Source organism: Miscanthus floridulus, chromosome 5, assembly GCF_019320115.1.
Source record: "Miscanthus floridulus cultivar M001 chromosome 5, ASM1932011v1, whole genome shotgun sequence".
In the NCBI taxonomy this organism is placed as follows: domain Eukaryota; kingdom Viridiplantae; phylum Streptophyta; class Magnoliopsida; order Poales; family Poaceae; genus Miscanthus; species Miscanthus floridulus.
In genome coordinates, this window is record NC_089584.1 from 83949017 (window position 1) to 84021105 (window position 72089).

The following is a 72089-nucleotide window of genomic DNA, read 5'->3' on the forward strand; positions in this document are numbered from 1 at the left end:
ATAGATGGAGGTGGTGGCAGTGCGGTGGAGCACACGTGAGGTGACGGCGGAGGTGGTGCGATGCTCGGCGGCGCTGTGCTCTTCCATGGTGAGAGGAAAGGCGAGCAACTGAGAGCGAAGGAGTGGGCAGGAGTGAGTGGAAAGGAGGTGCGGGGTGGTGCAGATAACAGATGCTAGCTCGCGGTGTCAAGGGCCAAGCGTCGGCCAACGGCGGCCATGCGGCGGCCATGCTCTGCTGCCGATCGACCACGTCCGGGCACGGCACGGTGTTCTTTAGGGCGCAATCAGAAGCCTGACAGCGTGATTTTGAAGCTTCCAAACTCCTAAACGGTAGCGAAATCGTGCACACTGCCAAAATAGAAATTATAGAGCTATATACCAGCTAGAAAGTTGCTTAAGATACTTTCCCCTAATTCGTAACGGATAGAGAGTAAAATTAGCCCAAAGTTGAGCTCGTCACACGGTTAACGCGAAATGACTTAGCAAAATTCATGTGTTGAAAAACAGTGAAACCTTGATTCTTGTGAGCTAATTTCAAGCATGTTAGGAGCTGAACTAGCCTATGACCCAAAATTAAAAGTTCCTCTCATCAAATACTACAACTTTGCTTTAGTGACCACATCCATGCAAAGTCTCTATCATATAGTTCAAACTAGGTCAAACCTACTACATTTAAATGATGACTAACACTTGAACTATGATTTATTGACCAAATTAGCCTTAGTCATGAGTACCAAAGTTGTTCATAATGACATTCTAAACATGTTTAAGTTATTCATAAGGTCACACAAACATTTCATACATTGGTTACACATTTCACTTTCCAGGTCAACATACATGGCATCACTTAAGGATTTGATTAGACAAAGTGATCTTCATGAACAATGTTCCATTAGTCATCCTAAGTGTAGCTAAGATGTTTTAGTGACTCACATGAACCATTTACATGTATTCACTCATGATCATATGCATATATACAAAGAAACATAAAATAACAAATATGTTTCAATCACATGTTTCAAATGTAAAAGCTTAAATATGAATGCTTGATGCTCATGCTCATGCAATGCAAGTCAAATTATACAAGCCTAACAACTACGGTGTTACAACCCCTCCCTCTTATAAAAATCTCATCCCAAGATTTGCAAGACCTACCATTCTTGGAAAAAGGCGGGATAAACCTCTCATAAATAATCCTCTCGTTCCCATGTAGCATCTTGTTCACTGTGATTGTTCCACACCACCTTATAGAACTTAATGATCTTACTCCGAGTCACTCTTTCCATCTCTTCTAACACTTGGATTGGTTTCTCTTCATAGGTCAAATCCGATTGGAGCTCAATGCTAGTGGGTGCAATGGCTTCCTTAGGTACACGAAGACATCTCTTCAACTGAGAAACATGGAAGACATCGAATATTGCACTCATCTCCGGTGGAAGTTGTAACTAATAAGCGACATTCCCTTTCCGTTCAATAATCTTGTACGACCCTACATATCTAGGCGCGAGCTTTCTTTTCACTCTAAATCTCTGCACTCCTTTCATGGGTGACACTTTCAAGTACACATAGTCTCCCACTTCAAAAGTTAGCGGTCTTCTTCTTTTATTAGCATAACTCTTTTGTCTGGACTGAGCAGCTTTAATATGCTGTTGAATAATACACACTTACTCTTCAGCTTCAGTAACAAAGTCGATACCAAAGTATCTCCTTTCACCGGGCTCAATCTAATTCAATGAAGTTCTACATTTTCTGTCGTACAAGGCTTCAAAAGGAGCCATCTTGATGCTTGCTTGATAACTGTTGTTGTAGGAAAACTTGGCTAATGGTAACCATTTCTCCCATGAACCCTTGGAAGATATAACACAAGCTCTTAGCAAATCTTCTAAGATCTGGTTCACTCACTCAGTCTGTCCAGAAGTTTATGGATGGTATGCTGAACTTCTAATTAGCTTAGTTCCCAAAGCCTGATGCAAGTGCTCCTAGAGATGGGCTACAAACTATGGTCCTCGATCTGAGATTATGGTCCTAGGTACTCCATGCAGTCTCACGATCTAAGAAATATACAACTTAGCATACTTCCCCGCGTGATATGTTGTGTGCACCGGTGTAAAATGTGCTGACTTGGTGAGGCCATCTACAATGACCCATATGGAATCATGACCTTGATGTGTCAACGGAAGGCCTGTGATAAAGTCCATACTAATTTCTTCCCATTTCCAACCTGGGATTGGCAATGACTGAAGTAATCCAGTAGATTTCATATGAACAACTTTTACTCTACTATAGTTATCGCACCTAGCGACATCGGCTGCGATCTCCTTCTTCATCTTAGTCCACCAAAAATGGGTTTTCAAATCTTGATACATCTTACTACTACCCAGATGGATAGACAATTTGGACGAATGAGCTTCGTCTAAAATTTGATTTCTAAGCTCACGGTCTTGTGGTACCATAAGTCGGTCCTCAAACCATAGGACACCCCTTTCATCTAATCTGAAATGCTTAGTTTCTTGCTCTTGCATCTTTCTCTTGATGTGAAATATACCTACAACTGTCTTCTGTAGTTCTATTATTTTGCTCTCAAGTGAACAACTAATAGTGATATTGTGCAGTACAACAGGATGTAACAAATTAAATCCATCTTCCAACAATGCTTCCACAGTGTTGCAATGAGATTTTCGACTAAGTGCATTGGCTACAACATTGGCTTTCCTTGGATGGTAGTGCACTTCCAAATTGTAGTCCTTAATTAGCTCTAGCCATCTTTGCTGTCTCATGTTCAGCTCAGGTTGGGTAAAGATATACTTGAGACTTTTGTGGTCAGTATATATATGACATATATTGCCTAACAAATAATGTCTCCATATCTTTAATGCATGAACAACTGCTACAAGTTCTAAATCATGAGTAGGGTAGTTGACTTCATGTTTTCTGAGTTGCCGAGAAGAATATGCAATAACTCTTCCTTCTTGCATGAGCACACACCCAAACCTATACCCAATGCATCACAAAACACATCAAAAGGCTTTTCAATGTCGGGTTGTGCTAAAATAGGAGATGTAGTTAACAGAGTCCTGAGGGTGTGAAATGCTGCTTCACATTCTAGTGTCCACTTCAACTTCTCATCTTTCTAAAGTAGCCTAGTCATGGTCTTAGCTATCTTGGAGAAATCTAGAATGAAATGACGATAGTAGCCTGCTAACCCTAGAAAACTCCAAACTTCATGAATCGAAGTCGAGGCCTTCCAATCCATGACCTCTTGTACTTTTGATGGGTCTATAGATATTCCATCTCTTGATAAGATATGACCTAAGAAAGGTACTTTACTCAACCAAAATTCACACTTGTTAAACTTTGCATATAGCTTATGCTCCCTCAATCTGGATAGAACAATCCTCAGATGCTCTGTATGATCTGCCTCATTCTCCGAATAAATTAGTATATCATCGATAAACACAACCATGAACTTATCGAGCTCAGGCATGAATACTAAATTCATCAGGTACATGAAGTAGACAGGAGCATTCGTTAGTCTGAAAGACATGACCAAATACTCATACAAGCCATGCCTAGTGGAGAAAGCAGTTTTAGGTATATCCTCTGGCCTGATCTTTATCTGATGATTGCCTGATCCCAAGTCAATCTTGGAGAATACCTTTGCTTTTGCCAACTAATCGAACAAGATGTTGATGCGAGGCAATGGGTACTTGTTCTTGATGATCACAACATTGAGTGGCATGTAATCCACAAACATTCTTAAGGACTTGTCCTTCTTCTTCGCAAACAATGCTGGACATCCCCATGGAGATGAACTAGGTTGAATGAGACCTTTGTCCAACAGATCTTGTAGCTGAATTTTAAGTTCTGCTAACTCATTTGGTGGCATCCTATAAGGCCTTCTTGAGATAGGTGTCGTACCTGGCACTAACTCAATCTTAAATTCCACATCCCTATTAGGTGGTAAACCTAGTAACTTATCTAGGAATACATTAGGAAACTCACAAACCACTAGGATATCACAAAGGGTAGTGGTTTGGATAGCACAAGCTAAGTGCTGGAGTTCAAAATTTTGGGAAAGTGGTACTAGAAAAGCATTTCCTCCCTTGGGTTCTCTCAACATAACAGTACGAGTGCTAGTGTCAATGAGAACACCATGATCGCTCATCCATTTCATGCCTAAGATGACATCTAAAGATAATCCGGGCAATACTATCAAATCCATCATATACTCCCTCTCTTGTATAGAGATGAGCACATTTTTGACTATCTTATTTATAGAAATAGTAGCCCTAGCTAAACTTATATTATAATCACCCTTGCTTACTTCAATTACTTTTCGATCATGTCTAGATGCAAGTGCTTGGCTCATAAATGAATGAGAAGCTCCCGAATCAAATAAAACAATAGTAGGATGCTTGTTCATAAGAGACATACCAGCCGTGACAACTTCTTCCGTGGGCACTTCCTCAACAGTAGTATAGTGCACGTATCTAGGATGTGCCCTTGAGTTCACCTACCTCTGATTGTTCTGATTCTGATTACTATTCTTCTTAGGGTGGGGGCATTCTTTCGCCCAATGACCCACTTGATTGCAGTTGTAGCAAGGTTGATTGCTCCTAGGTCCTGTGGAGCTTCCTTGACTGACATTCCCTTTGGGTAAGGCAATAGTGAATGCCTTACGAAATACCTTCTAAGGCCTGCTGTTCTGAGCTTTTGGTGGTGGAGGCCGGAACTTAGGTGCAGGTGGGCGGAACTGTGGCCTAGCTATTATAGGAGCTCTGGACTGTGAAGATCTAGAGGCACCTACCTCAATTGCCCTCTTGTGGCCCTTAGCTGCCGCATGCATATTGTTATAGTTTTCCTAGGTCAAAGTATCACTAATAAACTCATTGTAGGTGGTGCACTTGGAATTGGCCATAGTCTTCATCAGTTTTGTGCCAAGCCCCGCTTGAAGCTCTCTATCTTCTTCTCTTTGGTATCGACAAAACCTAGAGCATACCTGGATAGGTTGTTAAAAGCATGCATATATTCTGTAAGGGTCTTTGTCCCTTGTGTGAGCCTCATAAATTCAGCCGCCTTCATTTGCATCAGCCCTAGGGGAATGTGATGTCCCTAAAAGGCCAACTTGAACTGCTCCCGTGTTACATGTGCATTAGCAGGTAGAGAGGACAAGAAATGTGTCCACCAAATCCCTACCAGTCCCTGTAGCTGATGGGACGCATACTCAACCTTCTGGTGCTTGGTGACCCTTAGCAGATGAAATTTTTGCTCAATTGTATTGGGCCACTCATCCGCCTAGAGCGGTTCCTTTGCCACCTTGAAAATAGGAGGCTTTGTATCCAAAAATTCCTTAAAGGTGTTGTACTGGTTTGGCTCAGGCCCCAATTGGTGTGGGTGGGCATGAGCCATGTTCTGTGCAATGAGGCGTAGAGTTTTCTCCATAGTCCTTTGGCTTCCCAAGAATTGGGCAAAGAACTCCTGAGCAGACGGCGGTGGCGGTGGTGGTAAGTCACCATCATTGCCATCACTATCAAGGTCAGAGATAGGATCATCTCCTTCCTCTAGCTCCACTTCTTCCTCGTCCTCATTGTCATCTTCTTCCATATTTGGACCATCTTCTTCCCCATCATGGATTGGGTTCAGCTGGTTGTTCAGATAGTGCACCTCATGCCAAAGGCCCATCACTCGAAGTTGAGCCTATGCAAGCTGCCGACGCAAATCCCTCTCAGCACAGTCCTACATAGCACTAATGGCATGGTGCCTATCTCATTCTATTCTTACTGTAGCGGCACGGTTGTTTGCTGCATCGCGCTAGCGTGTAGCTATGGACGCCTCGGCACGGGCGGCCTCTAGCTGCTCCCACAGTCCTACAAGCAATGCTTCATCATCCACTCTAGCTTCTTCGGCTGCTGCTCTCTATTGATTCACTTGCTCCATTTGGGTATGGAGATTGCCCAAACCTGCATAAGCTTGGTCAGATTCCTAGCGGGCCTCACTTGCTGCCTTCTTATGCTTGCGCACATGCTTCTTGAGCTTACGTTGTGTGGCTTTAGCTCTCATGAGCTTGTCCATGCAAGTGGTGTATGATTCCTACCAAAAATTCCTGGTGTCCTGGCGTGTACAGAACATCTTCATCACTGCAAACATGGCACTCATAGCGGGACTAGAGCTATTGGCCCGCTCGTCCCAATCTCAGATCAATGCATTTTGGTTTTGTTGTTCCCATATTGCTATGGATGGATCCACCCGAGGAAACATACCAGCGGCACTGCCGGTAATTGCATCCCCATGCTGCTGACAGATCTGACTCAACACCTCGAAGGCCACAACTTGGGCAGCCTCCCAAGGAGTTTTCCCTTCAGATTCCACCTTCCACTCCTGCTAGAAGGGTGCCTGTGTGTGGGCGGGTATGGTTAACCTCACTTCATACCATGACTGTCCCTCTAGGTACTCTTCATTCCAATGATAGAGAGGTGGCTCCTAATACCCCACAAAGTGCAAAACTCTCCAAAGCAAAGCAGGAGTTCCGAACACCATTAGGAAATTCTCACATCCAACTGGTGCTACCATCTATACCATCAATATGTACAACTTTGGTGAGACAGGGCCATAATGGATAAGAGTTACATAACCGAATAAGAAATTTATAAGGGGAGGAATAATGTAAGTATTGATTAATTATTATCATAATGCATGCACATTCCGTATGTCCTCACAAACTTAGGAAAAATTATTTCTAACGGCATACACGGTGGCATACATACGTTCTCTCATATATAGCATAACTAGTTGAGCTACACATTTTTGTTGTTAGTGTACCTACATAAGAATTTCATTTCAGTCCAAACCCCACAATTATATATGCAGAATATAAATCTAAATACTTCCATATATGTATACCCATACATATACTTCCGTATCAAAGCTACCCGGTGACAGTTTATACCCACGATTAAATACACACCGTATACACATGCAAGCATGCATACATAGCTGTACCAAAGCTAACTCTCCCCGACCACACGCTCACATCTTATGGTCATGCCACTCATCAACTTACCTTCTTACCTTGGCGTAGAGGCATTTGATCCATACATTACCATTCAAGTGAATGGCATCCATACAATAGCACGCCGTATGGATGACGAAAATAAAACCCCCAAGTTAGTACTTAAATAGCCACCTAATAGTCCTTAATTTGGGCATAAGGAAAGTGATCACTGGCACACTTTAGCTTTCAAATACCTATTTACATAGCTGTTAGTTGCTAGAAAATGGTTTTGGAAAACAAAAACTTTTGTTTTAAATACACATGTGACAATTTACGTTGAACCTTGCTCTGATGCCAGCTGTCGCGGAACCAACCAATTTAGAAGAGCACAAGTACAATGGTAGCCCGCAAGTGGTCGCACTGTCATACTTGAGCCCATATAAATCCGGTAGTCTGTCGAGGACCACGACGGATCTCGATAAACGATCCACATACAACCAAGATCGTACATGATTCAACATACATGTCACATATTATATAAAGTTCACAAATACATTTCCATCATCAGAGTATGAAATAGAGTTATTACAAACCAAGTTTGATAGATAATAGCAGAAGCAAATTAAGTTCGAAAGTAGCATTTGGCAGCATAGTTTAATACAGTGCCAACATACGAACATAGTCCACAAAAGCATATAGAGGGATTAGTAAAGAAGCCTGCACAAGGCTTACTCCTCATCCACAGCAGGATAGAAGCAACTCTTGCAATAACCATGAAATACTATGCCATCTGCAACAATGGGAATAAAACCCTGAGTACGAGAAGGTACTCAGCTAGACTTACCCATCATAAACCAGAAATAAATTGACTCCAAGGATTATGTAAGAATGTATAAGTGGAGGTAGCTTGACAACATTTGCATAAAAAGTGATTAACTTAGTCATACGGTTATAAATTCGTTATCAAGTTAATTATAACTATCCATCCCTAAATTAGCAACTATCTTGTGCCAAACATGTGATACATCATTTTAAGAGCATACAATAGTAACTATAGCAGGTATGGTAATTCCATGTTTATACGAACCATTATATTCCATAATACCATTACTACGATGTTGGAGCTAGCCAATTTTCTCACTATCCAGGAGGGACGGCGATTCAAATCGATTTCAACCAGCTGGGAATTTATTCCTAACAGAAACCTAGGCAGACCAGATCAACGGTCACCTTAGGTCACCTTTGGTACAACTCAAGTACATATTTCACGGGTTCGCCCAGCGCCGCACAATTAGGGACAACCAACTGCCAGGATGTTTAGGCTCTGCCTGCCCTTGGGCTCATGTTTGGCTCCCTGCACATCCTTACTACCATCCAGAGTGCGCACTTTGATAGAGCGGGGTCTGGCTTGAGTTGAGCTACTCGGCTTCGCGGTTGGAACGAGTTATCCGGCCAGCTAAGTAATAGGCATACGTTCAATCTTGTCAGAAGAGCCAACAACGATACAGTCCTTAATTGGCACAAACGGAATCACATGAGTCAACCTTCCATAGACTCCGCCCGACCACCATTTACTTTTACCCCATGGTTCTTTTCCACGATAGCAAATATAGCCAGCCGTGCTTTGGTATCCACCTATATCTCGTAGGTGACAGGAAATCACCCGACTTCTACCGATCTAAGTAGGGCTAAGCATATATTCTATCCTAGACCTACATAGTGTTAAAGGTGTATTTTTGGACAAGGTAGTTCCATGCATCAAATGTTTCTAGATAACTCTTATAACCTAATACATCAATCATAAAGGACTCAAGTAATATTTTGCAAAACACTAGGAGACTGAGAATGCTCCGGGACTTGTCTTTCAGAAAAGAAGTGGGGCGGTGGTCAGGGCACTCTAGAAGCTCTTCTGGGGTCTGCTCCTCGCCTTCGGGAGCTGCGGTTTGAGGAATCTCCTGTTGGTCCCCATCCTCTCCTTTGTTGAACTCCAACAACGTTATCTCCTCTGTTGATCCTAGATGCATGAATATGGCATAAGATATTACGAGTGCATATATGCTGACAAGTATAGTATGATGACTCCTGATGAATGCATTCATGTAAGTATTCTTAACAGCATGGTTTTAAAGTAATAACAAGTACATCACATTTTACTGAGTATGTGCATATCTCTTCTTGATTACTTAATCAAACACTTCAACAATTCATTTACTACACCACAAAACAACAGCTATTTTTTACTCACAACTGAAGTCATACTTATCCAAATGCAGTGATCTTGGACTTTCTGGAAAGCTTATAAAATTGTCTACAACTCTTATTTAATCACCAAAAGCTAATTCACATTCTATCCTAACCAAAACAGGCAATCAATCCAGTGCTGTCTAGAAATTCCAACGAGCGAGCGTTTCGGAATACTAACTTTAAACAGCTATAACTCTTAAACCCTTTGGCCTATTATCCTGAAATTTTAACACAAGATATACGGAGAAGTTACCTATGACTTTGTTATTAACCATTTTTATAGCAAACATCATTTTTACTATGCAACATACCAAACCACAGAATCTGTCCAAAAACCCTTCTCACCCGAATTATAAAGCAACGATATTTTTACTGCATATAAACATTCCAAATTTGACCTCACCAAGCATACCAACAGTTGAAGGATATCAAATAAACTCAAGAAAACATAATGTCCACTCCCAAACTATTCATTTAAATGCCTTTATTAATTTAACTAGATAATTAGGTTAAATAATAAACATATACCCAGTGTGCATAATAAATTATCAGAAAATTACAGTGGACTGCTAATGCTCATAATAGGCTACTGTAAAAATTTCATACCATTTACACATGTACAACTTCCTATGTGAAAATGATAAGCTAGCAAGGGTTAATTTAGTGAAAATAGAAAACCCTATAGAAAAGTGTCAAGCAACAGATTATATATTTTTCCTAGCTTCACATTAGCGCCATACTACTGTACAAAAATTTGCATAGCAATATATTACATATTTTTATCCCTACAAATTTCCATAGAAAATGCCATTTATTTATAAATAAATAGAAAGACCATTTTTAAATCAAGTTTACAGCAAACTTATTATTTTTCGAGCATGTCAATACAAAACCCACAAAATTGGAATCATAATTTTAGGAGTTTTCTAGCTCAAGATATCTAATTTACAAAATTGTAAACATACAAAAAGCATTTATCTAAATGCATTTTAATCCTTAATAAAAACATCAGAAACTGTACCTATCATATTTTTATAAAATACTACACTTCCTAAGGGACACTACAAAATTTGGTTCACAAGATTTGGATCTCTATAGCTCAACCTATCATTATTCAAAGATTATATCTAAATCTATGAAAGAAATAGCAAAAACCCTAATACACAGTCGCTGTAAGAGGGGTCCCATAGGTTAGCGACGGGGGCCAACCGTCAGCGAGCCGGAAGCAGGGCACGACGTTTCCCCAGTGGTATCTCGCCGATGGCGAGGTCTTCGGCCAAAACAACTGCACCGACGTGATCTATAGACCAACCTGCATCTAGTGACCTAGGTGGTGGCAGCGTAGGTACGGCAGAGCGTGCTCATCGCCGGCCATGGCGGCACGGCGGCGCTGCTCTACGATGCGTCGGCCATCTCTGGCCTCGATGAGTCTAGGCAAGGAGTGCACTAGCATAACGGTGACCATACGGATCTATCTAGGTGACCTAGGTGGCGCGAGGTGGTCCGACGAGCTCCGGCCATGTGCACGGTGGCGCGGAGGTGTGAGCGCGGTGGCGTGGGTCGCCATGTTCCACGCCGGCGGAGCAACGAGTCACGGTAACATCATGACACAAGCTAACACACATCCTAACCAAGCCCTAATGCAAAGAATCAGGAAGAATGCGCATGCGAGTAGTGCGGCGGCGAGCTCACCGTGGAGGCAGCCATGGTGACCGAGATCTCCAGCAAGATGAAATTAGCGAATACTCCCCCAGCAAAGCCCTTCTGACGTAGCAATTATGTCGAGGAGGTGGAGGGGGACATGGCGTAGCTATGGACTAGACGGAGGTGGTGGCAGTGCGGTGGAGCACACGTGAGGCAATGACAGAGGTGGTGCGGTGCTCAGCGGCGCTGTGCTCTTCCATGGCGAGAGGAAAGGCGAGCAGCTGAGAGCGAAGGAGTGGGTAGGAGTGAGTGGAAAGGAGGCGTGGGGTGGTGTAGATAACAGGTGCCAGCTTGCGGCATCGAGGGCCAAGCGTCAGCCAATGGTGGCCACACGGCGGCCATGCTCTACTGCTAGTCGAGCACATCCGAGCGCAGCGTGGCGTTCTTTAGGGCACGATCAGAAGCCTAACAGTGCGATTTCGAAGCTTCCAAACTCCTAAACGGTATCGAAATCGTGCACACTGCCAAAACAGAAATCATAGAGCTATATACCAGCTACAAAGTTGCTTAAGATACTTTCCCCAAATTCGTAATGGGTAGAGAGTAAAATCAGCCCAAAGTTGAGCTCGTCACACGGTTAACGCGAAATGACTTAGCAAAATTCATGTGTTGAAAAATAGTGAAACCTTGATTCTTGTGAGCTAATTTCAAGCATGTTAGGAGCTGAACTAGCTTATGACCCAAAAATAAAAGTTCCTCTCATCAAATACTACAACTTTGCTTTAGTGACCACATCCATGCAAAGTCTCTATCATATAGTTCAAACTAGGTCAAACCTACTACATTTAAATGATGACTAACACTTGAACTATGACTTGGTGACCAAATTAGCCTTAGTCATGAATACCAAAGTTGTTCATAATGACATTCTAAATATGTTTAAGCTATTCATAAGGTCACACAAAAATTTCATACATTGGTTACACATTTCACTTTCTAGGCCAACATACATAGCATCACTTAAGGACTTGATTAGACAAAGTGATCTTCATGAACAATGTTCCATTAGTCATCCTAAGTGTAGCTAAGATGTTTTAGTGACTCACATCAACCATTTACATGTATTCACTCATGATCATATGCATATATGCAAAGAAACATAAAATAACAAATATGTTTCAATCACATGTTTCAAATGTAAAAGCTTAAATATGAATGCTTGATGCTCATGCTCATGCAATGCAAGTCAAATTATGCATGCCTAACACCTACGGTGTTACAACCCCTCCCTCTTATAAAAATCTCGTCCTGAGATTTACAAGACCTACCATTCTTGGAAAAAGGCAGGAGAAACCTCTCGTAAATAATCCTCTCGTTCCCATGTAGCATCTTGTTCACTGTAATTGTTCCATACCACCTTATAGAACTTAATGATCCTACTCTGGGTCACTCTTTCTATCTCTTCTAACACTCGGATTGGCTTCTCTTCATAGGTCAAATCCTATTGGAGCTCAATGCTGGTGGGTGCAATGGCTTCCTCAGGTACATAAAGACATCTCTTCAACTGAGAAACATGGAAGACATCAAATATTGCACTCATCTCCGATGGAAGTTGTAACTTATAAGCAACATTCCCTTTCCGTTCAATAATCTTGTATGGCCCTACATATCTAGGCATGAGCTTTTGAGAGTGAGTCAATAAATGTATGGCCCTACATATCTAGGCCCTACATCTCCAGTGATGTTCAATAAATGAAGCAAGTTTTTGAGAGTGAGTCATTACACCCTTTGAAGGACTCCCTATGATGAGATCTTATGGATGTGCTTGTAGTAGGGGTGAATTTCTTCAATGAACCACTTGAGGGGGAGGTTGTGGAGCATCAACTTCTTGAGCATGTGCCACCATTTGATCATGGGAGACATGCGTATCTTCATTTTCTACTATCCCATCTTTTTCATCATCTTGTGGCACATTTGATGAAGAAGGTGGATCAATCACTTGTACATCATCTTCATCATCTTTGGGCTTGATGTCTCCAACCAGAATGTTCTTCATGGCCTCCCTCATTGGTTCATCACCTACATCATCAAGATTCTCATGTGCTCCTTGGGAGCCATTCGATTCATCAAATTCCACATCATATGTTTCTTCAACCAAGCCGATGGCTTGATTACATACTCGATATGCTTTGGACTTTGATGGGTAACCAACAAGAAAACCAATATCACAACGTCTTTAGAACTTCCCTAGATGTTGTTGCTTCTTGTAGATGTAACATTTGCAACCAAACACCCAAAAGAATGATATGTCTGGCTTCTTCCCATTGAGCAACTCATAAGGGGTCTTGCCAAGAAACTTTTGAAGAAATAAATGATGTGATGCATAACATGCAGTGTCGATAGCTTCCGCCCATAGAACTTTGGGTGTATTGTACTCATCAAGCGTTGTTCTTGTAAGTGTGATAAGTTTCTGGTTCTTTCTCTCTACTACACCATTTTGTTGAGGAGTGCATGTTGCGGAGACCTCATGCTTGACCCCTACTTCATCACAATATGCTTCAATGTTTATTGTCGGTGTTTCGTACAAGCACCGACAAGTAAATTTATAGCAATGCGCGTTAGGCTCGGATGGTGCGCTAAAGGACACATGATTTATACTGGTTCGAGCGGAACGTCCCTACATCCAGTTTGTTGCTGCTTGTGTTATTAGCACCGTGAACGGTTTGTAGTAAGGGATACAAACTGCCGAGAGAGGGACTGGTCCCAAGTCTCTGATGGAAGGATTGAAAGGTGGTCAAGAGCTTCGTAGCTGCTTGAATGTGTGTATGAGTGCGTTCTATTGTTCGGTCCTCTTTTTTCCTGTCCCCTTGATGGAGGAAGCGCATCCCCTTTTATAGATGAAGGGGCTGGCTTTACAAGGGTGAGGGTTCCAGGATGCGTACTCTACTTAGTCTTGTGACTCACGTCTACCTGGCCAGGTTCTCAATTCTGATGAGTGCGAAGGAAGATAAGTGCTTACCATGTTGTCGATGTCTCTGTAGGATGTCAGGTTAGTCACAGTATGCTGCCCTGCGCAGGGTATGGGCTGTAGTACAGTGGTTTTGACTTATGAGCCTCCCCCCAGCCTTGCTCCGCACGCCTTCTTGTTCCCATGATTCCTTATTGGGAGGATTCAGGGTCGGGGTCCGGTGTAGCGCCATGGCCAAGGCCTTCTGACTGGGAGGACCTGAGGGGTCAGGAAGAGGGCGCCGCTCCCTCGGGTCCACAGCGTGGTGACGGAATATCCGTCGTTCGTGGAGATAGCAAATCCGTTCTTGGAGCGTAGCAGTTGTCATATGTCTTCGTTGGGTTTCATGTCCCAGAGCTGAAGGCGGCGCCTACAACTCTATAGGGTGAGGTGCACGCACCTGTAATACCTTTTGGGCTCTGCGACGCCCGGAAGGATCTAAAGCATCAGTCCTGTCGTTCCCTGGCAGTCTTTTTCCTGCCAGGGCGCAGGGTATGGTCGTTGGAGTCATGGTTGACCCGAACGTCTTGTCTCGTCCTGTACCCATCTTTATGAGGGATAGATATCGATCAGGGCGAGGCTCGTTTTGGGCCGTCGGGTGAGATAGAGACCAATCCCTATCTTTTGGGCGAGACTAAACCTATCCCTCCGGGATTGGGTGAGGCAAAATCCATCCCTTAGCCTTCGGGCGAGACCGAGCCCGCCCTATAGGCGTCGGGCGAAACGGAGATTTAGCCTTGAGCCTTTGGGCGAGGCAGGGTTATCCCACAAAGGCGTCGGGTGAGGTTGACCCTGCCCCTCCGGGATCGGGCGAGACGGAATTCATCCCTCAGCCCTCGGGCGAGACCGAGCCCGCCCTTAAGGCATCGGGCGAGACGGAGTTTATCCCTCAGCCCTCGGGCGAGACCGAGCCCGTCCCAAAGGTGTCGAGCGAGGCAGAGCCGAACTCCCGTCACTCGAACAATGGATGTCATGGCGCCCTTATGCATCCAGAAGTTTTTCACGTTCGGTGGTCATCGGTTCCACCTTCTGGGATACCCTACTATTGGTCCCCGACAGTAGCCCCCGAGACTCTAGGTGATTCGAGTAGAACCACCTGGAGGGTGTTTTTGATTTCGTCGAAGCTAATTTGCCGGCGGGTGAGCGCGAGCGCACCCGATGGGTGTAGCCCCCAAGCCCCTGGGTGACTCGAGTAGAGTCGCCCGGGGGGTTGTATCGGCCCCTTCGCGGGCAAGGCTGAAGGACTTAGCTTTTTATCAACTGGATGTTTTTCTGAGTGGGTCGTGGCGTTCCATTCGCTGGGAACTGATTCGGGGCTGTCCTAGAGGATGAGGAAACGCTGACAAGTGGCCACCCACCCGTGCAGGGGCCCTTCGCTTTTCACACAGAGGGAAGTGAATCGATGAGGTCAGTGGAGGCTGGTGAGTCCGCCGCTTTGCACGGCGTGCCAGCCGAGGATCAGTGGACGGAGGATGCCAGGCTTGCTGCCGCCGACCTCGAGGCGACCGTGGAGGGGGGTGGCACCGGAGCTGCGCCCGGCTCTGATGCCATGCCCTGTGAGGTGATGGAGGGGAGCAGCTTCGGTGCTGCGCCCCGTGAGACGATGGAGGGGAGCAGCTTCGGTGCTGCACCCCGTGAGATGATGGAGGGGGACGGCTCCGATGCCGCGCCCAACGAGACGATGGAGGGGAGCGACTCCGGTGCCGCGCCCGACGAGATGAACCCCCCTGCCCCAGAGCAGGGGGCAGGCATGAAACGGTCCCGTCTGGACGAGTCAGGGTAGGGATCTAGGGATCCGTCCCCAAAACGCTTCCGCCGGCCGAGGATGTCAACGTAAGCTCTTGATTCTTCTGTTTTCATCCTTTTTCCACTTTTATTTTGACTTAACGGTTATTACCTTTGTGTAGGTTCTTGCGGATGGGTCACCCCCTGGGGCTGGCGCCCAAGAAGAGTCTCACCCTTCAAGCAGGACAAACGGCGTTGCCTAGAGTCACCCCTGTTTCGGGCAGGAGTGGTGCTGACATTGGGGCCGCGTTGGCCGAACCGACGGCGTCCATGGTGGCTCCCACGCCCACGGAGGTTACTGAGCAAGCGGTTTCTTCCGTGGTGGGCGTGGAACAGCCGGTCGAGGACCGCATACCACCGGTGAAGGTGATCATGACTGCGCCAAGCTAGGATCAGCTGGGCACGGTCGTGGTGGCACCCGAGGGCGTGGTGCAATCCGCACCGCCAGGCGCCCATGTGGATCCGCCCGTGGCACCCGAAGCGGTCCAAACGGAGGAGGGTCCAGCCGGAGGGTCCTCGAGTGCGTCTGTGGTGCCGCATAGGGTCAGGAGGGAGCCGCCACTGGTCCCTTTGTCGGGAGGAAGCCGCTCCCCTACGTGGGGGAGCCGCCGCTCTAGTGGATGGCTGCTCAGGACCCGACGTCGGCTCTTTTCTCGCTCGATGATCATTCCGAGAGCATGGAGCGGGAGGGTCTTGACATCGGGATCTCGACCATGCTGAACGCCCTGGACCAGGCCAGAGGAGCCCTCTGTGAGATCGTTATCCCTACCACTCAGGTATTTTCTAGACTTTCTTCTTTCTTCGTGTGTTTCTGTGTTCTCGCATTTCTGATATCAGTCTTCTTCCTCCTCAGATTCTTGTTGCTCGTAGCCAGAAAAAATCCCAATTCCTCCGTGAGCAGAAGGCGGAGCGGGATCGCCTCTCGAGGAGGCCCGGCTGCGAGCAGACATGGCCGCCCAGCTTGCTACCATCCAGGAGCAGGAGGCCCAGGCGCGTCAGGATGCGAAGGAGGCGCACGGGATGTTCGAGGACCTATCGGCGAGGTCTAAGCTGGATGGAGAAGAGATTACCAGACTCCAAAAAGAGCGAGATGAGCTGCTGTAGAGGAATGCCGCGGCCAATGAGAAGGCCGGCGAAGTCCTGAAGGAACTGGAGATGGAACATGACCTCCGGCGGAAGGCCGAGAGTAGGGCCGCGGCCCTCCAGCAGAAGGTGGACGAGGACATCGAGGTGGTCCGCTCTCTCCGGGCGGAGCTTGGTGACGCGGTGAAAGGAAGGTTGAGTGCTGAGAACGTCTCCATCAAGCTGGAGAAAGAGGCTGCCTATACGCGAAGGGCCCTTCAGGCTGAGAGCGATGAGCACGATCTTCTACAAGCTACGGTCGGGGTGGTCCTTAACGCCCTGAATGTGATGGAGCCGGTGGAGACCAGCCCGCTCACGGCTCGTGTCGGAGGCATCACGGCTCAGGTGGGCCAACTTGAGGAGAGTGCCTTTCACGCCGGGATTACCCAGGCCTTCACCATCGCCCATGCCCATTACAAGAAGGAGATAAACCTGAAGGTGATGAGCAAAGGCTTTCCGTCCACCTACGAGGATGAAGAGCTAGAGGAAATGGAGAAGATGGTCGCTCCCCTTGCGAAGAACATGGCAGACAGTCTGAAAGAAATGGTTCTCCCTCCGCGGGAGTAATTAATCAAACAATTTCGAGAACAACTTATATGTAATATGTAGACAAGTGTTGGTACTTTTTGATTCTGGACGCCTTTCATGCTTTTGCGTCTTAATTTCGTTTTGTTTGATTTTTTGCAATTTGATTTTTTACGATCTTACCAACATGTTTCCCTGAATTATGCCGCTGATTATAATGCGAGGAGATTGAGGAGGTAGCCATACCTTAACAGCCCCCGAGTAAGGTCCGACCCCCGCACTTGCTGGGGTCGGGTGTTACTGGAGATCGGAATCGTGGTTTTGGTGATGATGGATGTCATCGCAATAATCCCCGCCCTGTCTTCCAACAGAAATCCCAAGTGGGGACTCTATGGGCTCGGCAAGGTGTGGCCTTCAAACCTGTGTCCCTGCATTGTTTGGCCCAAGCCCCTGAGCCTTGTTAGGTTCTGATAGGGGTCAGCCGTTATTTGCGTGTTACCCCGTCCTCGATTTTCGCAATCGGAGGGGCTGAGTGAATGACACTTGCCTCGACGGCTTGAGTACCGCGCTCAATGAGCTCGCTAACGGGTACGTTCGTGCGGAATTTGGGTCCATCATTTGCTGATGGGGTCGGTAGAGCCCTCTAGTGGCACTCCACAACTTCTTAACCCGCCTCCCGGCAGATGCCTGAGTCATTCGATAAGCTCAGGGGGCCCGATGGCCTCTCCTCGATGGAGATTCTATGGGTTTGGCTCGAGGTTAGAATCGAACAAGAGAAGGTCGAGACGTCCCGGTTTGCTTTTGAGCGAGGTCGGGCAGGGCCGCTGGGGCTCGTCTCGGTTATCTCTCCCTGGCTCTGTTCGGCGTGAGGTGGCCTCAAGCCCTTCGCGGGCCGACCTTCAAACCTCAGCCTGTGGTTGCCTATATCGAATGAGGCGACAGCCGTTTTGTGGTGCAGCACGAATCGTTGGGATGCAATGTTCTGCATAGGTAATGTTTTGAATGCAAGATTTAATTGAAAATAAAGGCGGGGTCAGTAACGTTACCTTGGTGATATGAGTGGCGGAAAAGCTCCTACCATATGGGTTCGGGCCCTGACGTTTGTGACGAGGTTGGAAAAACCTGCGTAAGAATTACCATTCTTTGTTTTCGTGTCTCGGTGACGATCCGAGCTATTCGATTAACTTGGGCAGCCTGACAGCTTCTCCTTTGGGGGAGATTCTATAGGCGGACCCCTCCAATCCCTTCTTTGAGAAAGCAGACGTCGAAACTAGAGACGCGAGGGGCGTTGCGTAGGATTTTTCTGGTGGACAGAAACACCGTAGCTATCAGGGCGTAGGTTTTGCTAGTTCGTCCAGTTTTACTCAAAGCTTTGTGCCTATATGTCGTGCCCTTAGTTTCAAGTGTACGGAGGGGTCGGGTGAAGAGGATGTCTAGACTGGTAGTCATCCTCGGCAGCCCCCGAGTGATGTTCGCGTCCCTACTATTTGATGGGGTTGGAATCTTGCGAACGAATTTTAGCGCATAAAGTGAGAAAGCTGAGAGGCTTATCTTTCTTTGGTCATTCGTTCGTCGTGTCTTCTAGGCTGAACGGCCGACCCAGGAGATCTGAAAGGTCCCGTCGTCGGGTCGTTCGTGGTCCTGCATGGGGAGGCGAAAAGTTGTCTACCTATGTGGGTGCCTTAATCGCCACGTCCGGAGCAGGTCAGTGGCGGGCCATACCCAGGCAGTGTTCAGTTTGACCAAAGAGGAATGCCTCATAGACCGGGGTTCGTCCCATCACTTCTGGCGCGTCCCTTCAGATATCAATCAGCATTGATTGCGTATTAAAAAAGGGGAAGGGAGAGGGTTTTTCGTCCGACCTTTCGCCTTTCCTTAGTTACAGCGCCTCCTCTTTAAATAGGGAGGGGGAGAGGAGTTCTCATCCCACCTCCCCTTCTGCCTCCGAGCTGCTATCTCTCCTTCTTCTTCCTTTCCGCTGAACGCATCCGTGCGTCGCGGCAGTTCCTGAGTGAGGAAGAGTAATGCCAGAGAGAGATAGAGAACTTACAAACTTGCTCGTGTGTCTGGTGCGTGATGTCGAGCCGGAGGTTATCTAATGTAGATGAGATGGTGTGTGCGGCCCTTGCTGAGGAGTCACTGCTGCTGAAGGAAAGGAGGCGTCGGTGGGCGTCGTACGTCGTTGACTGCGCCGTCATTCGCTGTGCTCCTCCCTTGGCGGGAGGCGTTTCCTGCCCATACGCCGTTGTCAGGGTTATGGCTGGGGATGATGGCGTAGTCCCCAGATGTCATAGCAGTGGCGTCGCTGCTGGGGTCGTGGCTGACGACGATGGCGTAGTCCCCGGACGCTCCGGCGGAGGTGTCGTAGATGGCAGCGCCTTCGAGGATCCAGCGAAGATGTCGTCGATGGAGAGCGTGGCGCGGCGACCGCAGTAGTACTTGTGGTAGAGCTGAGCCGAGACTGTAATGAAATAACGTTGTGGGGAAGCCCCCAAGTAAACAGTCCTCTAAGTATATTGTTCCTTTTTGTAATGACATCGCTTTGTAAGTGGTGAATTTGTGCAAAAAATGAACAAAATTACATCCTTTGCTTATGGCAAGTCATTTTAGCGCTTTCCAACTCTTCTCATGGTCTAAGTCATAGGAAGCTAGGAACGTGGGCGAACTAATTCTGATTGAACTGGTGAGCAAAGAGGTTGCAGCCGCTGGGGCGTGGGTGTCTCGCAGTCCTACCAATTGTATTCGGAATTGGTTCCCAAGATCTTAGCCCTCGAGACTCGTTTACGAGGCGAATGGAAAACTTAGAGAATGTTTATAAGTATAACACAGGGATTTTTTGCAAGCGTAATACTTGTATTACACATGACATATGTTACGATCACATGCCAGCCCCCAAGTGAGGTCTGACCCCTCGTGATTTGCAGGGGTCGGAAGTCACTAAGGATCGGGGTTCTGTTAAGACAAAAACTGATAAGGAAAAGTGTAAGCTTATTTTAAGGATAGAAACGACGTAGCTGCTCAATGTTCCAAGCGTTGGTGAAGACCTCGCCTTTGATGGTTTTCAATCGGTAGGCGCCTGGGCGAAGTATTTCCGCGACGATGTAGGGCCCTTCCTAGGGCGGGGAGAGTTTGTGGCGATCCTTGTTGCTCTGCACAAGACGGAGGATGAGGTCTCCGACGTTGAAGGCTCGACCCCACACCCGTCGGCTGTGGTACCGCCGTAACGCTTGCTGGTACTTAGCTGAACGGAGGAGGGCGATGTTGCGGGCCACGTCCAGCTGGTCCATGGCGTCTTGGTGAGATGCCTTGGCTCCCTGTTCGTCATATGCTTTGATTCTTGGTGCTCCATAGTCGAGGTCTGTCGAGAGAACGGCCTCGGAACCGTAGATCATGAAGAAGGGTGTGTAGCTGGTGGCCTGGCTAGGAGTCGTCCTTAGGCTCCAGAGCACAGCTGGGAGCTCAGCGAGCCAACGTGCACCGAACTTGTTTATCCGGTTGAAAATTCTGGGTTTGAGGCCTTGAAGAAGCATGCCGTTTGCGCGCTCGACCTGCCCGTTCATCCGGGGGTGCGCAACGGCTGCCCAATCGATTCGGATGTGATGTTCATCACAGAAGCGAACGAATTTCCTACCGGTAAACTGCGTGCCGTTGTCTATGATGATGGAGTTTGGTATTCCAAAGCGATGGATGATGTCGAGAAAGAACAGCACAGCTTGCTCGGATTTGATTGTGGATATTGGCCGAGCTTCAATCCATTTTGTGAACTTGTCTATGGTGACAAGCAGGTGGGTAAAGCCCCCGAGCGCCTTTTTAAGTGGCGCAACTAGGTCAAGCCCCCAGACCGCGAAGGGCCATGTGATGGGGATCATTTGGAGAGCCTGGGCCGGGAGGTGTGTTTGCCGAGCGTAGTATTGGCACCCTTCGTAGGTGCGTACAATTTGCTCGGCATCGGCTACTGTGGTGGGCCAATAGAAACCCTGTCGGAATGCCTTCCTAGCCAAGGTTCTTGGTGCGGCATGGTGATCGCATGCTCCACCGTGGATGTCGCTCAGTAGGAGTTTTCCCTGTTCACCAGGGATACAAAGTTGCAGAATTCCAATGTGACTTCGTTTGTAGAGTTCGCCCTCTACAAGAACAAAGGATTTGGCGCGTCGCGCGAGCCGTCGGGCTTCTATCTTGTCGATTGGTTGTACGTCATGGAGGAGATAGTCGAGGTAAAGCGTTCTCCAGTCATTGGGAGGATTGGACTCCATTGCTGGGTCTTCTTCAAGCTCCATGACCCTGGGGTCGGGAGGAACAGTTGGCGGATCGGCCTTGGGGGTCGGACTAGAAGAGCCACCGTCGGCTCGTTCCGACCCCGCGTAGTGTACCGAGGGTTTGTGTTGGTCACTGGCGAAGATGCCTGTTGGAACTGGCTCTCGGCTGGATGCTGCTTTTGCGAGTGTGTCGGCCGCTTCGTTGAGGCGCCTAGGGATATGATTGAGTTCGAGGCCGTCGAATTTGTCCTCCAGGCGTCGGACTTCTTGACAGTACGCCTCCATCTTGGTATCGTGACAGCCTGATTCTTTCATGACCTAGTTGACGATCAGCTAAGAGTTGCCCCTGATGTCGAGGCGTCGGATGCCCAGCTCGATGGCGATTCATAGGCCGTTGATGAGCGCTTCGTATTCTGTAGTATTGTTTGATGAGGGAAAATGAAGCCGAACCATGTACCTCATGTGCACCCCGAGGGGGGATAGAAAGACTAGTCCTGCTCCAGCGCCCTTCTTCATCAGTGATCCGTCGAAGTACATTATCCAGTACTCTTGATCGACGACTGCTGGTGGCATCTGGACCTCGGTCCACTCTGCGATGAAGTCAGCTAGTGCCTGAGATTTGATCGTCGTTCGGGGGACATAAGAAATGCCCTGATCCATCAGCTCGAGTGCCCACTTTGCGGTTCTTCCCATAGCGTCATGGCTACGAACGACCTCGCCGAGGGGGAACAACGTCACTACTATCATGGGGTGTGACTCGAAGTAGTAGCGTAGCTTCCTTTTGGTGATGAGGACGGTGTAGAGGAGTTTCTAGATCTAGGAGTAGCGGGTTTTGGAGTCGGATAACACCTCGCTGATGAAATATACAGGGCGCTGCACCTTGAAGGCATGCCCCTCTTCCTCTCGCTCTACTATTAAGGCGGAGCTAACCACTTAGGTGGTGGCCGATATATATAGTAGGAGAGATTCTCCATCGCATGGAGGAACTAGGACCGGTGGCTTAGTTAAAAATCGTTTAACCATGTCAAGTGCCTCCTGAGCCTCGGCTGTCCACTCAAAGCGGTCAGTTTTCTTCAGGAGTCGATAAAGGGGGAGTCCTCGTTCGCCGAGGCGTGAAATGAATCGGCTAAGGGCGGCAAGGCACCCGGTGATCCGCTGAACCCCCTTTATGTTTTGGATCAGGCCCATCCTCGTGATGGCTGATATCTTCTCTGGGTTGGCTTCAATGCCACGCTAGGAGATGATGAAGCTGAGCAGCATGCCCCTCGGGACCCCAAAAACACATTTTTCGGGATTGAGCTTGATGCCGTTCGCCCGGAGTTTCGCAAAGGTGCGTTCAAGGTCGGCGACAAGGTGGTCAGCCCGCTTGGATTTGACTACGATGTCGTCGACATAGGCCTCAACGGTTCGCCCGATGAGGTCTCCGAAGCAACTAAGCATACAGCGCTGGTACGTTGCCCCAGCATTCTTTAGACCAAATGGCATTGAAACATAGCAAAATGATCCGAAGGGCGTGATAAAAGATGTCGCGAGCTGGTCGGATTCTTTCATCGCGATTTGATGGTAGCCTGAGTATGCGTCTAGGAAACAGAGGGTTTCGCACCCCGAGGTGGAATCGACTATTTGGTCTATTCATGGCAAAGGAAATGGATCCTTTGGACACACTTTGTTGAGGCCAGTATAATCAACACACATTCTCCATTTCCTGCTCTTTTTTCAGACAAGAATAGGATTCGCCAACCACTCTGGGTGGTATACTTCCTTAATGAAGCCTGTGGCCAGTAGTTTGGCTATCTCCTCGCCGATGGCCCTGCGTTTCTCCTCGTCGAAGCGGCGCAGGCGTTGTTTCACTGGCTTGGAGCCTGGGAGGATCTAGAGGGTATGCTCGGTGACCTTCCTCGGGATGACTGGCATATCCGAGGGTTTCCACGCAAAGATATCCTTGTTGGCACGGAGGAAGTCGACAAGCGCGCTTTCCTATGCGGAGGAGAGCGCGGTCCCGATTCGGACTTTTTTGCCCTTGGAGCTACTAGGATCCAAGAGGACGTCCCTGGAGCCTTCTGCCGATTCAAACGATCCGGATGACTTCTTTGCGTCGGGTGTCCCTTCAATGACCTCCTCCCTGAGGGTGGCGAGCTCTTCGGATGCGATGACTGTGGATGCGTGTCCGTAGCATTCGACCTCGCACTTGTAAGCGCGCTAGAAGGAGGTGCCGATGGTGATGACCCCATGGGGGCCCGACATCTTCAGCTTCAGGTACGTGTAATTGGGTATGGCCATGAACTTCGCGTAACATGGTCGCCCCAAAATGGCATGGAAAGTCCCCGAGAACCCCACTACATCGAAGGTGAGGGTTTCAGTCCGGTAATTGGATCGATCCCCAAAGGTGACGGGCAGGTCAATCTATCCTAGTGGCACGGCTTGCCTTCCAGGCACGATGCCATGGAAAGGTGCTCGGACAGGACGGAGGTGCGTTCGGTCGATGCCCATCTCGTCGAGCGTCTTGGCATACATGATGTTGAGGCCGCTACCCCCATCCATCAGTACCTTGGTGAGCCACTTTGGACCAACGATCGGGTCGACGACAAGCGGATACCTTCCCGGGTGTGGGATGGCATCCGGATGGTCGGTCCGGTCAAAGGTTATGGTGGATTCCGACCACCGGAGAAAAGCAGGCGTGGCCGGTCCAGTGGTATAGACCTCTCGATGTGCGACCTTCTGGTGGCGCCTGGAGTCGTAGGCCGTTGATCCTCCGAAGATCATGAGGGCACCGGTCGGAGTTGGGAAGGTGTCATCCTTCTCCTCCGTGTCGTCAGTGGTGGGAACGGGCTCCTTCCCCTGCTCCCCCTTGTTTAGGCCCCCGACCAAGTATTTGCGCATAAGGCCGCATTCCTTGTATAGGTGCTTGGCCGAGAAGGCGTGGTTTGGGCATGGCCCCTCGAGCATTTTCTCAAAGTGGTTTGGAGTGCCCTCCGCGGGCTTCCGGCCACCTTTGCGGTCGGCAGCGGCCACGAGTGAGTTGTCGCGCCGTTGCTTCTTATTTTTCCCTTTGGCGGGATGGTTGGAGGTGCCTTCGCTGGCGTCCTCGTCCCGCCTTGTCTTTCTATCGGAGCGATCAAAGATGGCTCCGACCACCTCCTCTCCAGAGGCATGACTGGTGGCGATGTCCAGGAGTTCCTTGGTAGTTCATGGGCCCCTGTGTCCTAGCTTGTGGACCAGGGATTCGCAGGTCGTTCCGGACAGAAAGGCTCCTATCACGTCGGCATCGGCGATGTTCGGGAGCTCATTGCACTATCGGGAGAAGCGCCGGATGTACCCGCGGAGGGTTTCATCAGCCTTTTGACGGCAGTTCTTGAGGTCCCATGGGTTTCTAGGGTGTTTGTACGTGCCCTGGAAATTACCCACGAAGATCTCAGTCAGATCCGCCCAACTCTGAATAGCATTGGACGGTAGGTGCTCTAGCCATGCTCGTGCTGAGTCAGCCAAGAACAGCGGGAGATTGCGAATAATGAAGTTATCATCACTCGCGCCACCAGCCTGACATGCAAGCCGATAGTCTTCGAGCCAAAGCCTGGGATTTGTTTCGCTAGAATATTTAGGAATGTTCGTAGGCGGTCGATACCTTAGGGGGAACGCAGCGTTGAGGATGTGCCAGCCAAAGGCCTAAGGGCCTGGCAGGACGGGGCTCAGGCTTCGGTCCTCGTTGCTGTCGTAGCGCCCGCCACATCGGGGATGATAGCCGCGGCGCGCTGCTTCTCCATCGTCACCGTGGGCACGTCTCCGGGCGTCGATGATGCTGTGTACGTCGTGGCCACGGCCGAGGCGTTGATGTACTGGGACGACGGAGGGCTGCCCGCCGGCTGGCGGCGTTTGGTGTACGGATGCGTCCTTGGTGGGACGCACTGAGGGCGCGCGCTGGCTGGTGTCGGGTTTGTGTCATCGAGACAATGAACTTTCCGCCTGCTGCGCTGCTGCACGCTCGAGCAACGTGCGAATCTCCTAATAAGCGCGTCGATCCTCGGACGTCGCGGCCTCCGGGAGGCCATGCAGCAAGGCGGTTGCTGCGGCGATGTTCTGGCTGGCTTGAGCAAAGTGAGGAAAGGCCCCATCATCGGTGAGGATCCTTTGATGTACGGTGCGGGCTGTGGCGCGCTTGCGCCCCCCATCTTTGCGGCGTTCAATCTCGCGATTGATGTCCACGTATTCCCGTGCGAGCCCTTGCCCGGCCTCATCGATCTCTTGCTGACGAGCCCTTAGCTGCTCCATCCTCAGGTGAGATGGGGCTGTCCCCCCTTCCCCGGATCTGCTGTCAGGATTGTTTGTAGGGGTGGCCTCTTCCCTGGAGGCGCTTTCGACGTGACCCTCAGGGGTCTGCGTCATGTAGCATTCTCGGGAAGGGTGGTGGCTCCCCCTACTAGAATCAGAGCTAGAGAGCGATGCAGGCTCCTCATTGAGGAGCTCGTAGAGGGTCTCCATATCCCGCTCAATCACCCCTACGAACTCGATGTCCGTGGGTGATTGAACCACACGTAGCGCCAAAAGGCGGCCAGCGGTCGCCGCTGCGTTGTGGAGACCGAACGGAAACGCTGTCGGGGCGCTCCATCCGGACCCTTCCGGACACATGGTGGTGTTGTGAGAGGCCTCCTTGGGTGACGGGAATCCCCGGGAGTTGCCCGGTGGGCCCTTAAGCCTGAGACGGCTGAGGTTGATGGAAGGGGGAGATGGGGCGGCTGAGCGAGTCAGCGCCAGCTCTCCTCCTGATGTGATGATGAAATCCAGGTCGCCGAAACGCACGTGTGCGCCTGGGGCCCAGGTGATTGCGTGGGTGGCCATCCGAGACCTGATTTGGAACACGCAAATCCCCTACCTGGCGCGCCAACTGTCGGTGTTTCGTACAAGCACCGGCAAGTAAATTTATAGTAATGCGCATTAGGCTCGGATGGTGTGCTAAAGGACACAGGATTTATACTGATTCGGGTAGAACATCCCTATGTCCAGTTTGTTGCTGCTTGTGTTATTAGCACCGTGAACGGTCTGTAGTAAGGGATACAAACTGCCGAGAGAGGGACTGGTCCCAAGTCTCTGATGGAAGGATTGAAAGGTGGTCAAGAGTTTCGTAGCTGCTTGAATGTGTGTATGAGTGCGTTCTATTGTTCAGTCCTCTTTTTTCCCATCCCCTTGATGGAGGAAGCGCATCCCCTTTTATAGATGAAGGGGCTAGCTTTACAAGGGTGAGGGTTCCAGGATGCGTACTCTACTTAGTCTTGTGACTCACGTCTACCTAGCCAGGTTCTCAATTCTGATGAGTGCGAAGGAAGATAAGTGCTTACCATGTTGTCGATGTCTCTATAGGATGTCAGGTTAGTCACAGTATGCTGCCCTGCGTAGGGTATGGGCTGTAGTACAGTGGTTTTGACTTATGAGCCTCCCCCCAGCCTTGCTCCGCATGCCTTCTTGTTCCCATGATTCCTTGTTGGGAGGATTCAGGGTTGGGGTCCGGTGTAGCACCGTGGCCAAGGCCTTCTGACTGGGAGGACCTGAGGGGTCGGGAAGAGGGCGCCGCTCCCTCAGGTCCACAGCGTGGTGACGGAATATCCGTCGTTCATGGAGATAGCAAATCTGTTTTTGGAGCATAGCGGTTGTCGTATGTCTTCATTGGGTTCCGTGTCCCAGAGCTGAAGGCGGTGCCTATAACTCTACAGGGTGAGGTGCACACACCTGTAATACCTTTTGGGCTCTGCGGCGCCCAAAAGGGTCTAAAACATCAGTTCTGTCGTTCCCTAGCAGTCTTTTTCCTGCCAGGGCACAGGGTATGGTCGTTGGAGTCATGGTTGACCCGAACGTCTTGTCTCATCCTGTACCCATCTTTATGAGGGATAGATATCGATTAGGGCGAGGCTCGTTCTGGGCCATCGGGTGAGACGGAGACCAATCCCTATCTTTTGGGCGAGACTAAACCTATCCCTCCGGGATTGGGTGAGGCGGAATCCATCCCTTAGCCTTCGGGTGAGACCGAGCCCGCCCTATAGGCGTCGGGCGAAACGGAGATTTAGCCTTGAGCCTTTGGGCGAGGCAGGGTTATCCCACAAAGGCGTCGGGTGAGGTTGACCCTGCCCCTCTAGGATCGGGCGAGATGGAATTCATCCCTCAGCCCTCGGGCAAGACCGAGCCCGCCCTCAAGGCGTCGGGCGAGACGGAGTTTATCCCTCGGCCCTCGGGCGAGACTGAGCCCGTCCCAAAGGTGTCGGGCGAGGCGGAGCCGAACTCCCGTCACTCGAACAAGGGATGTCATGGCGCCCTTATGCGTCCAGAAGTTTTTCACGTTCGGTGGTTATCGGTTCCACCTTCTGGGATACCCTACTATTGGTCCCCGACATTTATGTTGTCAAATTATTTTCCATTGTCACTTCTTATCTTCTTGAGCTTCACTTCAAATTCATTTTGTGCTCTCTTGGCAATTTTCTTGAAACATGCGGCCACTTCGGTATTGTCATGAAGGAAGCACACCCAAGTATATCTAGAGTAGTCATCAACTATCACAAGACAATAGAGATTTCCTTCCAAACTCTTGTAAGTTGTTGGTCCAAATAGATCCATGTGAAGAAGCTCTAGCACTCTTGTTGTTGACATGTAAGCTTTTATTGGATGAGTGTTTGCAACTTGCTTGCTGGCTTGACATGCACTACAAAGCTTGTATTTCTCAAATTTCACATCCTTCAAACACTACCCTAAATCTAGACATCACTATCAGTTCAAAAACCCCCTTCACTGCCAGATTTTGAACTGACAGTGGCATACCGGCAGTGATGGGGGGTTGACATCACTGTCGGTTCTTAAAAACTAACACTGATCTATAGGCAACAGTGTCGGTTCCTGGCTCCACCTGATAGTGTCTAGTTGAACAACACTACCAGTTTGTAGTCCCAACAGACAGTGATGGTTGCATCAAGAGTGTCGGTTCTTGGCTCAAGCCAACAGTGTTGAACAAGCCTACACTATCGATTCATGGCTCAAGCCGATAGTGTTGAGCAAGCCAACACTGTCGGTTCATGGCTCAAGCTGGCAGTGTTGAGCAAGCCAACACTATCAGTTCATGGCTCAAGCTGGCAGTGTTGAGCAAGACAACACTATCGGTTTGTTGATAACCGATTGTGATGGTTACGATAACACTGCCTATCGGTGTTTCGAACAAACATAGGCAAGTAAATTTATAATTGTTGCGCGTTAGGCTCGGATGGTGCACTAAAGGACACAAGGTTTATACTGGTTCGAGCTGAATGTCCCTATGTCCAGTCTACTGCTGCTCGTGTTATTAGTACCAAAAAAGGTTCATAGTAGGGGTATAAATGGTCGAGAGGGGGACCGGTCCCAAGTCTCTGATGGAGTGGTTGAAAGGACGTAAGGACCTCGATTGCTACTTGGCTGTGTGTTGTGTTAAATTGATCTCTCAAAAGTCGGTCCCTTTAGTAGGGTGCTCTGCCCTCCCTTTTATAGACCAAGGGAGGAGTAAGGGTTACAGATGGGAGAAAGAGGAAAAAACCAAAGGCAGAGAAATTCCTTCGAGGGCGTTGGGTCTTCCTTTTCCCTTGACCCTACCCTACTAACATGGCAGACCACGCCAGGGGTAGCAAGTTCCACCGATCCTAATAGGGCTGGACTCTGACTTTGTTTCAGCGAGTGGTCATGTCCCATCCTCCCTCGGCGGACGGTGCGGTGCAGTGCGGTGCGTCAAGTCACCGAGCCATGACTCTACAGGGGGTAGATGGGGAAATGACTATACGCCTGTCACTGTAGATGATGTGAGTTCTTCCTTGGATTGTTGTGGTTGTCATATGCCTATGTTAGTATCCACGCCTAAGGGCTGATGGCGGCGCCTACAACACTGTGGGACAAAAGTTAGCGCCTACAACACTATTCGAGCACTGTTAGGTCAGAAAGGGATTAAAGTGCCCGTCCCATCATATCTTGATGGTACCTTCCTATAGGGGTGCAGGGCATGGTCCTCGGTATGGTGGTTGACTCGAACATCCTATCGTACCCTGTGCTTGTCAGCATGAAGGAGCAGGGTGCAGTCATCGAGCGAGGAGGAGCCAGTTCTCAGTCATTGGGCGAGATGGAGCCCACCCTCAGACCTCGAGCGGGGCAAAACTAGCCCTTAGACGTTGGGCTAGGCAAAGCCAGCCCTCAGTCGTCGGGCGAGGCGGGCCTACCCTCAGCTGTCGGGTGAGGCGGAGCCCACCCTCGGACGTCGGGCGAGGCAGAGCTTGCCCTCGGGGGTCGGGCGAGGCAGAACCAATCTTCCGTTGTTTAGGCAAGAAGCGTAGCCTGCCCTCCACCATTGGGTGAGGCAGAGCCAGCCCTCGGGGATCGGGCGAGGTGGAACCAATCTTCCGTCATTTGGGCAAGAAGCGTAGTAGCATTCTTGTCTGAACGGAAGCGTCCACGTTCAATGGTTATTAGTTCTACCTTATTGGATACCCCAGTATTAGGTCCCTAATAGTAGCCCCCGAGCCCCCAGGTGATTCAGATAGAATCGCCTAGGGGGTATTTTGATTCACCAGAGGGTGCGCGCGAGTGCACCCATTGGGTGTAGCCCCCGATCCCCCAGGTGATTCGGATAGAATTGCCTGGGGGATAATTTCAGACCATTCACGAGTAAGGCTATGAGATTCGGTTTTTGTTAGCTAGATAGTTTTAAGGGAACCCTGGTATCCTGTTCATGGGGATTTCATCTAGGGTCAGCCTGGCTGGGACTAGATTATGGATCGAGGCTCCCCTAATGCTCGTGTACCTGAGTCCCAGTCGCTCATGGGCCAACCCTTGGACTTCTAGGCCTAGGCAGGCTAGAGAAAAGTCCTTTTGACCCATATTCCCTTAGTGGGAAAAGAGTCCTGGTCTGCTTGGGTAAGGCGAACTGTCCGGTGCGATTTTTGTAAGAAAGGATAGGGATCTCGGGCGCGTATCCCATGACGTGATGTAGTGGTGTGTCATGGCGGGCTCGAGGATCGAGGTGGATGGTTGCCCTTCTCGCATCTGTCACCCTATAAAACCATGGGGTTCAACCCTAGGGTTTCATACTTCACCTCCTCACCTTCGCATCTATAGCTTCCATTGCTGATTGCCTGAGCCTCCCGCAGCCATATTGCTACCGCCGTCAAGCTCGCATCTGCATCGCTATTGGTGTCAAGCTTGCAACCACCTTCTTTCCCACCATTTCAATGGAGCCGTGGTGTAGATCCAACATTACCCCTTAGCGCCTAGAGGGCCTCGTCCATCGTGGCCTCCTCTGCCCATTGTCCGCCATTGAGGAGTGGCGGCTACCTGGTGATGAGGACAAGTCGTCACCACCCGAAGGGTATGTCATGTTGTTTGCTCTCTTCTACGAGCAGGGATCCACCGTACCTACTCATAAGTTTCTTTGGGGGCTATTGGAGTACTACCAAGTAGAGTTGCAGCACCTTAATCCCAATGGGATCCAACATATTGCAGCATTCATCACCCTATGTGAGGGGTTCCTGGGGATTAGTCTCCACTTCGATCTATGGCGGCACTTTTTTGCCATCAACCTATCGAAGAAGCGGGTCGGGAAGCTAGAGCTGAGCATGTCGATGGGATGTGCCAGCATTCATCTGCGCAACAACCGAGCGAATGACTACCTGTTGATGCGTCTATTGACCTCCAACAAGGGGTGGCATTCGTAGTGGTTTTATGTCAAGGACGACATGGCTGCCCCCTTGGTGGTGTACTCTGGGTGCCTTATCAAAGAGGTCCTAGGGTCGTGGAAGTGTTGTGTCCCGGACAAGGATAAGAAGAGGATCAAGGACCATCTCACTACCCTACAAATTCTAAAGGATAGGGGTGTAAAGGGATCGGGGATCATTGGTACATACCACATGCGGCGGGTGGTGCCGCTGATGAGCCACGCGCTCCCCCTATACCTGATGGTGCCTAGGGCATCGCCTAAAGGGACGGCGCTCTCCGACGAAGTGCTCCCCCATCGAAGTGGCACAGCGGATCAAGGAGGTGATGGAGCCTTCGAAGGACACCGCCGGCATTGTCCTTGAGTTCATATATCTAGTGCCAGGACATCCTCCAATGCGGCCAGAACCGGGGTTCATTGATTTTGTAAGTTGTCCTTTCCCGCGTCTTCTCTTCACTTGAATTTTTGACCCCTTGATGCTGACCTCGGGATAGCGGGACTAGCCAAAGAGACTTGTCCTCAGGGATAGCCTGGCTCCGCTGTTGAAGGACCAGATCTAGGTGGTAGTGAATCATACCACGACTGAGTGGGATAAGAGGATGAGAGAGCTCCAGAAGAAGGAGATGATACTAAAGTAGCAAGCACAAGATCAAGGAGAGGCGATAGGCAGTGATGATGACGACGATGACGATGATGATGAGTTTGACAAGGTAGTAGCTGATGTGGATTGGATGTCCTAGAGGGTGAGGATGTGCTGACAGGCACCCAATTATCCACGTAGGGACCCTTCCCGTTCCACGTGGGGGGAAGTGAGTCCATGCGGCCGATGGAGCTAGGCCTGTCCTTGGTCCGGTGGGGGCCGGCGGATCCTCCGTCACCTCTAGGGTGCTGGCGGAGGATCATTGGATGGGGGGAGGTGGATCTACCACTGCCCCTGAGGTGCTGATGGAGGGGGGCAGCTCTACTGCCACACCCCACAAGATAACGGGAGCGAGCAAATCTGCCGCCACGCTCGAGGCATCGACGGAGAGGGATGGCTCTATCGCCACGCCCTCGGAGATAAGGGAGATGAGCCCCCCTGCCCAGGGGAGTTAGAGTAGGGGGTCTGGGGGTTCATCCCTAAAATGTTCTCGCCGCCTAAAGGTGCCAGAGTAGGTCCCTGATTCCCCTATTTTCCCCCTTCTTTTTGTTTTTCCATTTTAGCTTTATGCCTTTTACCTCTTGCAGATTCTTGCAATGACGCCGCTCTTTGCAGGAGGGACACCATTGCCCAACGTCGCTCCTATTTTAGGTAGGAGTAGTGCTGATGTTGTGGCCTCGTTGGCCGGTCTAGTGCTGCCTGCGGTGGCACCTATGCCCTCGGTGGTTTCCGAGCAAGCGGCAGTGGAGGTGACTCAACCACTTACATCGGAGCGAACGGAGTTGCCGCCCTTGCTGGTGGCATCGTCTAGGGTGGGCGTGGCACCGCTAGCCGAGGGTCCAGCGTCGCAAGTGGAGGTGGCCACGACCACGCCAAGCCAGGAGCAACCAAACGCAACCACGGTGGTGTCCGAGGGGGTGGCATAATCCGTGCTTTCGGCGGCCCAAGCGACAATGCTCGATGCGGGCTGGACGGAGGGGGACACGGCTAGAGGGTCCCCAACCCTAATGAGCCAGGCATAGCCGGGCGCAGCCATGGTGGCATCCAAGAAAGAAGCACAATCTGTGCCACCAGAGGCCCAAGCAGGGGTGACTACGACCGTGACAAGCCTGTCATAGCTGGATGTAGCCACGATGCGTCTGAGGGGGTGGCACAATCCGTGCCATTGGTGGCCTAGGCTACAGTGCCCGAGGTGGGCTGGATAGAGGAGGACATGGCCAGAGGGTCTCCGGGCATCATGGTGGTGGTGGAGAGGACCAGCGGGAGTTTGCCCTCGGTGCTGGTGCCGGGGGGCAGCCGCTCGTCCGCGCGGGGTGAGTCACCGCTCCACTAGATGGATCCTCAAGTCCCAACATCGACTCTCTTCTCGCTCGATGATGCTACTGAGAGCATAGAGCAGGAGAGTCTTGATGAAGGGATCTCAGCGATGATGGGTGTCCTAGATTAGGCCCGAGTCGTCCTGTGCGACGTCATCATTCCCAATAGCTGGGTATCCGCTTGATCTTGTCTTGCTTTCTTCTTTCTTTATGTATTTTTGTATTTTTGACACTAGTCTTCTTTTCAGTCCCTCATTGCTCGTAGCCAGGAGAAATCTTGGTTCCTCCAAGAGCAGAAGGTGGAATGGGACTGCCTTACCGAGGAGGCCTAGCTACACGGAGATTTGAGCGCCCAGCTCAACATCGCCTAGCTGCGGGAAACTAAGGCACGTCGAGGCATAGAGGAGATCCATGGGATGTTTGAGGACCTATCGGTGATGGTGAAGCAGGACAAGGAGGCAGCTACCAGGGTCTAAAAGGAGTGGGACGAGCTACTCCAGAAGGACACCGATGCCAGCCAGCGGGCCATTGAGCTCCTAGCAGAGTTGGAGACGGAGCGGGACCTCAAGCTAAAGGCCGAGGATAGGTCTGCAGCACTACAACGGAGGGCAGATCAGGATGCTAAAGTGATCACCTAGCTATGCAGGGAGCAGGATGAGCTATGTTGGACCAAAGAAAGACTTCGCTCGGAGCATTTGCATGGCCCACGAGGAGCACGACCGGGTCGTCCGAGAGCGCGATGAGGCGCACCAGGAGGCCGGGACCCTCTGGGCGGATCTTGGAGACGCGATGGCCCGAAGGCTGGAGGCCAAGGAAATTTCTATCGGGCTGGGCACAGAACTTGCCAAGGTGCAGGGGATTCTTGAGGTCAAAAGTGATTAGCATGATCTCCTATGCTCTGCCGTTGCGGTGGTCTACGATGACCTACAAGTGGCATAAGAGGAGGGGACCAGCTCCCTTGCGACTCGTGCCGCTGGTATCACTGCGTGGGTGGGCTAGCGTGAGGAAGACGCTTTTCACACTAGGATCACCAAAGCCTTCACTGTTGCCCATTCTCATTATGATCGGGAGATCAACTTGGAGGTAATGAGCCTTGGCTTCGTGCCTGGCTATGAAGACTCCGAGCTGGACGAGATTGAGAAGGCGGTGACTCCCCTTGCGTGGAACCTGGTGAACAGGCTAAAAGACATGGTTCTCCCTTCGAGGAAGTAGTTTGTTGAATAAGTTTGATAAGCATTTATCTGTAATATGTGGACAAGTGTCGGTACTTTCATGTCCAAAAATAGATTTGTGACTTGTTTCATAATTTCATTTCATTTGATTGATCTTACCTTCTTCTCTTTTTGTACAAAAAGATTTATGTGATCCAACCCTTTCGCTTGTTAAGACTGTAGGGCCCGAGGTGTTTAGGGGAAATTTTGATTGTGCTGGTGAGCAAAATTAATGTAGCCATCTAGGCATGGGCTTTTTTGTGGTCTTACCTATCTATTCCCTCGAACCTTGCCGCCAGTCTCGAAGCGAGGAAAAGGTCTAATGTAATGACTATTTGGAAAAAAGAGAGGAGGTATTTGTACCTTTATCAACCCCCGAGTGAGATCCGACCCCTTATGGTCGCTGGGGCCGGATGTTACTAGAGAACGGAGCGAGGGTAGCAAACTTACTCTTGCATTCGCACGTACCCCATACTTAGGATTTTCGCGATCGCTGCGTGACCGTGTGTTTGGTCTTATTGCTGGCCCGGCCTTCCCCAAGCCCCCACACGTGGTGGGGATTCGGTCAAGGGTCGGCTCATTTTGTGACTATCGCCCCATCCACGGTTTCCATAACTAGAGGGGTTAAGGCGATGTCACTTGCCTCGACGGCTCGAGTGATGCGCTTTATAAGCTCGCTAACAGGGATGTTCAGATAGAATCCGATCCTATTTGCTTTGCAATAGGGATGCAAAGCCCTCGGGTGGTGTTCCTTTGCTCCTTGACCCGCCTTCTAATAGATTCCCCCTCAATGGGGATTCTAAGGGCTTGGCTATAGGTTGGATTGAACTAGAAGGTTGAGATGACCCTATCCGCCTCAATGCGGGTTGGGCAAAGGCCGCTGAGGCTCATCTGTGTTTTCTCCCCTAGCTCTTGTTCGACGCGAGGCAGCCCCGCACCCTTTGTGGGTTAGCCTTCGAACCTTGGCCTCTCGATCTCGGATTGAGCGGCTTGAGCCCCCAAGCCCCTAGGGTCTGATAGGGGGTCGGTCGTGTTTCGCGTGTCACCCTATCCTCGATTTCCACAACCAGAGGGGCTAAGTTGGCGACACTTGTCTCGACGACTTGAGTGTCGTGCTCAATGAGCTCACTAACGGGTATGTTCGTGTGGAATCCAGGTCCATCATTCGCTGATGGGGTCGGTAGAGCCCTCATGTGGCATTCCACTACTTCTTAACCCGCCTCCCGGTTGATGCCCGAGCCGTTCGGTAGTCTCAGGTGGCCCATTGGCCTCTCCTCGATGGAGATTCTGTGGGTTTGGCTCAAGGTAAGAATCGAATGAGAAAGGTCGAGATGTCCCTGTCTGCTTCTGAGCATTGTCAGGCAAGGCCACTGGGGCTCATCTCGATTTTTCTCCCCTGGCTCTATTTGACACGAGGTGGCCTCAAGCCTGGCCAGCCTTCGAACCTCGATCAGGCACTGCTCATATTGAATGAGGAGGCTATCGCTTCATGACATGACATGAAGCATTGAGATGCAGTGATTTGCATATGCAGCATTTGGATGATGGGATTAATGTGTGATTTAATTGAAATGAAAGCAGGGGTCGGTAACATTACCTCGGTGGCATGAGCGATGAGAAGCTCTTACTGGACATGTCCATGCAGGGTTTGAGTCTGACGTTTGTGATGGGGCCGGCATGACCTGCACGAGCATCGTGATTTTTTGTTTCTATCTCTCGGTGGCGATTCGAACTGTTCGATTGACTTTTTAAAGCGACCTGACAGCTTCTCCTTGAAGGAGATTCTGCAAGCAGACCCTCTGAACCTTTCTCGTGAAGGCGGGTGCAAAAACTTAGGGTATGGGGAACTATGAATCTAATTATGCTGGTGAACAAAAACACCATAGCCACCGAGGCATAGGGTCTAGCGGTTCATCCAGTTTTACTCAAAGTTTTCCACCCACACCTCATGTCTCTGATTTTTAAACGTAAGGAGGGGCCAGGCGATGAGGATGTTTAAACAAATAAACACCCTCGGTAGCCCCTGAGCAATGTCCGTGCCTCTACCATTGCTGGGGTCAGAAGCTTGGTAATGAAATTAACACGCAAAGTAAGTAAATAGATGTGCTTATCTTTCAGCGATCGTTTGTTCATTGTTTTACCTAGGCCATCCGATCGAGCCAGGAGGCCCGTTGGGCCTCCTTAGGCAGGGGTTCCATCATTTTATGGTCCTACGCGTGGAGGCAGAAAGCCACCTGCATGTGGGTGCACCCCAGTCCTCATGTCTAGCGTGTGGTGGTGGTGGGCTATGCTCGGGCAATGTTCTGTTTGACCAGGAGGCGTCTCATCAACCAGGGCGCATCCTGTCGGTCCAGGCGCATCCCCTTGGATTCCCGTGAGCATTGATTTCCCATCTGCATTGAATAGGGGAAGGTAGAGAGTTTTTTGTCCCACTCCTTCGCCAGCCTCTGAGCTGCTACCTCTTCTCCTTCCTTTCCACTGAATGCATTTGTGCGTCGCAGCGGTTCCTAAGTGAGAGAGGGTAATGCTAGGGAGTGAAAAACTCACAGATCCACTCATGAATCTAGAGCGTGATGTCGAGCTAGAGGTCATCGAACATAGATGAGATGGTGCGGGCCACCTTTGCTAAGAAGGGGCCACTGCTGCCAAAGGAGGAGGGGCACTAGAGGGTGCTAAGTGTCGTCGGCTTTGCCGTCGTTCATTGCGGCCTTTCTTTGGAGGGAGACGCCCCCCACCCAGACACTGTTGTCAGGGTTGCGGCTGATGACGATGGCATAGTCCCTAGATGCCCTAGCGGAGGTGTTGTTGTTGGGGTTATGGCTGATCATGATGGCATAGTCCCTGGAAGCCCTGGTAGAGGCGCCGTTGTTGGGGTTGTGGCTGATCATGATGGCGCAGTCCCTAGATGCCCTGGTAGAGGCATCGTTGTCGGGGTTACGGCTGATCACGATGGCGCAGTCCCTAGACACCCTAGGGAGGGCACCATAGTCACCAACATGGTGCTCGATGTTGCAGATAATGGTGCCTTTGAGGATCTCATGGAGCGGTAGAACGTTGCCGATGGAGAGCATGGCACGACGACCATAGCAGTACTCATAGTAGAGCTGGTCAGAGACTGTAATTGAATAAGTTTATGGGGGAGCCCCCGAGTGAATAGTCCTTTGTATTTATGAGTACATTAGTCCTTTTCGTGATGAAATCACTTTGTAAGCAATGAATTTTGTGCAAAAAAGTGAATATGTTTTCAACTTTCGCAACGGCAAACAACCTTTCAGTTTTTTCTCCCTCTTTTTGTAAAAGAGATTTTGGTGCCTTCCAACCCTTCTCATAGCTAAAGTCGCAAAAAATTGGGAGTGTGGGTGAGTTAATTCTGATTATGCCGGTGAGCAAGGAGGCCATAGCCACCGGGGCATGGGCTTCCCGTAGTCCTACCAGTTACACTCAGATTTTGTTTCCCAAAATCCTAGCCTTTAGGACTTGTCATGAGGAAAGAGGGAAGACTTAGAGAATGTTTGCAAAGATAACACAGAGAGTGTTTTCGTAGATAAAAGTACTTATATCAGCCCCCGAGTGAGGTCTGATTCCTCGCAATTCGCGGGGGTCGGAGGTCGCTAAAGATCAGGGATTTCTAAAGAAAAAACTGATAAGGAAAAGTATGCATTTATTTAAGGGTAAAAACGACATAGCTGCTCAATGTTCTAGGCATTGGCGAAGACCTCACTGTCAATGGTTTTCAACTTGTAGGTGCCTGGTCGGAGCACTTCCGCGATGACGTACGGCCCCTCCCAGGGTGGGGAGAGGTTGTGGCGGTCCTTGTTGCTCTGTATGAGGTGGAGAACAAGGTCCCTAACGTTGAAGGCTTGGTCTCACACCTATCGGCCGTGGTACCGTCACAACGCCTACTGGAACTTGGCCAAATGGAGGAGGGCGATGTTGCGGGCTTCATCTAGTTGGTACATGGCATCTTCGTGGAATGCCTTGGCTCTCTGTTCGTCATACGCTCTGATTCTAGGTGCTCCATAGTCAAGGTCTATCAGGAGGATGGCCTCGGAACCATAGACCATGAAGAAAGGCATGTAGCCGGTGGCCTGGCTAGGAGTTGTCCTTAGACTCCAGAGCACTGCAAGGAGCTCGGCGACCCAGCGTGTGCTAAATTTGTTCAACCGGTTAAAGATCCTAGGCTTGAGGCCCTGTAGGAGCATGTCGTTTGTGCGCTTGACCTGCCCATTCATTCGGGGGTGCGCGACAAAGGCCTAATCGACCGAGATGTGTTGTTCATCATAGAATCAAATGAACTTCTTGCTAGTGAACTATGTGCCATTGTCTATGATGATAGAGTTTGGTAGTCCAAAGAAGTGGATGATGTCAAGGAAGAACAGCATAGCTTGCTCAGACTTGATCGCGGAGATCGGCCGAGCTTTGATCCATTTTGTGAACTTGACTATGGTGACAAGCAAGTGGCTATAGCCCCTAGGCGCCTTTTTGAGAGGTCCAACCAAATTGAGCCCTAGACCATGAAGGGCCACATGATGGGGATCATCTGGAGTGCCTAGGCTATGAGGTGAGTTTGCTGAGCATAGTACTGGCACCCTTCGTAGGTGCGTATGATTTGCTCAGCGTCGGCTACTGTAGTGGGCCAGTAGAAGCCCTATCGAAATGCATTCCCAACCAAGGTTCTAGGCATGGTGTGTGACCATAGACCCCACCATGGATGTCGCCTAGTAGAAGCTTCTCCTGTTCGGTGGGGATACAGTGCTGCAAGATCCCGGTGTGGCTCCATTTGTTGAGTTTGCTTTCTACAAGAACGAAGGACTTGGCACAAAGTGCGAGCCATTAAGCCTCCGTCTTATCCATCAGCAGCATGGCACAGAGGAGGTTGTTGAGGTAGAGTGTTCTCTAGTCGTCTAGAGGGTCAGGCTCTGTCACAGGGTCCTCTTTAAGCTCCATGACATCATGCCCGGGCGGAGCCGTCGGTTGATCAGCACCCGAGGCTGGATCAGATGGGCCATCGTCAACCCACTCTGACCCTTCGTAGTGTATTGAGGGTTTGTGTTGGTCGCTGGCGATGATGCCCGTTGGCATCGGTTGTTGACCGTACGCCGCTTTTGCAAGTGCGTCGGCTACCTCGTTGAGGCGTCTTGGGATGTGATTGAGTTCAAGGACGTCGAATCTGTCCTCCAGCCATCAGACCTCTTGGTAGTACATAGCCATCTTGGCATCGTGGCAGCTTGACTCCTTCATGACTTGGTTGACAATCAACTAGGAGTCACCCTAGATGTCGAGGCGTCGGATGCCGAACTTGATGGTGATTCATAGGCTGTTGATGAGAGCTTCATATTTAGACACATTATTTGATGAGGGGAAATGGAGATGAACCATGTACCTCCTGTGGACCCCGAGGAGTCATACGAAGACTAGCCCCACACCGGTGCCATTCTTCATCAATGACCCATTGAAGTACATCGTCTAGTACTCTTGATCGACAACCACTGGTGGTGTCTGGACCTTGGTCCATTCCACGATGAAGTCAGCCAACACCTAGGAATTGATCACTATTTGGGAGGCATATGTGATGCCTTGATCCATCAGCTTGACTGCCCACTTCGCGGTTCTTGCCATGGCGTCTTGGCTTTGGATGAGCTCACCGAGGGGGAACAACGTCACGACTGTCATGGGGTGTGACTTGAAGTAGTGACGCAGCTTCCTCTTGGTGATGAGGATGGTGTATAGGAGCTTTTGGATCTGGGAGTAGTGGGTCTTTGAATCGGATAGTACCTCACTGATGAAGTACACAGGGTGCTACACCTTGAGCGTGTGCCCCTCTTCCTCTCGCTCCACTACTAGGGCAGTGCTGACTACTTGCATGGTGGCCGCTATGTATAGCAGGAGGGGTTCTCCGTTGCTTGGAGGAACTAGGATCGGAGGCCTTGTTAGAAGCAGTTTGACCATGTCAAGTGCCTCCTGGGCCTCGGACGTCCACTCAAAGCAGTCAGCTTTTTTAAGAGTCAATAAAGGGGGAGACCTCGTTCATCGAGGCGCGAGATGAATTAGCTGAGGGTGGCGAGGCACCCCATGATTCACTAAACCCCCTTTATATTCCCATCCTCGTGATGGCCAAAATCTTCTTCAGGTTGGCTTCGATGCCGCGCTCGGAGACAATGAAGCTGAGTAGCATGCCCCTTGGGACCCCAAAAACACATTTTTCGGGGATGCGTTTGATGCCATTTGCTTGATGTTTCACAAAGGTTTGCTCAAGATCAGTGACAAGGTGATCGGCCCATTTGTACTTGACTACAATGTCATCGACGTTGGCCTCAATGGTACGCCCGATGAGGTCCCCGAAGCATCTAAGCATACAGCGCTGGTACATAGCCCCAGCATGTTTTAGACCAAACAACATTGAGACATAGCAGTATGATTCGAAGGGGGTGATGAAAGATGTCGTGAGCTAGTCGGATTCTTTCATCGCGATTTGATGGTAGCCGGAGTACGCATCAAGGCAGCAGAGGGTTTCGCACCCCGAGGTCGAGTCGACTATTTGGTCTATGTGTGGTAAAGGAAATGGATCCTTTGGGCATGCTTTGTTAAGACCCATATAGTCAACACACTTCCTCCATTTCCCGCTCTTCTTTCGTACAAGAACAGGATTTTCTAACCACTCTGGGGGTGTACTTCCCTGATGAATCTAGCGGCCGATAGTTTTGCTATCTCTTCATCGATGGCCCTACACTTTTCCTCATTGAAGCGACACAGGCGTTGCTTCATCGGCTTGGAGCCTAGATGGATTTTCAAGGTATACTTGGCAACCTCCCTCAAAATGCTTGGCATATCTGAGGGTTTCTACGTAAAGATGTTTTTGTTGTCACGAAGGAAGTCGATGAGCGCACTTTCCTATTTGGAGGAGAGCGTGGTACCAATGCATACCGTTTTACCCTCGGAGCTGCTAGGATCTATGAGGATATCCTTGGAGCCCTTTGCTGATTTGAATGACTTGGTCAATTTCTTCGCATTAGGTGTTTCTTCGGTGACCTCCTCCTTGAGGGCGGCGAGTTCCCCGGAGGCGATGATTGCCATGGCATGGCCGCAGCACTCGACCTTGCACTCGTAGGCCTGCTGGAATGAGGTGCCGATGGTGATGACCCCATGGGGGCCCGACATCTTTAGCTTGAGTTATGTGTAGTTGGGGATGGCCATGGCCTGCTTCTTGGGCATAATGCCATGGAAAGGCGCTCGGATTAGGGGGAGGTGCATCTAGTTGACGCCCATCATGTTAAGCATCTTTACGTACATGTTGTTGAGGCCGCTGCCTCCATCCATTAGTACTTTGGTGAGGCGCTTTGGGCCAACGATCGAGTTGACCACAAGCGGATATCTTCCTATTTGTGGGACGACATTCGGATGGTCGGTCTGATTGAAGGTTGTGGCAGACTCCGACCATCGAAGGAAGGGAGGTGTGGCTGGTTGGATTATGTAGACTTGGCGGCATGTGAGCTTCTGACGGCATTTGGAGTCATAGGCTGCCGATCCTCCAAAGATCATAAAGCAGCCATCTAGTGTTGGAAATCTATCGTCCTTCTCCTTGGCATCATTCGTAGTGGGGGTAGGTTCCTTCCCCTGCTCTCCTTTGTTGGAGCTTCTAGACAAGAACTTCCACATAAGGCTGCAGTCCTTGAGCATATGCTTTATGGGAAAGGCGTGGTTCGGGCATGGCCCCTCGAGCATTTTTTCAAAGTGGTTTGGAGCGCCCTCTGTGGGCTTCCGACCACCCTTGCGGTTAGCAGCAGCCATGAGGGAGTCCTCATGCTGCTGCTTCCTATTCTTTCATTTGGTGGAACGATTGGAGGTGCGCCTTTGCTGACACCCTCGTCCCACCTTGCCTTGCCCTTGAGGCGATCGAAGATCACTCCGACCACCTCCTCTCCTGAGGCATGGCTAGTGGTGATGTCTAGGAGTTCCTTGGTGGTTCACGGGCCCTTGCATCCTAGCTTATGAACCAAGGACTCGTAGGTCATCCCAGACAGGAAGGCTCCTATTATGTTGGGGTCGGCTATGTTAGGGAGCTCATTGCACTACCAGGAGAAGCACTGGATGTACCCGAGGAGGGTCTCACTAGCCTTCTGACGGTAGTTCTCAAGGTCCCATGGGTTCCCAGGGCATTTGTACATGCCCTAGAAGTTTCCCACAAAGATCTCCTTCGAATCCACCCAACTCTGGATTGCGTTGGACAGCAGGTGTTCCAACAACGCCTGGGCCGAATCGGCCATGAACAGTGGAAGGTTGCGGATAATGAAGTCATCATTATCTGCACCACTGGCTTGACAGGCAAGTCGATAGTCTTCAAGCCAAAGTCTAGGGTTTGTCTCCCCAGAGTATTTAGGGATATTGGTAGGTGGTCGATACCTTGGTGGGAATGCAGCGTTGAGGATGTGTCGGCTGAAGGCTTGAGGCCCTGGCAGGCCAGAGCTCGGGCTCGGTCTTCACTGCTGTCATAGCGTCTGCCGTGTTGAGGATGATAGCTGGGTCACTATAGGTGCGCCTGTGGGCGTCAATGGTGCTGCATGCGTCACGGTTGTGGCTGAGATGCTGATGTATCTAGGTCGCAATGCACAGCCCATCGCCTTATGGTGCTTGGTGGACTGATGCGTCCCTAGCGGGACATACTGAGGGTGTACACTGGTGGGGGTTGGGCTCATGTCACCAGGACAATGAGCTTTCCGCCTGCTGCGCCATCGCACGCTCGAGCAGCATGCGTATTTCCTGGTGGGCCCAATGATCCTTGGGCATCGTGGCCTCTAGGGGGCCATGAAGCAAGGCTATTGTAGCGGCGATGTTCTGGCTTGCCCGAGTGAAAAGTGAGGAAGTGTTTCACCATCGGTGATCATCCTTCAGTTTACATCATGGGCCACGACGCGTGTGTGCCCACTGTCCCCACGGTGTTTGATCTCTTCATCGACCTCCACGTACTCCCGAACAAGCTGTTGTCCGGCTTCGTCTGTTTCCCACTTTGGGGCTCTCAGTTGCTCCATGCCTATGTGAGGTGGGGTAGCTATCCCCCTTTCAGTTGCGCTACTATGGTTGCCTGCCGGGGTAGTCTCCTCCATAGAGACGCTTTTGACATGTCCCTCGGAGGTTTCTGCCATGAAACATTCCCGGGAGGGATGGTGGCTTCCCCTGCCAGAGTCAGAGCCAGAGTCTGACCCCAAAACTTCCACGAGGAGGCTTTGGTGGGATTCTATGATGCTTTCAATCATCCCCATGAACTCGTCATTCGTGTGGGATGGGATCATGCGTTGTGCCACAAGGTGGCTAACGGCCGCCACTACATTGCAGAGACCGAATGGAAACACCATTAGGGCGCTCCATGCGGAGTGTTCTGGTGAGAGGGTGAGGCGGCGTGGGTCCTCCCTTGATGGCCGGGGTCCGAGGGAGACGCCGGGCTGGCGCTCAAGACTGCCATAGCCGGAGCCGGTGGAGGAGAGAGACTGGATGGCGAGATGGGCCAATGCCAACTCTCCTTCCACCATGACGATGAAGTCCAGGTCACTAAAATGCACGTGTGTGCCCAAAACCCAGCTAATTGCGTGGTTACCCATCCGAGGCCTGGTTTGGAATGCGCAAAGGCCCCTACCTGGCGCGCTAACTATTGGTGTTTTGAACAAACACCGACAAGTAAATTTATAATTGTTGCACGTTAGGCCCGGATGGTGCACTAAAGGACACAAGATTTATACTAGTTCGAGCTGAATGTCCCTATGTCTAGTCTACTGCTGCTTGTGTTATTAGTACCAAAAAAGGTTCATAGTAGGGGGTACAAATGGTCAAGAGAGGGACAGGTCCCAAGTCTCTGATGGAGTGGTCGAAAGGACGCCAAGAGCTCAGTTGCTGCTTGGCTGTGTGTTGTGTTGAATTGATCCATCAAAAGTCGGTCCCTTTAGTGGTTTGCCTACCCTCCCTTTTATAGACCAAGGAGGGAGTAGGGGTTACAGATGGGAGAAAGAGGAAAAAACCAAAGGTAGAGAAAGTCCTTTGAGGGCGCCAGGTCTTCCTTTTCCCTTGAGCCTGCCCTGCTGACATGGCAGACCACGCCAGGGATAGCATGTTCTGCCAATCCCGATAGGGCCGGGCTCTGACTTTGTTTCAGCGAGTGGTCATGTCCCATCCTCCCTCGGCGGATGGTGCGGTGCGGTGCGTGAGGGCACCAAGCCATGAATCTATGGGGAGTAGATGGGGAAATGACTATACGCCTATCACTGTAGATGATGTGTGTTCTTCCTTGGATTGTAGCAGTTGTCGTATGCCTATGTTAGTATCTATGCCCGAGGGCTGATGGCGGCGCCTACAACACTGTGGGACAAAAGTCGGCACCTACAACACATTCAAGCACTGTTAGGTCGGAAAGGGCTTAAAGCACCCATCCCATCATATCCTGATGGTACCTTCCTGTAGGCGTGCAGGGCATGGTCCTCGGTATGGTGGTTGACTCGAATGTCCTATCATACCCTATGCTTATCAGCATGAAGGGGCAGGGTGCAGTCATCAGGTGAGGTAGAGCCATCCCTCAATCATCGGGCAAGGCGGAGCCGACCCTCGGATGTCGGGTGGGGCGGAACCAGCCCTCGGACATCGGGCTAGGCGGAGCCAGCCCTTAGTCGTCGGGCGAGGCGGAGCCTACCCTCAGCCATCGAGTGAGGCGAAGCCCACCCTTGGACATCGAGCGAGGTAGAGCCAGCCCTCAGGGGTTGGTCGAGGTGGAACCAATCTTTTGTCGTTCGAGCAAGAAGCATAGCTTGCCCTCAGTCATTGGGCGAGGCAGAGCCAGCCCTCGAGGGTCGGGCGAGGCGGAACCAATCTTCCGTCGTTTGGGTAAGAAGCGTAGTAGCATTCTTGTCTGATTGAAAGCATCAACTTTCGATGGTTATTAGTTCCACCTTATTGGGTACCCCGGTATTAGGTCCCCGACACTATCGGTTCGTTGCTAACCGGCAATGATGGCCCGTTCGCATTTTATTGTTGTATAATTGATTTTAATTTATATTTTTCATGGAATTAGGTTTCACTTTATATATGCTATGTAGATGATAGGTCCATCAATATTAAACATTACAAATATTACGGTTATAGTTTAAATGTTCTTATCCAGATCTTGATCCCTCAAAATAAAAAAGAAATGTTCTCAGACTTCACAGATTGTGCAATGCTTCTTGGACTTCTTACAAAAATCTGGTGAGCCACTCTAGGCCATACTGGTCCTTGTACTTCATGGATTGTGCAATGGAAAATACTTCATCTTTTCCAATACCTCGGCTAAGATGAATTTTGCGAGCTCCGATTGCAGTGCGACGATCTCCATGTCTAACAGCCTTTGGTGGTTATATTTCTTGCGTTGTCATTCAAAAAAGATGATATCCAATGAGGAACAGTAAATCATTTTGTTGAATTATTAACAGACATAAATGAAATAGGGATTATACACACCAACTTATCAACTTCTTCCGATTTCCTGCGGATGTAGCGAAGCATTGCCCACATTACATAAAACCCACATTCATTGTTTCCCGTCGGCTGTGATAGGTACTTCCCCTCCATTTCGACAACCTTGAATGGGACCGGCATCCCACTGATATGTCTTCTTCGAACACTGAGCAACATTAAAGGGAGAAACATTAGAAAGCAGTATGTGTGATTAGAAAATAATATGTTATTAGGATCACTTACTAATTCAGCACTGCCACCAGTGCATCCAGATGATGAAATGGTTTTTTCTTTGAGTCCCACACCTTGATCGGATTTTTGGCAAGATTGACACAAATGAAGACAAAATTGTTGCTGCAACCATAGAATCCTAATTATCGAATAATCTTAACAAAAAAAGAAGCATAAAAATAAAGCCGAGAACACATACTCGCAGTTGTAGGCTAGAAGTATGTGGGTTTTCTTCTTCATCGTGAATTCATCGAAAACAAAAATCAATGTCTATTTCTGGTCTTCCATGTCACATCCATGGAGGCCTAGACATGTCCTCTCATTGACACTCAAGGGGTCCAAGAAGCCTATGTAATCTCATTTGCTTTTATAATGCAATATTTTGCTATACACCTACATAAAATCATGGGAAGTGCTCAAAAGTTAATAATTTGTGCCTCGAGAGAGTAGTTAATTGTAATATCGTGCGTGTAGGGTACTTACATTGTCCATAGTGTCAACATTTGAACATCGAGAGAGCATTTCTGGTATAGCTAGAACAAGCACTCCCACTCGACATTGAACTTCTCTTCTTCAGGATAATGGAAAACATGTGGCGAACAGATAATAACCTCAAAACCAAAGTCGTCCGTCTCTGTTGCTTGAGGCATGTAATATTCATGTAACTAGCGCATATTTGTTGTCAGATTTTTATACTCATGATCGGGAACCAAAAGATTGCTCCTTTCATACTTCATTGTCGGTGTTCCCGTCCCTTGTACATCATAATAGATGTTCGCGGCCTCTTCCATGGTTAATCCTAGGTTGTCTTTGATGTACTTCTATATGTTCCTTAAATCTTTATTGTGTATTTCTTCATCTCTTGTTGTAGCGTATTTATTCTATGTTTGCCTTTCAAATTTGGACTTCAACAAAAACGAAGGCAGTGAGGCACAGAGATTGAAGAAACTAACACAATCTTCCTTCGAGATGTGTGCTGTAAATTTTTCTTTCTTTAAGGTGGTAACGCTGCCACTAAATGGCCTTTTTCTTTTCTGTTGGTCCACTTTGGGAGCATTAGCGACCGAATCCAAGGACCTTTTCTACGACTGCGAGGATGTCCTTGATCTTATTTTGGGCTGAGGTGGAGGAGGAGGAGGATGACGACGAGAATTCTGTTTTCCTGGCGCTGATGAAGATGGAGGAGGAGGAGGAGGAGTCTCTTTTCTCGGGGCTGATGAAGATGGAGTCAAATGAGGAGGAATAGAAGGAGACCTCTGTCTTCTCGAGGGTGATGGCTTTGGATGAGGAGGGGAGTGATCTCTATTGGGAGATGGTGAGTGATCATCGTGGGTGGGCGAAGACTCGCAGTCATCCTCATCATCAGAGGACAATTGATGGTCAAGCTTAATGAAGCACTTGCGCCAGGCCACTTGAGAGCCCTTGTTTTGACCAAGTTTTGGCCTGTCTTCCACTATAGGATACTCAATAGGTATCTTGTTACACTTCTTATCAAGTATTATGTCAATGGTGACACGAGTGTACCCCTATGGAATTGAGTGGCACCTTGTCCTTTGTCTATTCCTGATGGATGTACAACTTGACATTGATGGGTTTAGTGATGCCGTCCACTGGATGAGGCACATTCGCCTCTTCTTCATCGAGCAGGGTTGATCCACAGCTGCTGCGACCCCTAAACTGTGGGCTAAAGGCAGTAGGAGTAGGGTTTTGTGGTATTCCTAACCCCTTGGATAGTAAAATTTGCTCGACTCAGGCTTCAACAGTCGCCTCAATCCGTGCTTCCATTCTGTCTTCCATCTCTTTTAGTCGCCTCTAATACTCTACCTCATGTTCCGCTCTACCCTCGAGCGGCTCCGGTAAGTGTTAGATTCTTGGGGGAATGCTAGTTTCCAAGGAACAACACCGGTTCCTCTAGTGTGACTAGGGTGCTCCTTGGTTCTGATTGCTTGGGTGAGCACTTCTTTCTCCCTATTAGAAGCGTGAGTCCCTTGCCTCACCTCCTCAATTACCTAGGAGATCCTCTAGATGAGTTCACTCATGGGTTGATTTGTGGAGCTAAAGCTCCCATCCTCGGCATGCCATACATTCCTCCCCATACAGTATAATACTGATCTGGCCTCCCAATCAGCGATCTCAACCTGAACGCCTTCCTCAGCAAGGCGATCCATCTTTTGAAGTTATGCTTCAAATTCTGGCATCTTTTTGGCGTAGCCATGAGAGCCGAGATGATGAGGATTCATCGCTTTCTATGAGTTCTCCTTATTCTTCCTGCTTAGTGCTAAGTACTCCTCAGATAACCTATATTCCTCAAAATCCTACTAGAAGTCCTTCTGCCTGCTAAGCTATCCACCATCAAAATCTGGCTCTTTATTTTGGAGGACAAAATTCTTGTACAATGTCCCCTTGAAATTCTTGAAGCATGTCCCCATGATTTCTTTTGCTTTTTTCTTGACTAACTCCCTATCATACTCGATTGGGAAAGTGAAATACTCTAGGATCTTGACATCCCATATGTAATCCTTCTCACTTTTAAGAACCCTCCATGGGTCATCATCTTTCCCAATCCACTTTCTATACCTAATTGGGATGAAGTCCCTAACAAGTAACTCGAGGATAGTCTTGTATTTGGTAAAACCTATAGGCGGTGAGAGTGGATCCTCAAATTCATCAAACTCAATGATGTGCTAGTGTGCATTCCTACCTACAGGAATCTTTGACATGCCTCACTTGGATCTAGCCTTCCTGCTACCCGAACCCTCTGGCTCCTCGGCCGGTGGAGGCTCCTGCTAGAGACACCAAGTAAGTTATGACCCTCTCAATTGATGAGCATGTGTGGCTACATAGTCACATGATACCAAAGTTACCTGGCCATCTTGGTCATTTTGACCCAGATCGAGTAGTCTGAACAGGGTCCATGGCTGCTCGTTCTCACCATCCTGATTGGCACCATCACCGTTTGTCGGATCATACGGGTCTCCTATCCCAGCGATATCAGCTGCTTCTTGTTGCCGATCTGTTCTTCGGTGACAGGGTAACAGGCGACGATGAGTCATGGCTGTGACATGATCGTGGCTAGTTTTGGCTGTGGACAACTACTAATAGCATATGTTCATATATATATATATATATTAATTTGTTTAAAGCAAAGTCTAATAATAAGTCCACATACAACGAAGTCAAATAATAGCATATGTTCACCTAGAACAAATTCATTGTTTGATTGACCACATACAACAAAGTCCACCTAATGTTCTATGAAACTAAGCCTACATCAACTTCTAAATAAGAAAAACTATGACCATAGTCATAAATAAAAGCATGACATCTTTCCAAGACCAAGGAGCAATTCTCCTAATCTTCACATCTCCGACGGGTGGCTTCTCTTCAATCTCTAGTGCCAGCGGATGGCCATGGTTTGCATTCATTGGACCATAGTAGGCTAGTTGCCCATGGTTTGCAAGGTAGGCCTGTTAACACTGGATTTTGGTCGATTCTGGAAGATGACAGGTAGACCCACATGCGGGAAGAAGGGTGTTCGGCAAACAACGCAAGCGGTCGGCTAAATGCTTGTGCGGTCGGTTATTCTGGAAGGCGGTAACTCCATTCGGGAAAACAGAAGATGGCAGGCAAGACCGATCGGAAAGATGAGAGTTGTATTAATAAAGGAATCTATAAGTTTAGGGTAAGGAATCGTAAGTTTCCAAGTTTGTTTAGAAGTTCCTTTGTAAATCGTAGTCCTTTAGGACTCACATTTTGTCTAGGGTATAAATGTTGACCCTCGACCATTGTAAGAAGGGTTCACAACCAAATCAATACAACCGGCCCCGTGCCAACTTTCGAGTCCTCTTGTCGTGTCGTCGAGTTCTTCGAGAGGAATCATCGATCCGTCGACCTCCGTAAGTTCCGACAACCTTGTTATCATGTTTAGTATCATGCGGTGGATTTAGACATGGTGCAAGCAGTCTTGTTTGTTTTCAATGGTCGTGCGGCGGATCTTTGCTTGACAATCAAGAAGTCTTTGCTTATGCTTCGTTTATGAGTAGATACCGTGCGGCAGGCGTTTACTCATATGCTTAGTGAAGGCGAGATAGTTATCGGCTCTATATTAGATATGGCAAATCTAAATAGATTCATTAAGTTATCCAGTGTTGCATGTTTTAAACCTCTTATATATTTGTAACACACTTCTGCCCAATCTAGATTGATATTGTTCGGACTTCTTTCTCTTGTGGTTTTACTCGTGCTTCAACGATCATTGTCTATTCTTATATTACCCTTGCAAAATAGATAACATGCTCATAGTGGCCGAATTGTCTTAATCTAGATTGTCACATGTTGCGGGTTCATGCATGTTAATCACGTTTAAGCTTTAACGAAACTAGGTATCGTGCGGCAGATGCAGGTTTTAGTTTAGTTTAATCGCTTTTATTTGTACGTTCCTTCTTCATGGATCCCAATTCGGTTGGATTGCCGAGCTTGGTTATGCATTAACTCATAATTAATTTCACTTGTTCAAACGTGTCTTCCCATGCACATGCATTCGGCAATTAGGTTTTTACGTGCATTTACCTTACGATTAGCTGAATGGTTTATGAATTTGTTGGCAGACAGCTCTCTATAGCCGTATGTCGTTGTAAGTGGCTTCAGGGCCGTACATGTGGAACTGTCCGGTATTACCCGACATGTTCCGGTTTGACATTTAATTGTTTTATCCCTTGTTAGTTTTCAGGTCAAACTGACTGGCACGCTTCCGGATCACGAAACACCCGGGAACCCAATTGAAGCCACGCTTTTCGGCTTGCTGTGTGTGAGGCACAGTACGTCACATTTTGTGTCAACACACTTTTTGGCACGCCCGGTGGGACAGTCTGCTAGTTCAAGATGGCATCTGAGATCAACAATGATCATGTTCTGGACGTAAGCATGGCAGAATTGCCAGATAATTACAAGGATTTAGTGCTACAAGCATGTGAGCAATACCAACGGAAGTGTTTGATGTCTTTTTCCAAAAACAAGAGCAATAAAGTGTTTCAAAAGCAGTCAATGCCAAGGGTTCTTCTTCCGCATCAAACTGATTACACTGAAGAGGAAGATGCTCAGAAGATGGCAGCCCTGATCTATAAAGCCATGGGAGAAACCATGACAAACCATCACACAGCTTTTCTGAATACCTTTCGGGCAATCATGATCAGTACTTTTGGTCCAATGGTTGATAAATACTTCGAAGAAAATGTTGGACCACTCAATGGGCCGACGCTTTTCAATGTTCCAAAGCATCAAGAGAGGCCTGTTGGAAAAGAAGTAGCGTCGCCTTCAAATATAGGTGGATTGACTCATACTGAAAAGCAATCACATCCCACCTATGGCCAGGTGACATTTGGTACCACAGGGGAAGTGCCACCTTCGGCTTATAGAGTTTCTCCAATATCAAACAGATTGCAAAAGAATATGTATGGTGATGGGTATCAAGAATTTACTGATTACAGTGCTATCAATGCTATGCCAAATCCAGGGTATAGAAGTGTTTCAGGATTGCCTTCTGGAGTGCAAGTACAAGGAAATCAGGATCCAGGCATTGATGTTTTGATGCACAGGATGGCCGATATGATGCAAAATCAGTTCGGCTTGAAGCCAAAGAATCAATCCTATTCATACAAGTCTCCTTATCCAGAATGGTACAACAGAGTGGCGTTACCTCCAAGGGTGAAGCCTCCGACAGATTTAACTAAGTTTTCTGGTCAAGATGATACTAGTACCATAGAGCACGTCAGTCGATACTTAATGCAGCTTGAAGAAGCTGCTTCAGATGAAGCTTGGAGAATTCGATATTTTCCTTTGTCTCTTACAGGACCAGCTTTCACATGGTTCACGTCTCTACCAGCTCATTCCATTGGTACGTGGGCAGAACTAGAACAGAAGTTTCATTCATATTTCTATACGGGTACTAATGAGAAGAAGTTAGTTGATCTCATGAGTCTGAGGATGAGAACAAATGAGACACCATTGGAATATCTTCGCAGATTTAGGGAGACCAAGAATATGTGTTATTCTTTAAATTTACCAGATGATCAACTACCTGGAATAGCTATAGCAGGAATGTTACCGAATATCAGGGAGAAGTTGTTCGGTTTGGAGTTTGATGATCTTGGCCAACTTGCACAGCGTTTAGCAGCTATGAGTAACCAAGCCCAAGGATTTAGGAGAGATAATCGCTTTTAGAAGAACAATGCCACTAATGAGGTGTATCAAGGTTTTCTGGATGAAGCGACTGAGTATATTGATGAAGATGAGATAGCTGCAGCTGAGTTAAATTGGGCAAAGGAACCCACTCAAGTTAGTCAACGCTGGTTGAAGCAACAAAAGGGGACCTATGATTTTGATGTTACTAAGGCAGATAGACTTTTTGCATTGTTGATAAAGGAAGGGCGCATCAAGCTGCCAGAAGGACATCCTATGCTACGTCCTGAAGGAGTGAAAGACAAAAAGTATTGTGGTTTCCATAACACTAATTCTCATTCTATTAATGATTGCCGAGTATTCAGAATACGAATCCAGAAAGCTATCCAAGAGGGACATTTGAGGTTTGATGGTAAGATGAAAATTGATGATCAGCCTTTTCCACAAAATATGATTTCTTTCTCTGTGAATATGGTCTCTGCCAATGATCTCAAGGGTAAAGGCAAGGTGAAGGTGTTGACTTCTGAATAGAGCAAAGGAGAGTGGTGCTGTTGACCCGGATCGGCAAGTCACCAGTAAAGAGCTGCAGCAACGAATTCGGTTTTAGAATAGCCGAACCGAAAAAGGTCAAACTTCCGAACCTAGAGTTACATCACGTATTTTGCTAAACAAGTGGCAGAGGGAACAAGAGAAGGAATACTGTAAGAAGCAATGGTTTATGGGAGAACGCCGGAGGTATGAGGAAGAAGTATACCGAAGGGAGCAAGAAAAATACATGACAGAACAGGAGCAGTCTCATTGGGGTTGTTCGTTCTTTAGGCATTGTTGGAATGAAGGTTTGAGGTTGCCTGCAAGAAATAATTGTCCGGAGTGTAGTGTTCAGTACTCCGAGTATAGGCAATCTCGAGTCAACCGCCGTCCCGTCTATGAAAGACTTGGAACAAAGGTTCCTGAAGATGATCGGCGCTTAAAGATAGGTGGCTTTGAGAATCAGCAAAGGAAAAGAGTTGCAGGTTCGGGTTGGATTCATAATAGAGTGCATGATGAGGAAGCTGACATCTATAAATACGTATGGCAAAAAGGACAGTGGTGTCCTCCAGGCCTGAGGAAAAGTCAGAAAAGAAGAGTGCAACGGTTGAGGAATAGGGAGCTGGAATTGGAAGTTGCCGAAACAAAGCAAATATGGCGTCCTAAAAGAAGCCTGATGGATGTGGTCCTTCGGCTAATGCTTGCATGGCTTTCTTCCTCCCATCAGAGTTTATAGCTCCCGAAAGCCAAGATGTCCAAGAAGAGGTGTACTCTGATTTTGATGAAAGTGAATGTCAGGATTTGATGGCTCAGCTTGTATTAACACAGCAGGCTGTTTTTGATAAACCAATCAAGAATCGTCACTTGAGACCACTCTATTTAAAGGGATATGTCAATGGCAAGCCTTTAACTAAGATGTTTGTCGATGGAGGGGCTGCTATCAATATCATGCCTTATACTACCTTCAGGAAACTTGGGATGACTAATGAAGAATTGTTGAAAACTGACATGGTGCTCAGAGACTTTGCTGGCAATCCTTCCGATACCCGAGGTGCTATCCATGTCGAGTTGACCATTGGATCGAAAACTCTGATTACTACCTTTTTTGTCATTGATGGCAAGGGGGCATATAGTCTACTCTTGGGCAGAGATTGGATCCATGCTAATTGCTGCATTCCTTCAACCATGCATCAAATTCTCATTCAATGGATTAGGAGATGATGTTGAAATTGTACATGCTGATGATTCGGTAAGTGTTGCTGCTACAGAGTCTACCTATTGGGAATATGAAGGCGTTGATTGTTTCTCCGGAAAAGTGTGGAAAGAAGGTCCTGTGAATGTTTTCAGCGAGGACCAACAGCCGATCCAAGCAGTCGGCTCTCATAGTAATTTTTAATGGGAAATCCTGTCGATGGCAACAAAGGAAAGTTGGGACGTGGTTTTATGTCGGCTGATAAATTGGAAGAAATTGATGTTGGTGATGATTCTAAGCCAAGACCGATGTATATTAGTGCAAAGTTAGACCCAGAATATAAATCAAAGTTGATAAACCTGTTGAAAGAGTTTAAAGATTGTTTTGCTTGGGATTATACGGAAATGCCTGGATTGGATCGTTCCATTGTTGAGCATCGATTACCCATTAAACCTGGATTTCGTCCTTACAAACAACCTCCACGGAAGATATACAAAGAGGAGGTATTAGCCGATGTAAAGAAGGAAGTTGAAAGATTAATAGAAGCAAACTTCATTCGGCCATGCAAGTATGCAGAGTGGATTTCAAATATAGTACCGGTATACAAGAAAAATGGAAAAATGAGAGTTTGTATAGATTTCAGAAATCTTAATAAGGCAACTCCCATGGATGGTTACCCAATGCCAGTTGCCGATTTGCTGGTAGATGCAGCAGCAGGTTATGAGGTCATTAGTTTTATGGATGGTAATGCTGGCTATAACCAAATTCTTAAGGCATTAGAAAATATTGAGAAAAATAAATTACGCGTCGCCAAGTATTATAACAAAAGGGTTAGGCTGAAGCAATTCGCAAAAGGAGATTTGGTGTGGAAAACTGTATTGCCGGTTGGAACAAAGGATAGAGCATTCGGCAAATGGTCTCCAAATTGGGAAGGTCCTTTCCGAATAGTAGAGTGTGTACCTGGCAATGCATACATATTGAAGACTTTATTTGGGGAAGAGTTTACCAGAGCTATCAATGGAAGATTTATTAAGAAATACTATCCCAGTGTTGAGGTTGGTTCGTGAATGTAGATCAGAAAAACGACAAGGAAAAAATTGCCTTTAGCCTAAAAATCAGATACAAGACTGAGAATAGCCGATATCATTCATATCGCCTTTAGCACAAAATAGCCGATGCAGTTTGCATCGCCTCTAGCACAAAAAATGTTTGTCTGAAACTGGGTTGTTTTCAGCATTTTTTCTGACAGTCGCAAGTGGAATTTTACCGAAAAGAATCAAAGAAGTAAATATTATTCCAAAAGACGAGATTGTTTATAAAGTTCATCCTAATACAAACTACTCCTCAAATAACTTGTTGAGGACGGATTGGGGGTTTGTGATTTCGGCAAGGGCAGCAGCATGATCGTCGTAGGCCTCCAGACGCTCATCGATGTCGTCGACTTCGTCCGGGCGTCCTCCAACGAAGCCAACTGGCTGGGAGGAGTAGTCCTCGTTGGTTTGGGAGGTCATTGCCGCCTAGCCCGAGAGAAGCGCCGAGGTGCACACCTTGGATGATGGCCTGATCAATGCGGCCGTCCACAGCATCAAGGCGTGCCTCGGATGTCTCCCCCTGAGCATTCACCTTGTCGGCAATCTTGTTCACCGCCATCTTCAAGCGGTCATTCTCCGCGGAAAGAGCTGGGCATGAAAGAAGAAATGGGTTCGGCAAGCAAAGGAAGTCAGGATGATAAAACTAAGTGAGGATATCAAACCGGTGATGGCGTCGCAGAATTGTTTCCGCTGATCCTTCCATTCGGCTTGATCGATGCCGAACTTCTTGGATACGTCGCCTAGCTCCTCCCGGGCTTCGTCCCTCTCCTGGCGAAACTTGAGCGCCTCCTCGTGAGAGTATGGATGGTGTGCATCTGCTGGCTCTGCCGAACCCCAAGGGTTGGAATGGTAAGAGCTTGAGGAGCTGGAAGATCCAGGAGGAGCCGGATGATGGAGTTCCCGGTTGAGTTGCCGACACTGGAGGAAGGAGATGGTATTGGCTGGAGCTGATGACTCTTATCCTGATGAATGAGGAAGGGGAAATCGGAATTAATAGATGAACGAGGAGATTGCAAAGGGGGCAAAGAACCGAATCATACCCACGACTGCCTGGCAGCGCGACGCTCTGCTTCCTTCAGCCTCTCCGTCGGCAGGACGCTTGCCACGGTTGCCACTGTTCGTCATTTGCTTTGGTGGAGGTTAGGGTTTCCTTCTGGAATGAATCGAATGAAGGAAGTGGAAGAGACGGATGTGAGAACGCTGAGGCAAAGATAGTGATGAAGGCCAATGGAAAGGTCTATTTATAAGCCGAAGCGAAAGATCGTGGCGAATTCCACGGGGTTGTGGGGCGAGAATCCCGAACGGCGGAGTAGGTTTGTTCCCTTTCGGCTGGGCCGTTACTGGACTGGGCCAGGCCTGAGTTAAGTCGAACGTCGCTTGAATATCTCCATGATTTATTGGAGCCAACATTGTTCGGCTATACCCTCACAGTATTTGGATTGGATTCGTTCGGTTATCGGAAGAATGGAGACAATCGGCTACATTCTAATCGAGTAATTTAAGGGAAAATGGCCGATTGCTTTTTTCCGAACGAATGAAAATAAGTGAACATAAAGTTGTTTAATCAAGGAAAAAAGGGTATCACACTTAAAGTTTATTACAAGCCTAATGTCTACTGGTTCAGAAGATGATTGATTGCTTCTATGGCCTCGGTCCTGATTCGGCTAACATTATCTAGCACTTTTTGATCTTCATCTTCGGAACTCTGGATGCTGGATAACTTATTTTTGATCTGCTGGTCTTCTTTGATGGTCGAAGCTATCTTTAGTGAAGTTGCTTCTATGTTCTTCGGCAGATTGGCTATATGGGCCCTGTGAGACTGAATTTTGGCATTCAGTTCGGCTAGTTGAGCTTCTAGTCTGATTTTTTCATCCTCCATGGATTTCAGTTCAGGCTCCAAGGTTGCCAAGGAATTTCTCGTAGTCTGGATATGAGAGTGAAGATCTTTAATCTCCAGCTTTTTCAAAGATCTATCCTTCTGCAGAGCGGCCCTCGAAGATATGTTCTTGGTTGCCCTTCTCACCATAGCAAAGTGATCATCAAGATGGGCTGCAGATTCTAGGGGAGCCTTGAGAGCAGAAGGGATATCTTGATCAATGAGTTCAAGGAGGTCTTTTATCTGGTCTGCATCCTGAACCAGACTAATGGTATCCTTATTCAGCAGAATAATCACTTCTTTTAGTCGAGCCTGATTCTCCAGTGATAAAGTTTGATGAGAAGTGATCTCTTCACCTTTCTCAATAATGTAGTCCTCAATAGAGAAGGAGTAACTGGTGGTCGGTTTAGTGATGTTCTTCTAGACAAAGAGGAAGAAAGAAGGTGTTAGCCGATTGGGTAATTTTGCTAAAATATAGTATGAGACAAGGCATTACCTGTTGGGCTGATTGGTCATCAGGATGGGTTATACCCTGGCTTGCTGGAGGACTTGATTGAAGGTTCAGAAGAGATGGGTCTGGAGATTGATCAGGAGAAGTTTCCCTTGCCAGTTCATCTAAGATCTCATCTATTCTCAGTAAAGTAAATGATAATGAGCATAAGAGATAGATGTTGTTAAAGAGAAAGGAGAGGAGAATTGGTTGAACAGTGTTACCTATAGTCTCATCAGGTTTATGAGCCTTTGAACCTTCAGCTTCATGGGTCTCTGAAGTTTCGCTATCATGGATTTCTTCATCTTCAGTAGAAACTTCAGGGGTTGGTTCTGCAGGCGCTGAGGTATTACCCAGTATGGGAATTTCGACTTGTGGCTGCAATGGAAGAAGTGAGTGTAGAGGTAGTCAGGCTTACTGCTAAATAAGATGGTTGAACTGATAAGAAAACAAAAGGTTCATGCCTTAAGGGATGATCTGGCTTTCTTGGTCCTTGGTTTCTTGGGTAAGAGGAAACTTTCAGGTGTTTTCCTTTTGCTTTTTCCTCTGGAAGATGCAGCAGTTAAAGTAGCAGGAGTTCTCATGAGTGCCTTTAGAGGTGCTGAATCCAAAGTTGCAGAAGTTTTCATGAATTCCTTTAAGTTTGGAGCATCAAACCCCAGAGCAGGTTTGGGGCCAGCCGGATAGTACTGAATTGCTTTGGCAGGGGGAGTAAACTCAAGATCCTGTGCATGACCAGATGTTAAAATAAGAAATGGATTCAAGAACAAGAAATGATGGGTATAGTGAAATTACCTCACTGTCAGAAGCAAAATCGGGTTGCAAGTTTTTGCATAAAGAATGAACTGATATATTGAAGATATGAGCATGCCATTCTTGCCACCAAGAGACAAAGAGAGGGTGAGCAGCATCTATTAGCCCAAATGGAGATGGTTCGTATATTGGTAATTCCCATCCTAATTCAAAGACCTTCTTGGCTTCCATTCCTTCTGTTAGTACTTCCCTTGATTTTATGATTGTTGAGAAGAGGAATTTTGGAGGCAGTTGGCCGCATCCTAATTGTCTGGCCACCATGTTTGGATAATAGAATTCATAGGTGGATTGTACTAATCTCCCATGATGAAATTCGGCTGGCAAAGTGCAAGGTTTGATAAAGGAGTTGAAAATCTCTGTGGATTCTTGGCCTGAACAACCAATTTCATAGCTAAACTTGCAGGGCAAAGTCAGATCTTCATTCTCTCTGTAAGGAAACCAGAGCACATTGCCGAATCCTTTGAAAAATAGCTTGAAGAGATGACCAATGTCTATATCAATGCTTATAGATGCTGCTGCTTCCCCATAAGTCTGACAAGCCTTAACCTTTGCTGTGCTGCCTTCAGCATAGTTAACTGAGGGGAAACTTAGGTTGAAGAGGCTCACAGGGGTTATCTGATGCATATATAGTTGGAGCCACATTTGAATTAGCCACCAGGGACCATTTACACAAGAAATTTCTCCACCGTGGCGCATCTGAAGGGTGATCTGATGCATCATATGATAAGCAGACCCTAAAAGATATTTGCCTAATGGGATCTGGGTGCCTGCAGCTAAGTCTTCAGCCATTACCATGTGATTCAGGGTTGGTTCATTGGATTTTCCACAGAAGATGAATCTGCATAGCCACATATTCATGAAGGCTTTCAACTCTTTGTCAGAAACGGTGCCAGATGCATTCATATAGTTCTGGATATGTTTGATCCATCCACATCCAGAACTGACGGCTCTTTGATTACTCTTGCTCTTGTACTTATAAGGATATACTGGCAATGACACATTCAAACCAGTCATCATGAATACGTCGGCTAGAGTGATGGTCATAATACCATGACCAAAGATAAAGGCATTGGTGGCGTCAGACCAAAAGTGAGAAGCTGCTATCAGAAGGGAATCATTCCTGGGTGTCTCTGCTAAAGATAACTCCAGACAATGACTGATGTCCTGACTTTCCCAGTGGCTGCTGCTCTTCTCCAACATTCTCCTGTACCAGTTACGCCATCCGGTGATTGGGGGAAATGGCCAATTCTTGAATGTGTTTGGCCATCGGTTTGGTGAGGTAATCCCAGACTTGAAAGGAATTCTTTGGGTTTCCTTCTCAATGATTTCAGAAGGGTCAGGATTTCCCATTGGGCCGAGGAAATAGGAGTCGGGGTTGGCAGCATAAGGGATCAAAATCTGGCTCTTGTACTCCTTTAGAAGATGATTGAAATCAGAGGGGAGTAAATCAAAAGAGGAGCGAAAGGATGAGATGAAAGTTGCCGAATATAAATGAAGTTTACCTCTGGAATTTCGTCCTGGGTCGCCATTGAAGATTGGAAGGAGGTCCGAGGTTGCGCTGAAAGCTTGAATTTTTGGGCAGCGGCTGCGGTTTTGAACGGTGATGACCTAGGAGGATGAAAGAGCTTGTGGTCAATTTCAGAATAAAACAACTTTTATCCCGAAATTGAGGGGGCATGTGTTAACACTGGATTTTGGTCGATTCTGGAAGATGACAGGTAGACCCACATGCGGGAAGAAGGGTGTTCGGCAAACAACGCAAGCGGTCGGCTAAATGCTTGTGCGGTCGGTTATTCTGGAAGGCGGTAACTCCATTCGGGAAAATAGAAGATGGCAGGCAAGACCGATCGGAAAGATGAGAGTTGTATTAATAAAGGAATCTATAAGTTTAGGGTAAGGAATCGTAAGTTTCCAAGTTTGTTTAGAAGTTCCTTTGTAAATCGTAGTCCTTTAGGACTCACATTTTGTCTAGGGTATAAATGTTGACCCTCGACCATTGTAAGAAGGGTTCACAACCAAATCAATACAACCGGCCCCGTGCCAACTTTCGAAGTCCTCTTGTCGTGTCGTCGAGTTCTTCGAGAGGAATCATCGATCCGTCGACCTCCGTAAGTTCCGACAACCTTGTTATCATGTTTAGTATCATGCGGTGGATTTAGACATGGTGCAAGCAGTCTTGTTTGTTTTCAATGGTCGTGTGGCGGATCTTTGCTTGACAATCAAGAAGTCTTTGCTTATGCTTCGTTTATGAGTAGATACCGTGCGGCAGGCGTTTACTCATATGCTTAGTGAAGGCGAGATAGTTATCGGCTCTATATTAGATATGGCAAATCTAAATAGATTCATTAAGTTATCCAGTGTTGCATGTTTTAAACCTCTTATATATTTGTAACACACTTCTGCCCAATCTAGATTGATATTGTTCGGACTTCTTTCTCTTGTGGTTTTACTCGTGCTTCAACGATCATTGTCTATTCTTATATTACCCTTGCAAAATAGATAACATGCTCATAGTGGCCGAATTGTCTTAATCTAGATTGTCACATGTTGCGGGTTCATGCATGTTAATCACGTTTAAGCTTTAACGAAACTAGGTATCGTGCGGCAGATGCAGGTTTTAGTTTAGTTTAATCGCTTTTATTTGTACGTTCCTTCTTCATGGATCCCAATTCGGTTGGATTGCCGAGCTTGGTTATGCATTAACTCATAATTAATTTCACTTGTTCAAACGTGTCTTCCCATGCACATGCATTCGGCAATTAGGTTTTTACATGCATTTACCTTACGATTAGTTGAATGGTTTATGAATTTGTTGGCAGACAGCTCTCTATAGCCGTATGTCGTTGTAAGTGGCTTCAGGGCCGTACATGTGGAACTGTCCGGTATTACCCGACATGTTCCGGTTTGACATTTAATTGTTTTATCCCTTGTTAGTTTTCAGGTCAAACTGACTGGCACGCTTCCGGATCACGAAACACCCGGGAACCCAATTGAAGCCACGCTTTTCGGCTTGCTGTGTGTGAGGCACAGTACGTCACATTTTGTGTCAACAAGGCCAGATGACTATAGTAGGCCCTCAAAGCTTCAGCTTCTGTGTTGTATTTTTTGTGCAAATTACCAGGGTAGCGATTGACTTGAGCATAGCAATCTTCCTAGGTTCGATAAATCTCACGCATGTGACCAACATGCACTACATACCATGCCATGGTTGCCTATACATTTAAGTAAATTAGGTTGTCATTCAAATATGATGTATTCTTATAAAATTTAATATATTTATGAATAACACACGACCATTGCATAGATAAGAGTGTTTGGAAAACAACTATTTACGTGCCTCAGTAATAGTTACTACAACTTATGATTATATCATCATTGCACATGACCATAGCCTTAGTCCAATTAATATATTAAGTCATCATAACCTTAGTCTAAGTGCATTGAACCCTCTACAATGCATACAAAATAAAGAAAAGTTGTTAGATGTAGGAAAGATATAAAGAATATTTTTTTATTCATTAAAAACCAAATGATGATTTAGAGAGCCAGTTTAAGACTTTTGGATATACTCCTAGAGATGTTTCAGAGTCTTTAGTCTCACTATAAATCCCCCAACCATCGGCGTGAGGTTCTTTCACAAGTATCAGTGCAGGTAAGCATCTTTCCAAATTCCAATCTTCTTTGATAATGATTGTTTCTTCCTACCTGATACTGATCGAACAACCCTTGTTTGCTTGTAGTTAGCCTCAGTCCAATTAAGTTTTCTTTATCTTAGCTTTTGCACAAGCTTGAAACTTGAAGTGACTCATAATCAGCTCTAGGAATGAGATTTGTGAAAGGAGTAAGAAGACCCAAATCTTTTAGAAGTTGGTTGTAGTTGTATTTGTACCTATCTGGTCCATGCTAAGATGTGCATATATTTGTTCTATAGGTCTAAAATATATATACTCCATCCTCACATCCAAAAACATTGAGCATCAGTGGCACTACAGACTAGACATTCATGATCAAACTATATGCTTGCATTGCAATAAAGTAGCAGTAACATAAATTATGGCAAGTAAATTATCATATCAAACAATAAGTTGTAGTACTTGGTAAATGAAAAGCCACTACTGATTCAAGTAAGCAGCTGTGGGACATTTCATCAGACACGTAGCGGGCAGTGAGCCACGTACTAACCGTGGGGGTGGAAAAGCAGCTGTCCGCGTGCTCCTGAAGGACTCGGCGGTGGGACGGACGACGCGGTGCTTTGGATGGCGCGGTGCTCCGGCTTGGCACGAATAGCGTGGTGCTCTGGCTTGGGGTGGTGGATGGTGTGCGGCGGTGCTCCGGCGCGGGGTAGTGCTCCGGCGGTGCGGGGGGAGGGGTTGGTGCGGGGTTGAAATGAATTTGGATAATTTCAACATGCGCCATTTTTATACCAGTAGCTCATCACTGTCGGTTCTGCTTGTAAACCGACAGTGATGGGGTACATCACTGCCGGGTCATTCCCTAAACCGGCAGTGATGTGGTGTAGCAGTTAGGTGTTAAGTAGGATAAGTTTTCGTTTTCTTTCGAACTCCTACTGGCCCCTCAACTTAGCCCCCGAGACCCATGTTCGAGTCCCAGGCGGCCCAAAATTTTTGGTTCTATTTTATAATTTATTAAGTGGCCTAAAGGTCAAAAGAAAAAAGTAAATAACCCTAGGCACACATTTTATACTAGCGCAGTAGTTAAGTCTCTGAAATCTATAGCTCGAGACCTGCGCTCGAACCCGAGGTCTGGCATAATTTTTTTAATTTTTTATATATAACTGTCGGTTTTCAAAATAAACCAATAGTGATAAACAATATCACTGTCGGTTTATTCTCATCGATGCCGGTTTTTTGAAACCGACAATGATGTTTATATATATTAAAAAATTTCTTTTATATACTGAATAAATAGAAGCATATGTATTCTTATGTCAAAATGGCTTGAAATTTTTTTGGCAAGCTTGTACACCCAAATGATGACCCCACACAGTATCTTAGGTTTTTTTGATCAGTTTTTTTATTTATTATATTTTTCTGTGTGCTGAATGAGACAAAAGAGGGTGAATTTCATCTTGGACCCAATAGATTTTTTCATCCACCTCCATAAAATTCTTATCTCTAGGGCACATTAGAGCCCGTGTAAAAGTTTGGCACCATTCTAGATCTTTTTGTGGGTAGACTTAGTTCAACCTATAATTAATCGATGTCGTCGCATGAAAATTCAATTAAACCTCAGAAAGTAGCAAACCATCTCCGAAAAATCCCAAACTTGGTGTTTCCTTCACACGTGGCACGTGCAAGCCTAAGAAAAAGTTTGAGATGAATACGACACTGAAATGCCTATGAACCACAGAAACCTTGATAACCTATGCATGTAGTCGTGGTTCAATGAAAAGACACATGTACCTCTATGAAGCATGTATACTCCACCTAAATCAAAATGACTTAAATTTTTTTGGCAAGCATGTACACCCAAATTAAGACCCCACACAGCAACTGAGGTTTTTCTAATTAGTTTTTTTTATTTATTATATTTTTCTCTGTGCCAAATGAGACAAGAGGGTGAATTTCATCTTGGACCCAATAGATTTTGTCATCCACCTCCACAAAATTCTTATCCCTAGGGCACATTAGAGCCTGTGTAAAACTTTGGCAACATTCTGGATCTTTTTATGGGTAGACTCAGTTCAACCTATAATTAATCGGTGTCGTCGCGTGGAAATTTAACTAAACCTCATAAAGTAGCAAACCATCTCTAAAAAATCCTAAACTTGATGTTTTCTTCACACGTGGCATGTGGAAGCCTAAGAAAAAGATTGAGACAAATACGACACTGTAATGTATATTTCTAGTTGCCCAACAAATGTTACACGAATTACATGCATGACAATAATTAAACACACAAAGCCATACAAATTAAAATTAGAACCCAATTAAACTATGACCTTGAAACCAACCTAATAAACATTAATTACGATCAGAATCACTATCGGGTTCGATCAGGCCACACACACTAACATGCCTCTATAGCCATATATGGTAATTGATGTCACTGATTATGTATCCGCTTGTATCGATGAAGTCCAATGCCCATATGAGTGCACTCTGTTGTGCCTCACAATACCGAAAGAATGGTCAGCCATAGATATAACCTACTGAATGACCACTGCCCCTGTTAGTAATTCTTATATAGTACTGGCGTCCTTCTATAGTGAGCTGGCTGAGGATACCATTGCAGAAGTCCCAATCATACCTAAGTTGTTTTGTAGCTTAGTCTAGAACGGCCCACAAGCCACATGCAGCATAGGTAAGGTCCTGGAGCATAATCTGCATGTGGAGAAAAAGAAGAAAAAAATTAGAGAATGTTATTACAATAATAAACAACAAATAACCACGACTTAGGTATAAGTGACCATTTTACCACATCCGCACGGTTGTAGCTTGCAAACTATTTGCTTGCTTGCGGGACGGGGATATCACCAGCATTCAAAGCAAGTGCCTTGAAGTGAGAGAAATCAGGCACATCATAACAAACATGTTGAAGTGCCTCTGAACAGATGCGCACGGCACTGAATTGGGCGCTTATCACATCCGAGCTTTGTCTTCCCGTCTCGTGGATATGGTTATGATGATTTGCACCCCTCAAAGGGATGGAAAAACTAAGTTCATACGTCCATAGCCGACCACTTGCATTAGATGTCATGTTCTCGATGATGTACAAGATAAAGAACCAGCTAAGTGTTGTTCACAGCCAATCTATTGAGGATATAGTCTATGACATATATGTATGCAACAATGATATTAAACTAATTACACTTATTTGTTAGCATCAAAAAACAAAAGATGTTGGAAAAGATTTCATACAATAGCTAGAACAGGGAACCATGGAATGGCCACATTAGGAGCAAATGGCTCATCACCAAGGTGGAAACCTGGTTCTTGTGGTGGGGGGTCCGTTGGTCATACCACCTGATCGATAAAATGCCAAAAAAACATGAACATAAAATATATGCACAAAAAATTCTTCCAAGTAAAATGTGGCAACATAATTAAATATAGATCGAATGCAAGGAATAAGAATATATATAAATGTAGAATGCAAAGAAACATGAATATAAATATAGATCAAATGAATATAGATAGAATATTGGAGAAGACAACATATCAATACCATTGAAAAATACAGGAGCCATGACCAAATCACGTAGAGAGAGTGGATTTCTTGAGAAGTGAAAGTGAAACATGAGAAATGAGACTGTGAGAGTTCGTGGTTGGGTGGGATCGATGTATGTGGCCGGTGGTTTGTTTTATATAGGGGGCATGGACATCACTGCCAATTTTAAGTAGAACCGACAGTGAAGGTGCATATATGTAAAGGATATATTTATTTAGATAGTACCATGGGAAAGTTTTAATAACAATGATATATTTATTTAGATAGTAATGAAATACATCAAAAAATAACAAAAATATTAGAAATAAATTACATATACGATAACAAAGACCTTACACTAAAATTCCATATATGATAACAAAGACCTATTTGCGTACAGGTCAATGTTACAATCAATGTGTATCAACACATTATAATGTAACCACCTCAGTAGCATTCTTCTAGCACCAACTAGGAGCAAACAGCAGCACCGAGGTGGTCTATGAGCTATATCGGTTGGAGATGACAAGATGGCATCGATGAATTCGCCTTATCTATACATGGCCTTTTTCTAGATGCGCACTGCAACAGATGGCTCTGTGAACCTCGTGGCATCTCCAATCTTTGGTGTTGCTCTATCTTCAGTAGCATTCTTCTAGTACCTCTTGTGTGCACCATTTTGGTGGACTACGACGCATAACGATATCTATGGTTTGTTGTGAGAGAAAAACATTGTATCTTGGCTGATAAGGCCTAGCTGAGCCCAAATGCATGGAGCGGCGAGATCCTAGCCGAGGGCCATTTTATAGGGGCTGGCAGTCGTGGTACATTTTTATTTCTATACTAAAGTTGTCGAGGCAGGTGGGAGCAGTGTTCCAACTGTTGTGGTCAGTGGGAGCACTGTTGGCATGTGAGAAGCATCTACACATCACTGTCAATTTTAGTTTAAAAACCGATAGTGAATGGAGTTATCACTATTGGTTTTTAACTCTAAACCGACAGTGATGAGGAATTATCACTACCGGGTGAATCATCAAACCAGCAGTGATGTGGGCGTAGCAGTAAAGGTTAAGTAGGATAACTTTTCCAATTATTTCGAATACCACCATTGGCTCAATGGTTAAGACTCCGCAGCTTAGCCCTCGAGACCCGTGTTCGAGTCCCAAGCGGCCCAAATTTTTAGTTTCAATTTTATGAATTATTAAATGACTTTGGGAAATTGCTCATCACTGCCGGTTGTAATTCTAAACCGATAGTGATGAGGAACCATCACTACCGGGCCATTCCTCAAACCGGCAGTGATGTGGTTGTACCAGTTAGGGGTTAAGTAGTATAACTTTTCCCTTCCTTTCAAATTCCTCCGACTGCCTCAATGGTTAAGACTCCGCAACTTAGCCCCCGAGACCCGTGTTCGAGTCCCAGGCGGCCCAAATTTTAAATTTTTTGTTTCAATTTTATAATATATATGTCTAAACTTTCGATAGAAGGACATTGGGGTGGCCATTCTCTTCCGAGCTACTACTAGTAGTGAGGGATCCATAGCTCCTTAGCGCTAGGCTGGGCTCCTTCGAGTATTGTGAGCAGGGACTACAAACTGGTTGGGGACCAGTGGTGCCGAGGAGCTATGGATCCCTCACTACTAGTAGTAGCTTGGAAGAGAATGGCTACCCCAATGTCCTTCTATCGGAAGTCTAGACATATATATTTATATTTATATTTAGGTGGTGTTTAAATTCAGAGAGTAAAGTTTAGAAATGATACGTCAGCATATTTGCTGAGTTGGCAGAGTATTAACGAGGAGAGAGGGGATGAGAGTTTCATCAGGATCAGACATCCTTCATGGTTATGTGCATAATGATTACATAGTTAACAATAATCTAACTATTTTTAGGTGCATCAACAATGGGGGCCTCATTGTAACCAAGCCATACGTAAGCAGGTTCGTCACCCTCTTGAATGATAGGTAGGGGTACGTTCACCCCGAATGGAGGCATTTCCTGATAGCCCCTGTAGCCTTCATCGTCCGTCACTCCATCGACACCGACAATCTTCCTTTTCCCTTCTAAGACTACTTTTAGCCTTCCTTTTGTCTTGTTATCCCTTGCATAGAAGACTTGCATAACATCTCTTGCAAGGACGAAGGGGTTGTCTCTGTATGCGGTCTTAGTGAGATCAATAGTAGTGAGATCAACAGTAGTGAACCCTTCTTTGTATGCGGACCCACTGGCAGCGAAAAAGAGCTGTCTTCAACATACCATAGGATAGCTCCCATATCTCCTCTATGAAACCATAGTATGTCGCCTGCACATTGCCATTTTCATCGTGAGCATCAAAATGAACACCACAACTTTGGTATGTGCTCTTTCCATCTTGTTTTTTGTGTAACATGTGAATCCATTGATCTCATACCCTTGGTACTTAAGATATGTACTCGAAGGTTCCTTAGCTAAGGCATCCAGTTGATTACCCAACTTTATTCCAAGCAAGCGACGTCGCAACCAGTTGACAAATTCCTCCTTATGTTTTTTATCTAGCCAAGCCTATGACCTGCTCAGATACAAAGTTTGCAGTGATTGCCTGTGCTCATCAATGTATGGCATCACACCCTCAACTTGCTGGAGAACAATGAACTATGCCTGTCTAAAAGAAATAGGGTCATCTACTATAACAGATTTCTCCCCAATCGTTCCTTTGCCATGTAGTCTTCCCTCGTGACGAGATTCTAGAACTCTAGCCCTTTTGATGTCTGGATAACATGTGTAGAACTCAATGGCCTCCTCCATTGACCATCCTTCAACCATGCCCCATTTTGGCCTAAATCTGTTCCTAACATACCTCCTGAAAACTTTCATCAATCTTTCGAAAGGGAACATCTGATGTAGGTACATTAGGCCAAGGGCTCTAATTTGGTCAACAAGATGAAAGAGCAGATGCAATGAGATATCAAAGTAAGTCGGTGAGAAATGCATCTCAAGCCTAATGAGAGTTTTGGCTATGTCCTGCTGCAACTGCTCTAGCGTGGACACATCAATGACCTTTTTTGAGATCGCATTGAAGAACGAGTAAAGCTTTATGATTGGGGTGCGGACCTTTGGGGGGAGGATACCACGTAGGGCAATAGGGAGCAGCTGAGTCATGATGACATGACAGTCATGGGCCTTCATAGGGCTATAGTTAAACTTGAGTTCTCTCATGTTCACTAGCCTCTTCGGGTTCATATAGTAGCTCATCGGGACTTTGAGTTCATTGAAGAAAGAAATAAACACACGCTTTTCTTCCTTCTTTAATGTCCATGACGCAACCAGAAGTTCGAACTGGCCATTCTCTAGCTCCATAGGATGCAGCTCCTTCCTGATTCCCAAGTGTTGCATGTCTAGGCGTGTGGCTAGTGAATCCTTCGATGTCCCCCCAGTGTCCATCAAGGTGTTAAGAGTGTTAGCGCACATGTTTTTAATGATGTGCATGGGATCAAGATAGTGGCATACACTCAGAAATGGCCAGTAAGGTAGTTTCTAGAATACAGATTTTTCTTCCAAACGCTCCCATTAGGCGCTACTACTGCATTATCCCCCTTCCCAAGGACAACCTCTAGTTTGTTGAGTTCTCAAAGTATCACAGGCCTGTCTCGATATTTTGGAGCTAAGTGTTTCTTAATAGTACCATTGAAATCTTTTCTATTCCTACGGTAAGGGTGATCCTCAGGTAGGAACCTATGGTGTCCCATATAAACTATCTTTGAGTTATTTGGTAGATTTACCACATCAGTGTCGTCCAAGCACTCAACACATCCAGTATAGCCTTTTGTCTTTTCTCCGGACAACGAACCTCGACCTGGTAGGTCGGTGATTGTAGTGATAAGTACTCCCTTGATCGTGACATGTTCCTTTTTGTACTCATCCCAAACATCCGGCACACCCTTTTCAAACATCTCCACTAGTTCATCGATCACTGGTTCCAGAAACACATCGATGTCATTCCTAGGTTGTCTTGGCCCTTGGATCAGTAGTGGCATCTGGATGTACGACAACTTCATACAGACTCAAGGTGGAAGGTTGTATATACAGAGCGTCACTGGCTAGGTGCTATGATTGCTTCTAACCTGGTCGAAAGGATTCATCCCATCTGTGCTCAAAGCAAACCAAAGGTGCCTTACCTCTCCACCGATGTCCTTATAGAACATAGTATTGATAGTCCTCTAGTCATGCCCATCGACGGGGTGCCTCATCATTGTATCTTTCTTACGCTCTTCGCCATGCCTATGCAATAGCTTGGCTAACTTTGCACATGCAAACAGCCTATGCACTTGGGGAGCTATAGGAAAATACCAAACGACCTTTACAGGACCTCCTCTAGTCTTGGTACCCTCATCTGACGGCCCTTCCTTGTACCGTGGAGCTTCACACTTGGGGCACTTGTCCAAGTCTTTGTATTTTTCTCCATGGTACAATATGCAATCATTGGAACACGTGTGGATTTTTTCAACCTCGAGGCCGATGGGGTAGGTCATTTGCTTGGCCAAATATGTCTTTCCTGGCAACTCATTTTTTTCTGGGAGCATTTTTCTTATTATACCTAACAACTGATCGAAGCCTTTATCGCTCAATCCGTTTGTTGATTTGAACTCTAATAGCATGATGTCGGCTTCTAGTTTGCTCATTGGACAATCCCTATACAATGGTGTTTTGCCATCTTGTCTCACTTTCTCTAGCTTTCTCAGCTATCTTTCACTAAGACATCCAGTCTCTACATTATGTAGCAGCTAAGAAATACCATCGTTATCCTCGGTGTCGTTAGCTAGCGTGTTCCTAAACACATTATTAACTGTGGCCATAGGTTCTATATTGACACCGGGTTCCTCATCAACATCATGGATGGCTACGTCAGGCATGTCCACATCATCATCGTTTTCCTGCAGAACATTCACACCAACCTCGCCATGCATAGTCCATATCGTATAGTTTGGCATGAACCCCTTGGTAATCAAGTGCGATCGTATAGACTCAATTTGACGAAAGTTCCTATGATTCTTGCAATCTTTGCATGGGCAGAAGATAGGGTTCCAAATTCCGAGCATGGGCTTTGGCATCGGTGATAAATTGGCTGACGCCATGCATGTATCGCTTGTCCGTTTGGGACAGATGCATCCACTCTCGATCCATCTCTCCACAAAAAAATACTAAGACAGTAATTACAAAGAATTAATAAGAAATCGAGCTTCATGAACAACAATTGTAGCTCAAAAGTACCATTTTTGGAAAACATTATTGTACACTAATTATTGAAAATTTGAAATTGGTAGCCTCAGCCCTATAAATTGAAAATCGTAGTAAAAAACAATTATTACGTAATAATCAAGATCATCTATTCTACTCTACTTCTAAGAACTAATTATAGCATCACATACTAACAATGGTGATCTTGACCACCATGGAATAATTAGCTAGGAATTTAAATGTGTTCATAGATACCAACCGTTTGGATGATGGATTCACCATAATTTGAGCCTTGCACAAATGTCCAATTGGAAAAGTGCTCTCTAGAATGGAGAAAGAACTAGAATGAGAATCAAGCAATGTAGCCATAAAAATGAAGCTAATTAAGCAACAAAATCAAAGGAGTGGATGTTTGTTACTAACCTTAAAGCAAAAAGATCAAGCCACTCTTCAAAATCCAAGCACTAGCTTTATGGTGAAGAGCAGCCGCAACAATGGAGGGAAGGGTCCAAACGCATGCCTCTATTCTCAGGATGGAAGAGAGGAGGAAGGAGAGGACAGCTGCAACCTTTTTGTGTTGTAATCTTATCACCGTCGGTTCTTGGCTAGAACCGATAGTGATAGAGCCTAATCACTGTTGGCTCTTGGATTAAACAGGCAGTGATGAGTGGCCGCCAAAATACTGCTGGTTCAAGCCATAAACCGGCAGTGATGTGGTCCTAAACTGCTGGTTTTAGCCTAGCCCCAATCATTTTTTTTCATTTTCAAGCTCATAACCGGCAGTGAAGGTACATCACTATCGGTTCTCACAAATCCGGCAGTGATGATGCCGGCAGTGATATGCAAATCTGGCATAGTGAAACCTCTCACCAATTCATTCTTTATTAGTTTCTTGAGTGAGCTCATCCCAACATGTGCAAGTCTTCTATGCCATAGCCACCTAAGTGATGTTTGATGTTTTGGTGAATAAGCATGCCTTCAAGTTTGCATCTTTAGAGGTGAAATCCACTAGATATAGGTTGTTGTATCTAAAACCCTTGAATATAACTTGATCATCAACTTTCTTAGACACAACCACTTTCTTCTCAGTAAACAAACATTGAAAGCCAAGATCACACAATTGACCAATGGATAGCAAGTTGAATCTTAATGAAGCAACATATAGCCCATTTGATATTGAATGATCATTTGATATTGCAACTTTGCCCAATCCTTGAACTTTGCCCTTTGAATGATCGCCAATTGTAATCCTTTCTTGACCATCTACTTCTTCATATAGTGAGGTGAACATATGAGGATCACCAGTCATATGTTGAGTGCAACCACTATCAATAACCCAATGACTTTCACTGCTCTTGTAGTTTACCTACACACAAGAGATCAAGCTTGTTGTTT

General features: G+C 47.2%; 1 protein-coding gene across 1 annotated transcript; it reads right to left on the reverse strand.

Annotated features, from left to right (window-relative positions):
- Positions 1-38340: 38340 nt before the first annotated feature.
- On the reverse strand, positions 38341-38673 carry LOC136454852 (uncharacterized). Its single transcript, XM_066455108.1, has one exon. The coding sequence runs from the start codon at positions 38671-38673 to the stop codon at positions 38341-38343; it is 333 nt and encodes a 110-aa protein (XP_066311205.1).
- Between the last annotated feature and the right edge of the window lie 33416 nt (positions 38674-72089).

Bases quoted from the DNA above. Each gene is read 5' to 3' on its own strand.
- LOC136454852 (XM_066455108.1), bottom strand. From the start codon at position 38,673: ATGAATGGGCAGGTCAAGCGCACAAACGACATGCTCCTACAGGGCCTC.